This window comes from Amborella trichopoda, chromosome 3 (assembly GCF_054954075.1).
Source record: "Amborella trichopoda isolate Santa Cruz 75 chromosome 3, AtrichopodaSantaCruz75HAP2 v2.0, whole genome shotgun sequence".
In the NCBI taxonomy this organism is placed as follows: Eukaryota; Viridiplantae; Streptophyta; class Magnoliopsida; order Amborellales; family Amborellaceae; genus Amborella; species Amborella trichopoda.
Genome location: NC_142338.1, coordinates 21,463,183 through 21,535,271, shown reverse-complemented (window position 1 = coordinate 21,535,271; position 72,089 = coordinate 21,463,183). Strand labels below are relative to the sequence as shown.

Sequence of the window (72,089 nt, the reverse complement as noted above, 5' to 3'; positions counted from 1 at the left end):
GCCTGAAAATTTATTTTCACCTCAAATTACAATATTTAAAACTTCAAAAGTAGTGTAAATCAAGCTGATTTATGAACACTTGAAAATCTTGAAAATTAATGATCCGAACATGTATTACAAGATGCACTATCCATTTTTCTCATGTCTATACATCTTGATGTCGAGATGATCAATTTGTGGATTTTTGGGCTTCAAAATAACCTCTTTTAGTGGACTTTTTAGGTGCGTCCTAAATTGATTGTTTAGAACCTCGCCCTTATACAAATTTTTTCCTTATTAAAATCAGTAAGACAAACAAAAGCGAATCTTTTCGAAAAAGATGAAGTCAAAAGATTGATTAGCAAAAAATGTCAATACGCTCACATTGGGCAAATTGATATTTTAGTTCATCCACACTTTAACTATAAATCTAAAAGCAGAGTATTAGGTATCTTTACTAGATATTAGGCATGTTTCTTGAGAAAAAACTTTACTTTGTCAATTTAGAGATTTTTTAGATAAAGACGGAATGAGTTATGTACAACCAATTTTTTCTCGATGTCTAAATGATGAATTTATAACGAAAGCTTTTCTTATTTATATAGTATTCAAAGGCATAGACTTGTTACGAAGATCAATATACGCTACAATAGGGTCTAGGTGAATTTTTCATTTAACAAATGGTGCAGTCACATATTGTAAATTGGATTATACAGTTCATTTTCCCAAATATCCAAATTATATAAATGAATTAGGAACTTCTATAAATATTGATTCTTTTACTACAGGTTTTCCTACTATCTATGAATATTAGAATCCAAAAAATTTTCAAAAAGAAAAACATATTTTAAACTATTTCCAAGGTCCTAATATTAGGTTTTCTATAATTTATTTGGTTCCTCCAAAACTCTTTCACAGTATAAAATCCTCTTCATCTTCTCTTCCACGTATATTGCCTAATGGTCATCTAAATCCTCCAATAACATCTATTATCAATTCACCAATAGGAGTTGAGCCCAAACAAAAATGTTCAGAATAGTAAAAGTGAATATTGGTAGTGAAGAAAATATGGTAATAGATATAAAATGGCCACCAAAAATAGCATATTTGAAAATAGAGAAACTTATAAAAAAATAAAGTTGAAGGAGTTGAATTTCTTTTTTTTCCTCCTCAAAAGAATCAATTAATGAATGAAGAAGGCGATGAGATTTTCAAAATTGGTTCTAAAACAAAAATGATAAGAGCTTCAGGGAATGGTAGAATTATAGATATATGAATTGATATTCCTTAGCTAAACATTGGCATAAATTCTAAAGCTAAGGAAACCATTATAGCCTGAAAAATAAATGTACAATAATTTAAGAACTCAGAAGATGGGCAAATGACGATGTTGTAAACCGAGCAGCAGGAATGCTACAAGGAAGATTCCTATATTAGTGGCTGGATTAACAGAAGATGAGAAAAATTAAATCAGACATAGGGGGTTAAAGGTTTATATCGAATTTGTGGCCAGTCATCCAGGCTAAACTGCATTAGACCTAGTACTATTATTAAGAAGAAAAGTAGCCAATATATATGATTTTGAAATTCTTTCTAATGATTTTAATACTGAATTTTACAGGTTAAGAGCGAGCAAAAATACTATGTGCTACACTAAATATTTGGCAGCCTTGCTAGGTGACTTTTACTTTTTTGTACAGTTCTATTATTCCTCAGCTTTTCACTATTCATTTACTTTATGAATAGTAGAAACTATTTGTTTACTCTTAGTTTTTTTTTGAAAAGATGTAAACTATTTCTTAGTTTTTTTACTATTCATAAGTTTTTTTGAGTTGATGTAAATGTGTTACTATTCATTTACTTTTTCTTTGTTATGATGTAAAGTAATCTCTGATTGTATCTTTTTATTTATTTGATTTGATGTAAAAGATGAACAAAGATTATTTCCTGAAGCTTATAAATTGTACCCCTTGTTATAATGAAGCAAGCGAGTTGTGAAATAAAAAATTATCTCTTGAGTGAGATTGTTTTCTTGATATATTAACTTGAGAGCCCAACTAGCATTAGTCATGTTCTAAAAGGGAGTGAGCAGTACCTCGTCGTCGTAGACTTACTCCTTTTAGGAACAGGACTAATGATAGTCGGACTCTCGGATTAACGCTCCAAGAAAAGATCTCACTCAGGAAACAAATTTTGATTTCATAACTCACTTGTATCATTATAATACAAGAGGCACAATTTATAGGCCTCAGACAGAACTCTTTGATCATCATTCACATCGAATCAAATAAATAAAAATATACATCAAATCCTACTTTACATCATATTAAAGAAAAAATAAGTGAATAGAAACTCCTTTACATCACCACAAAAAACTTATAAATTGTAAAAAGCTAAGGAATAGTAAACTTTATATCTTTTCAAGAAAACGTAAATGAATAGTGTCTATCATTCAAAAAGTAAATGAATAGTTACTACTATTCAAAAAGTAAATAAATAGTTACTACTATTCAAAAAGTAAATAAATAATAAAAAGCTAAGGAATAATAGAAATATGCAAAAAGTAAAATTCACTTCAATGCTTTATGTTTTCTTCGAGTAGACAACTTTCTTCTTAGTTATCTTCGAGGACATACACATTTTCTTATTTGAATGAATCCTCAAGTTCTTCTATTTCTATTATGCTCTTGGCTTTCTGGATTTTCTCATTCTGAAAAATTGGCTTGATCAGTTTAAGTGTCTGGATGGGCTACGTGACTATCATATCTGTAAGCAAAACAAGGTTCTTTAGGAGCTAGATTATTATTTCTTTTATAAAATTTACAAGGCTTAAAAGATACTTTTCTATAAACTTTTTAAAACCTTGATATAGTATAGGTTTCTGCTCCTTCAATATTATTACATACTTTGGCAGTTGTTTTTGGAAATTATTTATAAGGCATTTATATGAAAACATAATTTTTTAACTTCTGATCAAGCAAAACCAATCATAACTGCTAAGACCAATGATTTTACTATTGTTCCCTTAGCAGATAATGTTTCTATCGCCATTTCTGCTATGGCCCTTTGCAAGGCTACCAAATAGGTAGTGTTGCACAGGATTTTTGCTCACTCTTAACCTGTAACATTCAGCAATCATTAGAGAAAATTTCAAAATCATCTATATCGACCAGTTTTCTCATTGATAATATTCCTAGATCCAATATAGTCTTAGCCTGGATGACTGGCCAAAAATTTGGTAAAAAACTTTTCTTCGAGCTCCTTATATCTGATGTAATTTTTCTCATCTTCTGTTAATCCAAACCACCAATATAGGGATCTTTCTTGTAACATTCTTGCAGCTCGGTTTACAACATCGTCATTTGCCCATCTTTCGAGTACTTGAATTAGTGTACATTTATTTACCCAAGCTAAAATGATTTTCTCAGTTTTATATTGGTTCTCCCGTCAATGTTTAGCAAAAGAATATCAGTTCCTATATCTAGAATGCCACCATTCCCTGAAGCTCTTATCATTTTTATTTGAGAATCAATTTTGAAAATCTGATCACCTTCTTCATTCATTAATTTATTCTTTTTAGGAGGAAGAAAATGGGATCGAACTCTGTCAGGTTTCTGTTTCTTATAGGTTTCTCTATTTTCAAATAGCTTTAAGTGTATAGAACTTATTCTATCTTTATCTAAAAAATCTCTAAATTGACAAAGTAAAGCTTTTCCCCAAGAAACATGCCTAATATCTAGTAAAGATAAATATTCTTCTTTTTTATTATAGTTAAAATGTGGGTGAACTAAAATATCAATTTGCCCAATATGACGTATTGACAATTTTTGCTAATCCATCTTTTAATTTCATCTTTTTTGAAAAATGGTAGATATGCTAGACAAATTCCTTGACCTTTTACATGAATATTTACCTCTGTTTGTCTTACTAATTTTAATAATCTATATTCTAAGAAAGGGATTTTATACAAAATGGCTCTTTCTTCATACAATATCTCTAAGATTTTTGGTTTTTTCTAATATTGCTGGAATAAAATCCCAAACATAATTTGCATAACAAAAAATCTCTGGCATTGTAGCTTGCTATGGAGATGATAAGGGAATTCATCAATTTTTTGAATAACATGGGGCTGCATCATACTTTTTCCTTCTGATAGATGAACTCCAAGGAAATCAATTGTATTTGCAGCAACTTGAAATTTATCTTTTGAAGCCGATAGACCAATGCCATGATCTCAAACTAACTGAGTAAACACTTTAAGATGTTGTACATGCTCTTGCACACTATTAGAAAAAAACAAGAAAATCTTCTATATAGTTAGCAATATACGTTATGCAGTGTTTGAAGATGGAGTCCATCCTCATTTGGAACTGAGGGAACATTTTTTAGGCGACATGACCATCCATTCAAATAGTCCTTCAGGAATAGAAAAAGCTATCTTGTAGATGTCTTCTTCTTTTATCTTGATTTGATGATAACCTGATTTGCAGTCAAACTATGAAAATATTTTCTTTTCTATTAATCTTTATGTCAACTATTCTTTATTGGTAAAGGCTATTTTATGTCAATAGTAACATTATTAAGAGGAATGTAATTAATTATCATTCTAGCTTTTCCTCATTTTTCTTCGTTATAGTTCCGTACAATAAAAGCTACACATAAATAATTTGACTTGATGACCTAATGAAACATTTTTCTACCAGTTCATTAATTTGATTTTTCACCATCGACTCAACTTCTTTATTCATTCGATTAGGCATACTCTAAACTAGTATATTGTGAAGAGTTGGAATATGAGCCATAGGCGATTCTTTGTACCATTTTTCTAAGGGGTGCTCAACGCAACAATTTTTTTAATTTTTCTATAGTATCTTTAATAGTAGTTATCTAAGATCCAACTTCTAAGGATAATCCTCTTATTTGTTTAAAAAGCTCATATTTTCATAGGCTTCTTCCATTTTGAGTTGTCTTTAATAATTCTTGAAATAGAGGGATTGCTTTTCTGAATTTTGTTCGATCCCATTTTTAATGATGGAGATATTCTTGGACTAATATGTTTTTGACCTTCTATGGAAAATAGTGCTATATCCTCTAAAATAGTGTAGGGACTTATTTCATCTAGAGTTACAATATCTAATCTATCGTGATATCTTCCATCATTTATATTTACGAAATTTATAGAAACTATTGTTTCTCCAAGTTTCAAATGGACATTTAAAGCAAATACAATTAACTTTCTTCGCCCAATCATGGTTTAAACAAATTTGCCCTGAGGATATTTTACCCAATTTTTCTGTATCTCTTTTATGCAAAAAATAATATTAGCTCTAGTATCTAAAAATAATTCAACCTTTTTCCATTCTTGATATCTGTCTATAACAATTATGGGTGGAACTAATAAAACATTCTGAGCATGAGCTGATTTCTTTATACGATAAACTTGTTCTCTTGGAAGAGTTTTTTCTACATGTTTATTAAATAAATGCCAAAAATCTCCCTTATAATTAATCATGAAACTTTGCAATCTCTTTTATTTTTAATTCTGCATCAGAAAATATTGTTTATTCGTCATCAAAGGAAGAGAAAGAGGAAGGGCGCATACCTTTATCGATTATTTGAAAAGGGCAAGAACTGTCATCGCATTTTTCTGTGTTCAGTTCTGTCTACATCATTTTTATCTCCAAAGAAGATTCTAAGATTGACTCTTCTTCACTTTCTTCTTTTTCATATTTATAAAAAAACTGGGGGCTCATTTCAGTTAACTTGTTTAATAATAAAAGAAAAAAATAACTTTATAGGTTTGGAAACTCATATATACCAATTATCCAGATCATCTTCTTTTATATACACCAGTTTGTAATAATCACCCTCTTTCTTTGAATTAGAAAATATTCATCTCCAATTTAAAATTTCTTCAAATGGAAGAGACGAAACTTTCCATATCGAAGATCCTTCAATGCCTTTGTTAAATAATGTTTCTTTAATAGATTTGATAAAGCCGAAGAGACAAGGTTGCATGGAATTTGATAAAATGGGGGCTCTTTGGCTTTATCAAAAAAAGGAAAATTTCATAAGCCTTTCCTATGCTCTCCTTCCAATTTTTCTAGTCAATTTGCATGTCGAATCGCTCATGCCTCTACAAAAACATGGTGGGAAATTGTTGTCAATTTCCTTTTTAGTATATTTTTGTGTGTGTGAGTCCAGTTCAAATTTCATCAAAATCCAAAATTCAGTCACGGCTTACTGTTTTGGCACTGAACTTTTAAGTCCAGAAGAATTGTATGATGCATATGAGATAACCAAGTATGTCATCTCTGTACCTTCTCATAAGGGGAAAAATCATTACAGTTTCAGATATCTAGCCCCAAACAAAATATTTAAGCAAGATATGTTTGATGATGAATATATTGGAATCTTCAAAGTGGGAGTGCCCTTTCCTATTGAAGAGATTATCAGTTGGGGACTATTCTTTGGAGATACAACCAAAAAACATGTGTACTCTAAACCGGTATATATTGTGGAAGGTGTATTTAAAATTGGTATGTGCCAATTTTTAAATCCATTGAAAGAAGAAGTGAACCCCTATTGTTTGATAAAGGCGAATCCCCATAAATAGATCTGGAATATTTATCAGGTTTTGAGGATTATGCAAGAGAAAAAAAAAAAAAAGAGAAATAAATAAATTATGAAAAACCTCCAGTATTTGATGAATACAAAAATGATGAAACTCCATAGTTGAAACTCCATAGTTGAACTCTATATTGAATGACTAGATTCCTATTCTTAAGTTTGACAGAGAATTGGTTATCATCATCATCATCATCGTCAAAGCTTTTTTCCAACTAATTGACGTTGGCTACACTAATCTTGGTCTTCTATAATGCTCTATTAAAGGTCTTACCCTAAGTGAGGCCATAAGTCCCCATATCTCTTCTCACAACTTCCAACAATGTCCTTTTAGGCATACTTTTTTTTCCTTTTTTAGCCTTCCACTTGACAGAGAAATTGGTGAATGTTCTAAAGTCCAAATTAAAATGATTTGTCCAATACAATCCTCAGCTTTAGCCTTTGAATTCTCTATTCATAAAAAATCTATTTCAGAAGACTTAGAAAATCAAAACTCTTCCCAAAATCCAAATTCTCTTTCTTAGTTCTCTAGAACTTCTTCTCTTTATTCTTTCATTATGGAACAAGAACGATTTATAGATAAATATGATAATATCAGATTTTCAAAAGTAAAGAAATAAGATTTTTATAAAATCCTTTATTTAGAGTCTAAACCAGTGATTTAAAAATCGACGAGTCGCAAAGGACTCACCCGAGTCGGCACGGGAATCAGTTACCCCATGCCGATTCCAGTGTTAAATCAGGAACCGCCCAATTCTAGAATGAACCGGCTGATTCTGCACAATGAACCGCTTGTATGATGTCATACATGGATGAATGTCGCTCGTATGATGTCACATAGCGAGTCAACATGTTGGCAAAATATCGATTTTTCATAGTTCACACATGGAAGACTACCGTTACACACCGGCCGCGTGTGGATGGCAACCACGGGCACACGCGCGCAAACATCCATGAACTTACAAAGCCATTTATAGAATCGAAACTAAAGCTCGATGTTGGATGTGGGATAATTCCCACGGTGCGTTAAAATACAACGAAATTTGGATACGTACTATTAATGTAGAGAATAGTTCCATTTGCGCTAATGTGGCGGAGTAGTTATAACTTCGTTGATAGAGCTTTCACGTCTCCAGTTTGATTCCTGCCTTGGACCCATTTTATTTTATTTTTGTTTACAATCATTTTATTTCATTTTTGTTGACAATAAAAATAAGCAGAAAATATATTTTTTTAAAAAAAAAATTATTATTTTTTGAAATATCTCTCTTTCTATTAAAAATATTTTTTACTAAATTTATTCTACAAATCTAAAAAATTATTTTTATTTTTGTTGACAATAAAATAAGTAGAAAATAATTTTTAAAAAAATTAATTTTTTTTTGAAATCTCTCTCTTTCTATTAACAATTTTACGAAATTTATTCTATAAATCTAAAACATTATTGTTCGTTTAAAGAAATTTATTCCATATGAAATCTCTCTCTTTCTGTTAACTATCTCTTTTACTAAATTTATTCTAGAAATCTAAAAAATTAAAATTTTGAAAAATTAAAGTGTTCTTCTGAAAATTGGTATGCATTCTAATAATTTTTAACCAAAATTTAATTTTATTTATTAATTTTTGATTTATAAATCATGTACTTTATTATCTTTCTTACAGTTCTCAATAATACATTTTAAATTAGATCGTATTACAAAATATTTGAAATTTGTTATTATTTGTATAATAAAATAATTATAAAATTTAAACCAACAATTTTAATTTCAACATATAACATTATAGTTACTTAGGTTGTAATAAATTTGGATTATAGTTAGTTAGTTCGTAATAATTTAGGTATTTTTAAGGGATTAGGGCTTTCCGCCAATTTGAGATTTTGATGGCCATTTTTTATCGATTAAATCTACTCTTTATAGTAGTCCACATATGATTATATATTTATCCTTGATAATTATACGATTTTTCTTATGTGTAATGTAAATTTAATGTTTAACATAAGTTTATACAGAGAAAAAACATATCAATATTCACAAATTGATGAAAAAAATGAAAGTTAACAATGGAGTACCCTCATTTCTTATTGGATTCTTAAAAGACAATATTTATAATTAATTTTAATAATTTTTTTGGAATTTTTTAGGGCTTAATCCGACCGAGTTGACCGATTTTCGATCCGGATCACCGATTCATCGATCCAGATGGGTTTTGAAGTGACCGATCCGAGGCACCGATCCGTTTTTTAATTCACTGGTCTAAACTATTGAAGTTAGTTAGACAAACATAAGTAAATCTCCTTGTAGAGGGTCAGGGGATTTGGCCAATTCTTTTACCATTTTTTGGAAAAGATGAAGTTGAATTAACAAAAAATATCAATGCTCATATTGAGAAAATTGATATATTACTTCATCCATATTTTAATTTAAACATAGAATTGCCTTCATTAGATGTTAGGCTTGTCCCTTGGGATAAAGCTCTACTTCGCCAGTTTAAAGGGATTTTAGATAAAGACAATCTTTTTAGGCTTCCGCTACAATATAAAACTTATAGATTTCCCCTTATCCAACTGTCTGAATGGACGACTGAAATGGCCCCAACTACAATGTCATGTCTCTACACTATTTTATTTTCAATTTGTTATATAAAATATTGACATCAAAATTTGGGAGTCCACTCCTCTCTTAAACTCGCACTTGTAAAAAATATAAAACAAATATTTCTAATAAGATAAATGATCAAAATACCCCTTAAAGATTCAATGGGCATTTTGGTAATTATATTTTATAAAAAAATATTTTTAAAATTATTTTTAGGTGCGCCCCATTGAGAAGATGGTATATACCAAAATTCATATTTATAAATTTTGTAGAAAGAAAACTAAAGAAAAAACTCTGAGGCGTCGGATATAGGTCAAATGGTCAGTGGCTCACTTGATCTAAATTGGGTGGCTGGATGGAGGTGAAAGTATAGAAACGTTTCCCTTTAGATAAAGATAGATTGCGCTCTATACTACCTAATGTTTCTCTTTGTTTAGGCAATGAGTTTATAACATAAGTTTTTCTTGTTTGTATAGCAATCAAATGTATAAATTTATTACCAGGAAGAGTATATGCCACTATATTGTCTAGGTATATTTTTCATTTAACAGATAGTGTAGTTATATGTTCCAGGTTAGATTATGGAGTCTATTTTCCTAAATATCCATATTATGTACATGAATTAGTTACTTTTGTAAATATTGAGAGTTTTATCGCAAGTTTTCTTGCTATTTCCAAATATTTAGAGTCCAAAATAATTTAAAAATAAAAACAAATTGTAATTATTTTTAAGAGACCCTTATAGATTTCATATTAGGTTTTCTATAATTTCTTTGGTTCCTCCTCAACCCATATAGAATATTCTTCTTCATCTTCTTTTTTTTTTATATTTCCCACTATTCAATTAAATACTCTTATAAGATCCATCACTAGTTCTCCAAATAAAAGTTCAGCCCAAACAAAGATGTGCAAAACAATAAAAGCATGAGAATGGTAGTGAAGAAAATATGGTGATAAATGGAGAATGACCACAAAAAAAGACCCGTATATAACTACTCCTGATTAGCTTGAAGTAGAAGCCCCAATTTGAAAGAAAATGTCATATCATATTTTTTTTTTTAGCATAATATGGATTCTCAAAAGGCTCAAAGAGATGAAGTCCAATAGGCAACTTATTTGATTCTTTGGATATCTTTTGCTGAAAAAATATTTCAGCAATTGAAAATCAATTGAAAGAAATACAGAAAAAATTTGAGTTATTGGCATAACCAAACCGGGATAAAGAAAAGGAAGCCTTGAAAGGAAAGAAGTTGAGAGTTCATGACAAAAATTTAAAATTATTCGAAAACAGAGAAGCCTATAAAAGAAAGTTGAAGGAGCTCAATCATTTTTTACTCCGCCTAGGAAATTTTATTCAATGAATGAAGCAGACGAGATTTTCAAAATAGTTTCTCAAAAAAAATTGATGAGAGCCTCAGAGAATGTTGAAATAATATATATGGCGATTGATATCCTTTTGCTAAACATTGGCAGGCAAAGCAATTCCAAGCCAAGCAAACCATTATACCCTTGATAAACAAATGCAACATGATTTAAGAACTCAGAAGATAGGCAAATGATGATCCAATAAATCGAGAATGTTATAAAGAAGATCCTGATATTGGTAGTTTGGATTAACTGAAGATGGAAAAAATTACATCAAATATTGGGGGATTAAATGAGCTCGGAGAAAAAATTTATATATAATTTGTGGCCAGCCATCCAGGCCAAACTACTTTGGATTTAGTAATATTATCAAGAATAAAATTAGCCGACACATATGATTTTGAAATTTTCTATTACATATATAATATTCAATATTATAGGTTGAAAGTAAGAATAAATGCTATGTGTAATACCACACATTTGGCAACAATACTAGGGGTTATAGCAGAAATAGTAATAGAAACGGTGTCCGAAGGCACAATGGTATAATCTCTAGATGTGATTGGGCTTGCAAGTTCAGAGATTACAAATTTGTGTTTTAATATAAATGCACCTAAATAATTTCCAAAAAAAAACTACCAGAGGTTGGTAATAATATTGAAGGAGCAGAAACCTATAATATCCCAAGATTTCGAAAGGTGCATACAAAGATATTTCAATATTAACAAATTTTATACAAGAAACAATAATCCTGCTCCAAGAGGGCCCTATTTTGCTTGCAAACAAGATGGTCACGTAGCCTCTCAATGCCGATCTAGGGCACCCAAACAAATTAGAGCAATTTTTCAAAATAAAAAAAACCATATGGCTTTGAGCGTAATAGAATCAGAAGTAGAAGAGGAAGCTTTCAAAGAAGAAAATTTATACGCCCTCAAAAATGGCTAAGGGAACAACAAAGCAGAAGAATTCTTTTGACAAAAACATAAAACTTTGAAGATGACATATAGAGATTCTTATTTTTACTTTTTATTGATATGATATAAATTTATACTACTCCTTAGCTTTTGATATTCCTTAGCTTTTACTATTTATTTGGTTTTCTGAGATGATAAAAGTTGTTATTATTCCTTTAGTTTTTCTTTGATAGGATTTAACAAGATGTTTTGTACTATTTATTTATTTTATTTTTTTACATAATTCAAATGAAGCAAGAAAGATTCTTTCTAAAGCTTATAAATTATATCCCTTGTATTCTAATGAAGCAAACAAGTTTTGAAAGAAATGTCTCTTGATTGAGATCGTCTCCTTTGGTGTGATAATACAAGAAACCCAACTATTTTTAGTTATGTTTCTAAAGGGAGTAGTCCACTATGGCAAGGTACTACTCAGGGTAACTATTGAAATAGATTACACCACACCCAACAGGTCTATAAGTCTGAGTAAGTCTCCTAGACATCCTATTAGAATTAAAGAAAACAAATAAAGGCATGCTAAGGACTGATATTGTTTTTTATATTTTTATATAAAGAAAATAAAGACTAAAACCCTTAAACTATAAAAGAAAGAAATTGAGGAATAGTGGCACAAGTAGAGGAAAACTTTGATACTGATTTTGTTGTTTAATCAAGAAAGAGATATATAAATAAAAATAGATAAGTGAGGCAAAGCCTTATTGTAAACTTTGATACTGATTAATTTTTTTGTTAATCAAGAGTAAAAATAGAAATAGATAAGAGAGACAAAGCCTTATTGAGTTCTTAGAGGAAATATATGAGAGAGAGAGAGAGAGCCTTTTTCTTTCTTCTTTTTTTTAAAAAAAAAGAGAGAGAGGAGAACGGAAGGTGATCAGATGATAGAACTACCTTATCAAACCCCTCCTACACAAGCGACTCTTACGAAGAAGAGATGAGAAATAATACTATTAGGATGCCTAGGAGACTTATTCAGACTTACATACCTACTGGGTAGGATGCAATCTATCCTAATAGTCACCTTGAGCAGGTCATTGCAATAGACTCACTTCCTTTAGGAACATGATTAAGGATACTCGAGTTTTTTAGATTAATGCACCAAGAGAAACGATCCCAATCAAGATAAAATTTGTTTCCAAACTCTCTTGCTTCATTAGAATGTTAGGGGTACAATTTATAGGCTTCAGGAGGAATCGTTCCTACCTCCTTTACATCATGGTCAGTAAAAAGTAAATAAATTGTACAAAGCATCCTATTTGCATCCTATCAAAGAAAAATTAAAGGAACCGTAACAACTTTACATTACCTTAAAAAAGTTAATGAACATTAAAAACTAATGAAAAGTTAGTTAATGAATAAAACTTTACATTATATTAACAAAGTAAGATAAGAATCTCTATATGTCACCTTCAAAGCTTTATGTCTTCATCAAAGCTATTCTTCATATAGCTGGATGCATATATAGTCTTGTAGATGATTTGGACAAATTTCTTTAATATTTTTCCAGCAGGTTGCCTTCTTTTGGCAATTTTCTCTAACATGCTTGGATGGGTTGTGACCACACAAATATCTCTCAAGATTATCATTTTCCCTTTTTTTAGAACTTGAATGTCCTTTTTCAATGAATTCTTGGAATATCATTTCCTTAATTCGTTCAATATTTTTTCAATGAATTATTGCTATATTAGCATACGCAGATTGATAATAAACCTATACCCTTACTTTTTATATTAATAAGGAAAGCTTTAGATATACATCCATTATTTAAATAAATAGGAAAGTTTCAAAATAAATCATCTTTATCTAAAGGAAAAAGTTTATATAGAGCCGAGGCACTAAACAAACAAATTAAAGCCCACCTCAAAAATTTCACTAGAAGAGGTTGTATTGTTATCCAAATATCCTCAAATTGATCATCTTGACATCAAGATGCATGGACATAAAAAAGAGATGGATTTCACATATTGGAAATAGTGCATCTTGCAACGCATTTTTGGACCGTCAATTTTCAAGATTTTCAAGTTTTTATAAATCTGTTTGATTTATACTATTTTTTGAAGCTTTAAATTTTATAATTAAAGATGAAAATATATTTTAAGGCTATCACAAATAGTTTCAGTATTGAAAACACATTTCTCGACACTATTTGAAAGTGCTTTACTTTTATTGTTTAGAGCATCTACTCCATACAAACCGCACCCTTATTTAAATAACCCCTAAATTGACATAAGGCTTTATCCTATGCTACATCCAACAAAGACACTGAATATTCTACTTTTAAATTATAGTTAAAATGTTGATAAACTAAAATATTAATTCGCCCAATATGAGGATATTGATACTTCTGCAACTTAACTTGGACTTTTTCAAGTATGGTAAACACAGTGAACATAAACCTTGATGCAATTTTACTTCTATTTGTCTGATAGATTTTAATAACCCATACAATAAATAGAGAGTTTTAAACAAATCTTCTTTCTTCAAATTTGGAAATCTGATATTGCCATATTTGTTTGCAAATTTTACTTGTTCTAAAACAAAAGAATAAAGATAGAGAGTTTTAGAAGACTGAGATAAAGAATTAGGATTTTGGAAGGAATATATGGATTTTCAGGGTCATCAGAAACAAAAAAATTTGGAATAAAAATTCTGAGGCTAAGGCTGAAGAGTATCCTGGAGAAATCGTTTTAGTTTAAGAGGTAAAACACTCACCAGATTCACTTTCAAGCTTATAAATAAGAATCAGGTTGTTCAATAGAGAATTTAGCTACTGTGTTTCTTCATCTTTGTAGTTATCAAGGTTCTTCCCAAATTCTTTGCTTTTCTTTATCCATCTCTTTTGCATGGTCATTAAATCTTGACAGATATTTTAAATTTTTTTCAGAGGACTCATTATCTTTCTTTTCTTTCTTAGTTATCTATTGTTCCTAGTTTTTGAGAGCTTTCTTTCCTTTTGCACGAACATATTCAAGATCTTCTCCATTATCTCTAACGGGGAAAGGAATTATATATGCTGATAAGTAAATAGCTTGGAATAAGCCATTTCTTTCATGGGCTTCTACATAGGCTAGTTTGTAGACCTTTTCACTTTCATTTTCTCAAAGCCAATGTCCCCATTGCATGATTTCGTCTATTGGAAATGGATTCGTCTTACATTTTGATGAATCTTTAAACTCAGATGATGGATATTCGTTCAAAGATTAATTAGGAACAATATATTTGATCCTATGCTCTAAATAGTCATTAGGCAAACAAAGCCCAATTAAAAATATTCCACTTCTTATAAAGTTTATACCAGTGTAATAACATCTTAATACCAAAAGAGAGGCAAAACAGAGTCAAATGATAGGCTCTTATGCCAATTCAAAAAAAAAAAAAAAATCTACGGCTTAGATCTAATAATCCCAACAAATGAATAGTTGTCCAGATTGATTGCATTAATCAACCAAATTGTATGGAGTATTTTTAAATTTTGTGCTTTCAACAATGCTCATCATAATGAATTGAGAGTCTGGTAAAGAATTAGGGTCAAACAAGTGTTGCTTACATGATTTTGAATATATATTTTATTTATATTACTATTAGACAGTTACATGAAATCACTTCCGAAGTATTTATGCTTTTGGGGAAATTTACCAAACTACGAATTAGAAATAAATTATTTAACATTTTACCTGTTTGCAATTATTCCACTTATGATCATGTGTCTTTTGATGGATATTTCAAAATTAAATCAAAAGATTATACAATGTTGAATAATTTATCTCATGTAACAATTATTTTAAATTTTCCTTTTTGTTTGGTAGCGAGAAATAGAAAATCAGATATTCTTATGCATAATGTAGATGCGACATGCCTTGTCAACTCTTTTGTTTTTGGACAAATCCAGCTATTGGTTCCTATTTCTTTTTCTAGAGCTGCAAACCTCAGTCCTGGAACCAACTCACCCCAAATCCGAAATGGAATTGGACCATGCATTACTCATACGGGGTTTCCTATTTACAGAGGACTCGAAGCAAGATGTAACAATCTGATGTGTAACGATGAACAAATCATAAATAAGAAATAATGAAACATTAGGATCCATATGGTCACTGAGCCAGTGAGACATCCGGTCCAGTCAAAACCGATCCAACCATTAGTCTATTCAATTAGTTGGGATTCTTAAAATTAAATATATATATATATATATATATGTGAATAATAGTTTAAAAATATTAAATCTATTACAAAAAAGATTTCATGCATTTGTTTGTCGGCCTAATTGTTCAAAACCGACCTGTAAAATTAGGTGCATGGAAATACATACGCGCGTATTAATGGCGCGTATTAACCGACATACGCGCGTATGTTCCAATATAGAGGTAGACAAATTTCCATTTTAGATTGTCTTGGCATAGATGGTACGACTTCTTCATGAGGAGCACTTGGGTCACTGATTTGCTCTTTCGCATTGATGTAGTCTTCATTGATACATACATGTAGGTGCATCTTCCAGTGAATGACCCTCACTTGATGATGGAATATAGAGTTGGATGTCGATGAGTATCATTTCAAGATTATTCCTTCTCTCTACTCTCTTTTTCTATAGCTCTACTCAACATAGAGGACTCGTCAAAATTCACATCCAAGCTTGTAATTGTTTTCCAGACACTTGGATCCCTTAACCAATATCCTTTTGCACCTATGTTATACCCAACAAAATGTACTTCTTTGATTTTGGTTTATCCTTTGACCACTAAGACTTAAAAACATAAAAATCAAAATAAAAAATTCCTTTAAATTGTAATAATCACAAGTGTTTTGTAAAATAACTCATAGGGTATTTTTCCCCTAAAACTGCTGGAGGTGATAGATTAATGAGATAACAAGCTATTATCACAGCTTTGGCCCAAAGCTCTTGCTCTAATCTGACCTTACTCAATAGGCTTCTAGCATGCTCCACCAAAATGAGATTCAGCTCCGTACCAAAATGAGATTCAGCTCTACAACACTATTTTGTTGGGAAGTGTAGATGGTGTGCCTCTTGATTACCTCCTGACAAAATTTTGCAGAATCATCGAAATTAGACTCTTATCCATTATTTAGAGTGTTTTAATGTGGTGCATCGAAATTCTCATAACAAGGCCCCTAAACGGCTTTTTCCTATTGAATGTTAACAGCATTAAAATGCTTAAAGGCCAACAATGCTTCACTCTTTGGAATAATAGTAAACACACATACTTTCCTTGATAAGTCATCCATGAAAGAAATACAATATGATGCACCACCATAAGATATAGTGCGTGAAGGCCCCCACAAATTCGAATGAATGTAATCAAAGATTCCCTTGCTTGTATAGCTTCCGTCAATAAAGCTTCGTCTATGTTGATTCCCATATATATAACATCTACAAAATTTGGATTCCCCATAATTTATGGCGCGAATTAGATTCCACTTCATCAAAATCTTCATATACTTCTCACTTATGTGGCACAATCTCTTATTCAATAAACCCAGAATTTATGGTGTGAATTAGATTCTACTTCATCAAAAGATCCATATACTTCTCACTTATGTGGCACAATCTCTTATTCAATAAACGTAGTGGAAGATCATTAATCTCCACTTCCAAGTTTGCCATAAAAAACAGAGCTTCTTAACAACTTATACAAGTTCGACTGCGACACCCTTAATCAAAACAAGAGCACCCTTTGAAATTTTGAGAACCATCTTGCTCAGTAAACTTATACCCATGCGACTCCAATAAATAAAGAGAAATCAAAACTTTTTGTCAAGCCTAGCATGCTTTTTGAACATTCTCAAATATGTGAAACACTTCCATCAAACATCCTTAGTTTCACTGAGCCAATCTCAATCATTCTATTACTCAAATTATTTCTCAACATAGACACACTCTAATATCATCATATGAACTAAACCATGACTTACGTATGCACACATGATATGTAACAACACCATCTAATATCCAATTTTGATGGAACTCGGGGTTGCAACCTATTGTATAAATTTTATATTCAATGAAACCAGATGCAGATTCTTCCACTCGATTTACTGTCCTTGGGTTCATTGCTCTCTCTTTCTTTTTTGGATTTTTGTCCTTTCATTTTCATACAATTCCTCTTTAAATGACCGGTTTCACCACATCCCCAATATATAAACTTGTTCTTTTGAGGTTTTCAGACTTAAATTGATCTTCAAACTTCTTGAAGGTTTCCAAGAAGAATTACTTCGTTCACTTGATCAACCATTTGATATATGACCTTCCCACTCTGGTTCTCCAAGAGATGCTCTCTTTTGGAGTTTATGGGCAAGCAATGTGCTACAAACCCGTACTCAAATCAAGTGATTCCTCTTTGGTACAACTTAATGTCACTACTAAATTATCATAAACTTCTAAGTAACACACACAATACCATCACCGCTTTGTCTTCATCCATGAATTTTTTTCTCCAGCACTTTCAAGAGCACAATGCTATTCTTGAAAAATATTCAAATGGTAGAAAACTTTAGTACTCTCTTTTGTCCATCAAAATTTTCCTTATCCGAGTCCTCATAATTTGGTTAAGGTTTCATCTAGAACTCCTTAAGGCAATCCTCCTTGTAATTTGATCTAGGATTGGATCTTGGTTTCCGGAACCAAATCCTCTTAATTTGATTATGAGTTCCAAAGTTATTATTTATCTCTTTCACATGGCCACAGGCCAAAATGGTACAAAAGGATAAAAACGAGGAAACTAACAGTTAACTTGGTTTTGGTTCAGAATCCCATGCGCAATTGCTTGCCAACCCTAAAGAACAAAAAATGTGTGCAAAGAGAACAATCGACTAAAAAAAAATTTAGTGCACGAAGCAATGCGGGCTTTGATTACAACGCTTTCAAAAAGTAAACCACATCTACCAATTCAAAATTCTTGTTCTGAAGTAGAAGAAATCGTAAATCACAAACACAATAAATATTCATCGACTTCAGAACCTTTTGATTTGCGACAGAGGGGATGAAGAACTCAAGCCGCTAGGTTATCGGATTCATATCCTCGGTGCTGAAGAAGAGACAAAGTTACATGGCAAATAATTTAAAATTATCAAATGGAAAACGACTGATATTTCAAATACAACGCAGCCTATAGTGAACATGTAAGAGATGCATGAATGCAGCATACCTCCACCTATGGTTGCTTCCGGAAGACGCTCAATTGAATATTTATGTTGGGTGATATACATGATGGGCACACCAGGAATCTGTTCAGAAATGGAAATATCAGGAATAAAACGCATGAGAGAATGATAAAATAGAAATCACCGAGTTGAAATTGCAAATCACTCTTAGTTACAATAATACCTTGCGAATTCTTCGTTTCAAGTCCCGATCACATGTAGCTACAATGTAACACTTGTGCTGTGATAAATATAGTGTCTCAGAGATATATTTGAAAATAGAAATAAGAGTAATGAAAGTTCGACCAGTATCTAATTTGCTTAGAAATATTGATCTTGGAATAGAGAATGTACCAAGTATTTTCTTATTCACCAGATACAACCATTATTAATCTTCAGCGATCAAGAATGAATAAATGTAGCTTCAATAAAAAAATTTAAGAGATGGGCAGATTAGTAGCATGTTTTCTTTCTTTAATTCACATGTCTGCTGGTATGGGGCCTATGGGCAGACATTTGTTGGAAGTTCTAGCAACAATGCATTTTGACATTTAGGGAAAATGTCAGGTAAGCTTGCATTACAAGTATACTTCTTGGACAACTTCTCCATATTCAAAACTCCCGGCCGACTATCAATGCATATAACAAGTTATCTAACTATTGAAATGGTCATATAGTTTCAATTCCAAAATCTCTTGTGCTATTCAGCATAATTTGGATATGGAGATAGGCAATTGAGCCATACTCAAACAAATCCAATTGTGACCCAACTACAATGTCATATAGATAGGCAAAACAAACAAAGAAAAAGATAGAAGTGAGAGAATACCCAAGTTACTCGTTCGACAATACAGTCATCGGCATAGGTTCCCTTATGGGTGCAAGGCAGTCTTTCGAACCGTGGATCTTTTGCAATCCTATGACAAAAAAATAATAGGTCATGCTCACTCAGTTGTTCAGAAAATAGCAATTAACCAATGCTTTGACATGGGATGCAATGCATGCACACACAATTCACAAATGCAAGCATGAGATAATTTCAACAACACAGAATAAAGGTTGAACAGAATTCTTATTTTACAAAACTATACCTCCACAAAGTCTCACACAAGGCAAAAGAAACGTTTAAAAAGATGGTTTGCGATGATGCAAGATATCTTAATTCTCTAACCATACCTCAGAGCCACACGATACTTCTGTCCCAACTTCTCAAGCTCAGCCATGACACAATCCGTAATACAAGGGGTGCCTTAATAGAGTCAACAAAGATTAAAAAAAAAAAAAAATCTCAACATGAAAACAGAAATAGTATACAAACAATATTAGACATGAGACAACAAGAGATATGGTGAACTCACATTTTGCATACAAGCAATCCATCATTCTTTTCTCCAAATCCAGCTGCATAAAATTGGAAAAGATTTTCCAATAAATATAGTCAGCAACATTATTACATGCCTGCTTAAGAGGCCATCTCCATATTGATCTAGAACGGATAAATGCCAGACTTGACTAGGTGCTGCAGTGGCTGAACAACATTATTCCATGAAAAGTACAAAATAAATCAAAATATACTAGCTATCCACCTCATAACCTCGACACAGAAGGACATTAATGACATTATTACTCATCCAGCCAAAGCATTCATGTCTCAACTGATCCAACACAGATGGCATACCACAAGATAAATAGAGATTTTGCTCTACGCTATTGCTAGCTCAGCTCTCTCCGAGACCCTTTTCTTTAGGCTACGGGGAATCTGATTCGCCGCTTTACCCCTTTCTGCTCTCAAATAGTATGGTACTTAAGGTTAGGGTCCTCGAGCACGAATCAAGTGACTTGGTGAACGGTTGTTCTACTGTACAGTGGGTGGGGGCTAGGTATGATATGACCCTTCTTTCCAAGAAGGAGCTCTTTAGGTTGAAGCTCGCTCGTGAGCGGTGAGATATTTCCCCCGCTTCTTCGCTACTGAAAGGGCTCAACTGTTATTAGAAAGTATATAGAATTTCTAAAGTAGTGAATTCTTCATTCATTTCTATATGTCGATGTCGTTCTAGGTGGCCGCGATTCTATGATTCTGATTCTTGAAATGATTCTTGTTCCCAGGCGATTCCTCATCGTTGTGAGTTTTGACTTCATTAGTATAAAGACAAAATAGGATTATGTCTACGCCATGGTTTTATTTTTATGTGTTCCATTTTCCAGTTATATTTTAAAGTAAAGGCTGTCCAGGGTAGCACAACTAAAAATATGAAACCATGCTACCATAAGAAGCATTCGCAGGAAGATTTCTACTCCAATTTCCTATAGAAAGTGCACAACCATCATAGACATTGGACATTATAGACATTGGACATTATGTACTTTGAATAGTTTTTTTTTTATTTTGTTACATCTATTATATTTTGCTTTTGTAGTTGATTCTTTCCTCACATTCACATTATAACATAATAGTAGAGGAGAAATTAAGTCTGAACTTTGAACATCAAAAACACATATGAATACATATTGCATAAGATAAAAAGCAACACACATGGTTAAAGAGAGATATTTTGACATTGAACGGTAGCTAGAATTTCTATACCGTGTAAGAAATAAAAAACTGAAAGATACAATACTTCATATATAGCTTTCAGTACATGATGATGGAAACATTTGCGGAATAAGGGGTTGGAGGCAGCGGGGTGGGGGTGAGAGAGAGAAAAGAAGAAGAAGAAGACGCAAAGGGGAGGGGCTATAATTTGTTCCTTCTTCCGCCCTTTCGGACTGCTGTGAGGAGCTGCCGCCATTTCATGGAGGTCGAAGCAAGATTCCATATTGATTGAAACGCACTTCCAAGAGGAAAGGGGGGGTTGGGGGGGCGGGGCTACAATTTGTTCCTTCTTCCGCCCTTTTGTGCTGCTACGAATAGCTTCCGCCATTTCGTGGAGATCAAAGAAAGATTCCATAATGATTGAATCATACTTCCCTACTCCTATGAAACAATGTGCCATACGTTGTACATTCTAGATTCAAAACCTTAACGAAACGAGATTCATTATATGAGGAATCATGCATCACTCGATGTGGACTCAAGATTCAACCTTTGCTGGAGTCAAGATTCGATATATTTGAAAATGACTTTCCAAAAATAATGGGTTCAAGATTCTAAAGATGCATTGAAACGAGATTCCTAAATTAAGGAATCGAGATTCATTGGTTTCGAGAAACAGTTTTGGCGAAGATTCCTTAACGGAATCGCCAAATCGGATTTCCAAATCAGAATCGCAAGGTCGCAAAGAGATTATGGTAACTATGGTGCATACCCCAGGAGTGCACAAGAGGGAAAACAAAAGTCCATTTGCAATATCCATTTTGGATTGAGAGGCCTAATAACATGACACAAAAGTTTGATAGGCCAGTTGCCTGGAACGCATACATGAAAACCTATGGGTTGAGGAAGGCAAGCCTTCATTGGGTTCAAGGATAAGCTCAATGGAGGTACCACATCACCAATGTAGCATCAAACTTTGCTCTACTGCATGCATGCCAGATAAAGAAGAAAAGGCCTTAAACCCTTACAAGGTTATGTAAAGACAAAACATTGGATGACATCAATATGGCTTTTAGCCCTTTTGGCCTCAAGCATAATACAACTGTAAACCACCATAACTAGTGAAACCAGTTTGATATCAATGTAAATATAAAAGAAATCACAGAAACGCAAAATAAAATTGAAGGATCAAAAGAAACTAGCAATCAACAATGCATAGAAAACAAACTTATGCTAAAATTCGGAATTGTAAAAGGAGCCTAGAGATACGAAAAGGAAGAATTTATTGAGAAGATCTCAGTCAAGCCAACAGTTAGAACTTCATGCCTTACTGGCCCTTGCATCAGTAGTACAGCCACATCTATCTTCTCAAGCCCTATCTATGTTCCTCCTCTGCTTGGTAGAATTAATTTTTCCCTCTCCATATACATGTGCCATCCTCTTGTTAATAGAATGGATATTCTTGAAAAGAAACAGAGAGAAGCCAATCTTGCTTATGAAAAATCAAGTTTCTCAGCGGGTAAGAAGGCTCAGGAAGGTGCATGTGGCTATGCTCCACAAATGAGGTGAGGGCCAACAAGGGGTGAAGCTCTTCATGGCTATTATTGGCTTGCCATCTATCTTACCTTCTTCTCCTTATTCTTTGTTTTCAGTTTTGAATTTTTGCAGAAGTTTGTTTTCTATGTGTGACTGATTGTTGTTTTTATTGATTCATTAATTCTATTTTCTGTTTCTATAATTTCTCCCATATCTATTTCTCGGTAGTATAAAGTGCATGGAAGAAGCCCACTGTCAAGTTTATGTCCTCATTTTTTTCCATAATCACCATCCTTGGATACAACTAATGAATATTTGACATCTTTTTCTCTTAAAATTCACAATCTTAAAGCAAAAACCAGTTTTACAATCCCTTAGTTCACGCCGCTTCATCTAGATTGTAGTCATCGGCTTACTTCCTTCAGTCCACCAATGTTATGTCACTCCCAAATCTGATCTCCTATATTTCTCTTCCTTAAAGGGCATGTGTTTCTCATTTTGTTTATCTTACGCACCCATCAATCAGAGAAAATCATATTCCACATTGAAAGAAACATGGTAATACAGGCTTCAAGATACATGCCTATAGTGTCTCTCGTTGTTAGAACTTTCAAGTGTAAAGCATACTAAAACCTAGCCTAACCCCCCAGTACCTAGTCCAACCACCACCTTACTAACTTAGCCTTCAAGCAAGGGTGTCCAAACATGTTTTTACAGCACAAAGGGAAACTTGGAAGCAGGTGAATGATATTTTTAGCCAAGGGAGATTCCAACATAACTTAGGGGTAACAGGATTGAATCCTGAAATATGGTGCATGGAAGTCCATGTGGGCATGTTAAGGAATGAATTCCAAGCTAGCCAAATTCTCCGTCCTCAAAGAGGGGGTCTAAGGGTGAAGACAGAGAGTTGAGGACCGCAGTTTTTTATTTTGTGAGAGAGAGAGAGAGGGTATGGTGCTTTAAGACAGAACGAGGTAGGATTTTAGGTGTGGGCATTTCTTAGCATTGTGGTATGCTTGGCTTAACGCCTTACGACCATCTTTCAAGGTAGGCTACTGCGTTATATCCAAGTAGGAAAAGCCACAAACCATTGTTTTCTCTAGGTTCTATGTGTAATATCAACTTGCATGCACATTAATATACTCACTGTTTTAAATCAACTTTTATGCTTGACCATTCAAAAGTTGGATGGTCTTTATTCAATATTACATTATTGAATTTTTCATGGACATACACATTATATTTGACTTTGTTTTTTGTTTTTTACACACATGCTAACACAAGTAATGCTTGAATTTTACTTGGCAATTTCTCTTTCACTCATGTAATTCTTTATGTTTTCAAGAAAATAACTAGTATGCTTCTCAATTTGCTACTACATAAATAACACAATTAGTGATTGAATTCACTCAAGAAAATAACTAGTATGCTACATAAATAACACAATTAGTGATTGAATTCACTAGAGCAGCAATTTTTTATGAAAATTACTTAAAATGTGCTAAAATTTCATTTATGAAACTCCAGTTTAGATAAAAAGGGTAGCCTTCTTGAGCGACCTTAGAAAAATTGGAGAAAGAGAAAAATAACGAAACAGAGCCAAAGAAGAAAATCAAAAAGAAACACAGGGATCAATCCATAGGGGTTTCACCATTGCAGAGATAGAAAGAAGAAAACAAAGAGAGAGAGAGAGAGAGAGAGAGAGAGAGAGAGAGAGAGAGAGAGAAGATTTTTTAAGACAATGGGAAATAGAGTCCCAAATTCCTTTTAGGTTTAGCAACTTATTAGTTTATATTGAGAACTTCAACTTTGAATTACAAAACATGTGTGAGTATAAAGAATGTTTATAATCAAAAAAAGCATTGTCAAGCATTCCACACTTTTAATAGAGCATTGGACAACATCATTTATTTATAAAAATCCATGGGTTGATTCATTGGGGAAGGGAGAAAAAGAAGAAAACAAAGAGAGAGAGAGAGAGAGAGAGAGAGAGAGAGAGAGAGAGAGAGGATTTTTTAAAAAGAGAAAGGGCAAGAACATGCATCCCTGTTTCCCTTTACCTTTAGCAACTTATTATGCTGAGAACTTCAAATTTGTATTAGAAAACTTTTGTTAGTTAATAGAATGCTTATAATAAAAGTGTGTGTCAAACTTTCTACGCTTTTGATGGAGAACAAGAATTTAGACAAAAACTAAAACTATAAGCCTCTCAATAAAAAATTACTTATGAATTTATTGTCTAGCTGCATAGTAAATATGTTGGTAATATTCTTTATTTGTATTTACACTAAAATATAATTCTAATATATTCATCATACTTACAAAGAGATGTAATTAAGTAAATTTCAAGATCCCTATTTATTTACTTATTAATTAACATACATAAATGTGAAATAATGAACTAGAATGAACTAGGATATTCATTGATCTTTAATTGTGAGTTGTAATTAAAGTGTTTGCGAATTTCAGTTAAGTCATCAATAAATCATTCCTTTACCATACTCGTACAATGTTCTTCTTAAACCAAAGAATGTGAGAGAGAGAGCGGGAGTAGATATAGAGAGCGAGAAATAAATTGAGAAGAAGATGAGAGAGATAAATCTGTTGGCCCACCTCAACCACAACTTGAGCAAGATTCACTAAGAAAAATACATTCTTGCTTTTTTAAGAAAGTACCCATTAACTGCTACCGGTCAGAATTAAATCATGCACCCACTTGTCTGATTAAGCTCAAGACCCCTTGCTTTTTCGACTTTTTTGTGCTTCAACCTTCCTCATTCTTACACTTATTGTCTTTAAGCATTTAGCATGATTAATGTTATCTAATCCATAGTCTTTTCTTTTTAGAAGAATTTCCGACTTCAACTTTCCTCATTCTACGCCATTGACAGGCCTCTTATTTTTGGGAGTTGAGTTGCTTGGTTTAGAAAGCAGTGATACCCAGGGAGATGAAATTAATAAAAATAAAAGAAAAGGGGAGACAGAAATCATAAGAAGACTTATTTTGCTCAATTATTTTATTATTGCTGATATTTGAATGCAATTGATGCAGTTACTGCCTTGATATAGACATTGAAAAACTTGTCCTCTATGTGATACACATGTTCATATTTAGTATATTGATTTTACATGCATAACCTCTAATCATGGACTACCGAAATTTGTATTTTTGTACGTGAACATTTGCTTCTGAAAGTTTGATGTGCTATTGATCAATTATATAATTTTCAGCAAAAGTTCTTACTATTTCTTTCAACAATTAACTGTCTTTGCAGCAGTAAACCCCATAATTATTTTTTTGGTGGTTTCTACGTAGTTTCTTTGACAATCTCAATTAGCTTCGAACTTAGAAAATATTAGTAAAATCAATGGAGCAGGATGAACACCAAACCCGAGATCATAGAGGATGTGCCGTGAGGCTGGTGATCGCAGAGCCCAGATTTAATTAGGAACCCAATATAGAGAGAAGGGAACTTTCAATTTACAGGAGGCTCAGTATTTTCTTTAATGTGTATTTGTCGTATGATCTCCTCTCTCAGACTTCTCATATTTATATGAATAAGATGGGCCAACGTTCCTTTTTCTCCAACGGGTCTTTGACAAACTAATTCCTTGATCTCAGCTCATTCATATGAATGTTTAAAAAATAGCTTTAGAAAATAATTAATTATTTATATATATTACATTAAAGAATATTTAGCAATGGATAAGCTCAAAGAAACATGAAATTCCTCCCATAAAAATAGTGAAGCCCACAAAAATAGGCAAGGCTACATGAAGCCTCATGGCCACACATGCCAATATCTCTCCCACTTGGCCATGACGGCCAAGCGCAATAAAAAATCATAGGTACACTCCCACTTTTGAGTGTCTTTTAAGATAATATTTTGTCATGAGGTTTACTCATGCTTTCACAGATATGCCTCTCATAACAAATATCCATAATTTTCATCATGAGAATTTTCACGCTAATGCGAATTTGTCACTCAAGAAAACTAACCCACTTAAATATTTTTAAATCCCATTAAGCTAGTATGCTCAAAAAGTAGCTCAACGCTTAGACCCTTTCTCAATGGGTCAGCGATCATATCTGATGAGGGCAAGTAACTAACGGTTACTTCATTTTTCTCAACTACATCCTGAATGTAGTGATAATGGACATTTATGTGTCTCGCTTTAGAGCTATGTGCTCCACTCTGTATTAATTTAATTGCATCTTGATTATCACAAAACATTTCAATCGGTCTGTCGATTATTTACAGCTTCAAGTCATCTATGAAGCGCTTTATTCAGACGGCAAAAGTACATGCAATATACTCTGCTTCTTTAGTGTACTGAGCGACACACCCTTGTTTCTTGCTAGACCAAGAAACAGCTGCACCTCCAAAGAGGAAAACATGCCATGAGGTGGACTTACTATCATCCTTATCCCCAGCAAAATCTGCATCTAAATATCCTATAACTTCCAGTTTATCTGCTTGAAAACACAATTTTAGATGCTTTGTTCCCTTAATGTACCTTAGAATTTTTTTGACTGCTTTCCAATGGACTATTCCCATATTACTTTGATATCTACTTACAAGACGTACAGCATAGCTAAGATCAGGTCTTGTACATAGTACTGCATACACCAAGCTACCAATAGCTTGTGCATAGAGAACATTAGGTTTTTCTTGTCCTTCTATTGGACAATCCTTCCTAGACAACAACTTCACTCCCATTTCAACAGGAGAAGACAATGGTTTGCAAATTCCATTTTAAATCTTTTAAGAATAGAGTCAAGATATCTCTCTCGGCTCAAGCATAACATTCATGATTTTCTATCTGTGGTTATTTTTATACCTAGGACATAAGATACTTATCCCATGTCTTTCATCTCAAACCGAAAAGAAAGCCATTACTTGATCTTACCCATGACTTGGTCTTATCAATCATTTCCAAGTCATTTTAGCTAATAGGATATTATCCACGTATAATGATAGTATTGTGAATTTACTCCCACTCTTCAAGGGATACACACAATGGTCCAATCTATTTACTTCATATCCCATCAGTAAGATGGCATCAAGAAATGTTAAGTATCATTGTCTTGAATATTATTTTAAACCATATACAGATTTATTTAATTTATATACTTTATTTTCTTGGTCCTTAATTATGACGCCCTCAGGTTGCTTCATATAGATGGTTTACTTTAGTTCACCATTCAAGAATGTTATCTTTACATCCATTTGGTAAAGTTCTAGGTCATAATATGCAATAATTGCCAAAATTATTCTAATGGATATAAACGTTGCAACAGGGGACTAAGTGTCAACATAATCGACTCCCTTTCTTTGAGCAAAACCCTTTGCCACTAACCTAGCTTTAAATTTATCAATTGATCCATCAGATTTTAGGTCCTTTTCAAGTATCCTTTTAGAACCTATAGGTCTCCTATCTGATAGTAAATCACAAAGATCCCAAACTTTATTTTTCTCAATGGAATCTAATTCTTCCCTCTTGGCATTAAACCATTCTTGAGATTCTCAAGAATGGACCTACTATCGTCCTTATCTCATGCCATTTTTCTCAATTGTGACTTCATTGCATCGTTGAAGTTAAAGGGATCATGGATTTCATCTTGGTCAATAAGGTTGTCTATCTCCTCGCTCAAGTAGACATAGAAATCATCAAGGTATGATGGAGGAGCTCTAGACATCTTTTGACCACTTAACATTAGATGTGTGGGTACTTCGACATCATCATGTTGATCAAGGTTATCCATATCCACTTAGGTATTGGTTCTAAGCCACCTATGATAGTAAGTGCATTATCATTATCCGCTGCAGGTAGGTCTTCTTCATTAAAATTTTCTAGGAACTCAGCATATCTGCTTTCATTTTATGAAAAAATCAATAACCCTTTGAACCTTCGGGGTATCCTATAAAATTACAAACTAGAGCTTTGTTTTCTAACTTATTTCTATGCGGATATGGAATTAGAACATGTGTAGTTGGCACTAACTTCTTTAAGTTGGTTAGATCAGGTTTTCTACCAATCCACAATTCATAAGGATAGAAACTAGTGCCTTAGTTGGAACCCTATTAAGAATATACATGGATGTGCTTATTGCTTCTCCCCAAATGGCCTTGGGTAGACTGGCATGAGTCATCATGGATCTAATCATTTCTAAGAGAGTTCTATTATGCCTTTCAGCTGTATCATTTTGTTGTGGTGTATAAGGCATAGTGGTATGTCTTTTAATACCATATTCTTGACAATAAGTGTTGAAAGCATCAAATGTATATTCACCTCGCCTATCAGTTCCAAGAACTTTGATGTTCCTACCCAATTGATTTTCAACTTCCTCTTCATATATTTTAAATGTTTATAAGGCTTCTGATTTATGGCGGATTAGATAACATATCCAAAACAAGAAAAAATTATCAATAAAAGTAATGAAGTATGACATCCCTCTATGAGTTTTAACATTAGATGCCCATAAATGACTGAGTGGACCACATTCAATAACTCATTAGCTCTCTCCCCTTATTGAATGATTCCATTTTTCCTAATAAGCAATGTTGACAAGTTGGAAATTCTACATCATTTAGGTTTGGAATAAGACCTTCTTTATTAACCCATTTATTTTGTTGTCTTTTCCTATATGGCCAAGTCGAAGATGCCAAGTACATGCATCAACAGCCATTGCACAATCAACATAACCAAAATAAGTAGAAATTTTATTATCTTTCTCATTTACATGAAGAAGGAACAAGTTATGGTCATCACCTAAGTGTCCCCAAGAATAAATTTGTTCACGCTTTCCGAACGATACTTTCAATTATCGGGAGCAGACCTCAAAGCCTTTTCTAATGAGCAAGGGGACATATACAATTAATACAAGACCAACTGCCCCTACATACAACCTACAAGTTCCTACACCTAATACATCAAAATAGGTGTTGTTCCACATGTAGATACGTTTCTTCTCAGCTTTTATTTCTTTGAAATCCTCTAAAAGGCATTTTTAGTTTGCAATATGCCGATTGGCGCCCGAGTCTACCCACCATCCTTTGATGTTGTGGTCTGCAAGAAGGCACTCGGAGACCACAGAAACAACTTCACTCATCTTGCATCCATTTCCGCTATGCTTTGGATTTTGCTGGTTTCTATTTTGTGGGCAGCGGTTTTCGAACTGACCTGGCTGACCACATAGGAAGCATTTTGGCGACCCTTGTTTAGTCTCTTGGTTGTCATGTTTGCTTCCTTTATTTTTTAACCTATTGTTCCTTTTATAAAACTTTCCTTTAAATTTCTGGTTGTTAGGCTTAGGTTGGCTAGATCTGGGAGGTCCATGAGCAAGCATGAGCTCATTCTTTTTATCTTTGTTCATGTGTTCTAGCTCTAATGCTAGTTGTATAGGTAGATCGCAAGAGATTTGGCATTAAACCTACATGCTATTGTTACCACCCTCCATGAAGGTGGGAGGCCATTTAAGATTGCGGAAACTTCCATGCGTTCGGGAACTTCATTCCCAACAATGGCCAAGTCCTTAGCCCTAACATGCATTTTGTTTACATGCTCCACTACATTATCACCCTCCTTCATTTGAAATGAATTATATTGCTCTATAGCAATTGGAGGTGAGTTTCAAACGTCGTGTAACATTTTGCTTTTATTGCATCTAGCATTTTTCGTAGATGTTTCATGATGTTCGAATAACTTAATAAGGTCATCTTGCATAAAAGTTAAACATTGATGTTTTAGCTAAGAGGTCATCTTCTAAGAATTTTTCTAGCCTTTTTCTTTTTTCTTCAGTTGGTTTATCACCTACTACTGGTGGATCTTCCTTTAATACATATATAATTCTATCTTGGACGAGGAGATATTCCATCTTCCTCTTCCACATGCCAAAATTGGTTCTATTCAATTTTTCAATTCTTGAAAGTTCAGCCATAACAATTCTACTAGCCATTTGATAAGTTATGTGTGAGAAGCCTAAGTACTTTGTAGGTTCTAAACAAAATTAGATTAAAGAAACTCACTTAATGCCACAAAAAAATATTCAATATGTGGTCAATATCTGTAACAAAGAGAGATAATCACAAGTTACAATTACTCAATACTGAGTTCTAATTTATGATGACAGAGAAAAAAAAACTTTGGGGCTAACTATCAAAGCCAACTAGCGACCAAGATTAATCTGGTAACTATAAATACTTCTAACATCAATCAAGACATTAAAATATTAAGCAACCGAAGCTAGCAAAAGAAAAAACCTTAGGAATTAAGTAAGATCAGAACACCTCTTCTTCTTTTTTTTTTTAGAGAGAGAGAAAACTGGACCTGCTTCCCTCCTTTGATGTTGTCAAGAAAAAATAGAGAGATAGAGAGAGAGCACTTGCCAATGTTAGGTATTCTATTGACCAGCCAATTAATAGAAAACGTGTATATTAGAAACCTTTCAAGAGCCAAATCTTCAAGATTTGGTAAAGTTCTATTTTAAGCCAATATGGCCACGTATATAGGAGATAAAGATCAACAATAATTAAAAGATACACCAAACAAATAAAAGTACAGCCAAAAGACATATCTTGCTGAATTTTATTTGCAAGAGAATTAAGATATATCTTCCATATTAATAGTATTGGGTGAATAAAATACAGCCAAAAGATATATCTTGCCAAAAGATATAAAAGCACAGCAAAAAGATATACCACTTATTTTATTTGCTGAATTTTGCTTAATAACAATATCTATATCTTGCAAGACCATAATTGTTCACAGTTTTATTGACTGACACTTTTATCCAATGAAAAGGCAACGTGAGGCTATATTTAAACATATCAAAGAGATAGAGGAGTTCTACTGTTGAAAGGTCGAAGTTAGTTCTCTCTGCAAAAAATCAAGAGAGAAGACAGATACGGAAAAGAAAAAAAAAAAAACGTGACAGTTCTTATTTGCCTTCAAAGACATTGTTGTCTAAGAGGTGGGATCAAGCCTTTAATAAAATCTATGTTTTGAATTCTTGGATAGGGAAAAAGCCCCTTGTTGAAAAGTCAAAAAAGCCAAGTGGTTAAAGAATTGAAGAAAAGACAACTTTATAAGATGAGCCCTCACTTTTAAACGTGGTGAATTATAGTAAGGGCAGCGGTATATTTAAAGGAAGAGAAGTTGTCGTGCATATATCAAAAATATTAGAGCACGATGTAAAAACAATCCAACCATGAATTGTGAAATTATACTTGTTAGTGGGATAGAGATGCTAAAATACCAAAATAAATAAATAAATAAAAATTCCCAAGAGTAAGATTGAACCTGGATCGCTCTGATACCAATATTAGTAAAATCGATGGAGCAGGATGAACACCAAACCCAAGTTCATAGAGGGTGTGTCGTGAGGCTGGTGATCGTAGAGCCCGAATTTAATTAGGAACCCAATAGAGAAAGAAGGGAAGCTTTCAGTTTACAAGAGGCTTTGTATTTTCTTTGCTGTGTATTTGTTGTGTGATCTCCTATCTCTGACTTCTCATATTTATATGAAGAAGACGGGCCACCGTTACTTTTTCTCCAACGGGTCTCTGAGAAACTAATTTCCTGATCTCAGGGATACTCATCCATATGAAAGTTGAAAAAAGAGCTTTAGAAAATAATTAATTATTTATATATATTTCATTAAAGAATTTTTAGCAATGAATAAGCTCAAATAAACATGGGATTCCTTCCATAAAAAAAAGTGAAGCCCACCAAAACAGGCAAGGCTACATGACGTCTCATGGCCACACATGCCAACATTTTTCTTTACTGTATATTCCTAAGAGATGAAAGACAATAAAATCTGTCTTAGGATTTTCTTGGAGCTAAAAGAAACCATCCACATGCACAAGCTAGAGGATCTAGTCATTTTTAAGAGAGTTCTATTACGTTGTTCAGCTATGCCATTTTGTTGTTGCGTACAAGACATAATGGTTGACAATAAAATCTATCTTAGGATTTTCTAATATCGTATTCTTGGCAATAAGTGTTGAAAGCATCAGATTTGTATTCACCTCCCCTATCAGGTCTAAGAAATTTGATGTTCCTACCCAATTAATTTTCTACTTCTTTTTTATATATTTTAAATGTTTCTAAAGTTTTTTATTTATGATGGATTAGATAAACATATCAAAACCTAGAAAAATCGTCAATATAAGTGATGAAGTATGACATCCCTCTATGAGTTTTAACATTGAGAGGCCCACAAATGTCTGAGTGGACCACATTCAATAACTCATTAGCTCTCTCCTCTTTATTGAATGATTTCCTAGTCATTTTTCCTGACAAGCAGTGCTGACAAGTTAGAAATTCTACATCATTTAGGTAGAAGAATTAGATTTTATTGAGAAAAATAAAGTTATCTAATCCAATTAGGTTTATTGTCTAATCATTCTAAAACTAAAGTTATCTAATCCAATTACATGCAATGTACTCTGCTTCCTATATGAACCTAGTGACACACTCTTGTTTCTTGCTAAACCAAGAAACAGTTGCACCTCGAAAGAGGAAAACATGCCCTGAGGTAGACTCACTATCGTCCTTATCTCCAGGAAAATCTACATCTGAATATCCTTTAACTTCAAGCTTATCTGCTTGAAAACACAATTTTAAATGCTTTGTTCCCTTAATGTACCTTAGAATTCTTTTGACTGTTTTCCCATGGGCTTTACCAGGATTACTTTGATCTCTACTTACAAGACCTACAGCATAGCTCCAATGTAGTCTTGTACATCGCACTACATACACTAAGCCATTAATAACTTTTGCATAGGGAACATTGGGCTTTTCTTGTCTTTAAGCATTTTATTATCTTTCATCTCTAAGGAAGATACAGCAAAGAAAAATATTGGCATGTGTGGCAATGAGGCCTCACGTTGCCTTGCCTATTTTTGTGGGCTTCACTACTTTTATGAGGAGGAATCCCATGTCTATTTGAGCTTATCCATCGCTTAAAATTCTTTAATTTAACATATATAAATAATTAATTATTTTCTAAAACTCTTTTTTTCAATGTTCATATAGATGAGTATCTCTAGGATCAGGGAATTGGTTTCTCAGAGACCCGTTGGAGAAAAAAGAATGTTGGCCCATCTTCTACCTATAAATATGGGAAGTCAGAGAGGGAAAATCACACAGCAAATATACAGCAAAGAAAATACAGAGCCTCCTATAAACTGATAGCTTCCCTTCTCTCTATTGGGTTAATTACATCCGGGCTCTACGATCACCAGCCTCACGGCACACCCTCTCTGATCTCAGGTTTGGTGTTCATCCTGCTCCATCGATTTTAGTAATATTGGTATCAGAGCAATCTAGGTTCTATCTTACTCATATCCTGGGAATTGTTTTTTTTTTTTTAGTATTTTACCATCTCTCTACCAATGACGGGTATATTTTCACAATTCATGCTTGGATTTTTGTTTACATCATGCTCTAATATTTTTGATATATGCACGACAACTTCCCTTCTGTAAATATATTGTTGCCTTTATTGTAACTCACCGCGTTTAAAAGTGAGGGGTCACCATATAAAATTGTCATTTCTTCAATTCTTCAACCACTTGGCGTTTTTGGACATTTCAACAAGAGGTTTTCCCCCATTCAAGAATACAAAACAGAGATTTCTGTAAAGGCTTGATCTCACATCTTAGACAGCAACGTCTTTGAAGGCAAATAAGAACTGTCACTGCTTCTTTTTTTTCGTTCTTTTCCGCAACCATTTTCTCTCTCTAGATTTTTTGCAGTGAGAATCAACTTTGACTTTTCAACAATAGAACACCTCTATCTCTTTGATACGTTTAAAGGGATTGTAGACAATGAGACCATTTTCCTTCTGTACAGGGAGGTCACAATTACTTATAATCATCCGATGTGAAATCTGATAGCTTGGGTGTCACAAAGTTTGAGAAAATTTCTTTTGAACTTTGAGCTTGGTCAACGAAATAAATGCAGCCACTCAATTTCACATCCAATGGTCAAGATTAATTGTGACCACCTGGTACCAAAGGTAAATGGTCTCACTATATACTTTCCCATGTTTAAATATAGCCTCACGTTGCCTTTTCATTGGATAAAAGTGTGACTCGATAAAACTGTAAACAATTAGGGTGCTGCAAGATATAGATATTGTTATTAAGCAAAATTCAGCAAATAAAATAAGTGGTATATCTTTTGACAGTACTTTTATATATTTTGGCAAGATATATCTCTTGGCTGTATTTTATTCACCCAATATTACTAATATGGAAGATATATCTTAATTCTCTTGCAAATAAAATACAGCAAGATATATCTTTTAACTATACTTTTATTTGTTTTGTATATATCTTTAATTATTGTTGATCTTTATCTCCTATATACGTGGCCATAAGGGCTGAAAATAGAACTTTACCAAATCTTGAAGATTTGGCTCTTGAAAGGAATTTAATATACACTTTTTCTTTTAATTGGCTGGTCAATAGAGAGCCTGACATTGGCAAGTGCTCTCTCTCAATCTCTCTATTTTTTCTTAACAATGTAAAAGGAGGGAAGCAGATCCGGTTTTCACTCTCTAAATAAATAAATAAAAGGGGTCCTCTGATCTTACTTAATTCTTGAGTTTTTTTTTTTGCTAGCTTCGACTACTTAATATTTTAATGTTTTGATTTATTTTAGAACTATTTAATATTACCATATTAATGTTGGTCACTAGTTAGCATTGATAGTTAGCCCCAAAGTTTTTTTTTTCCTTTATCATAAATTTGAACTCATTACTGAGCAATTGTAACTTGTGATTATCTCTCGTTGTTACAGATATTGACCATATATTGAATATTTTTTGTGGCATTAAGTTAGTTTCTTTAATCTAATTTTTGTTTAGAACCTACAAACTACTTAGGCTGCTCATACATAACTTGGCAAATGGCTAGTAGAATTGTTATGGCTGAACTCTCAAGAACAAAAAAAACTAAACGGGGCCAACTTTGGCATGTGAAAGAGGAAGATGGAATAACCCCTCATCCAAGATAGAATAACATATGTACTAAAGGAAGATCCACCAGTAGTCAGTGATAAAGCAACTAAAGAAGAAAAGAAAAGGTCAGAAAAATTCATAGAAGATGACCTCATAGCTAAAACATCAACGCTAACTTTTATGCAAGATGACCTTATTAAGGTATTCGACCATCATGAAACATCTAAGAAAATGTTACAAGCAATAAAAGTAAAATATGACACAACCTCTAAAACTCACCTGCAACTGCTATTAGAGCAATATAACTCATTTAAAATGAAGGAGGGTGATAATGTAGTGGAGCATGTAAACAAAATGCTTGTTATGGCTAAGGACTTAGGCATCGCTGAGTGTAAAGTTCCCAAGCGCATGCAAGTTTCCATAATCTTAAATACCCTTCCACCTTCATGGAGGATGGTAACAATAGCACTTAGGTTGAATGTCAAATCTCTTACAATAGGGGACCTACCTAGGCAACTAGCATTAGAGCAAGAACACATGAACAGAGGTAAAAAGAATGAGTTCATGCTTACTCAAGGACCTCCCAGATCTAGCCAACCTAAGTCTAACAATCAGAAATTTCAAGGAAAATTTAATAAAAAGAACAATAGGTTCAAAAATAAAGGAACCAAGCCCTACAGCCAAGCGACTAAACAACGACCGCCAAAATGCTTCTTATGTGATCAGCTAGGTCAGTTCAAAAACCGTTGCCCACAAAATAGAGACCCGCAAAATCCAAGTTAAAGGAAAAATGGGAGCAAAAGGTATGAAATTGTTTGTGTGGTCTCTGATTGCCCACTTGCAGACCACGGCATCAAATGATGGTGGGTAGACTCGAGCGTTAATTGGCACATTGCAAGCTCAGAAGGCCTTTTCGAGGGCTTCAAAGAAATAAAAGCTGAGGAGAAATGCATCAACATGGGAAACAACACCCATTCTGATGTATTAGGTGTACGAACATGTAGGTTGTATATAAGGGGCAATTGAACTTGTATTAACTGATATATATTTTGTCCCTAATATGAGGCAAAATATTGTATCTGTCCCCTTGCTCATTAGAAAGGGGCTTGAAGTCCGCTTTCGATTATTGAAAGTATCAATAGGAAAGCGTAGACAAATTTATGTTTGGCGACACCTGGTTGATGACCATAACTTGTTTCTTCTTCATGTAAATGAGAAAGATGATAATAAAATTTCTACTTATTCTGGTTATTTTGATTGTGCAATGATTGTTGGTGCATATACTTGGCATCGTAGGCTTGGCCACATAGGAAAAGACAAAATAAATAGCTTAATAAAGAAATGTCTTATTCCAAACCTAAATGATGTAGAATTTCCATCCTGACAGCACTACTGGTCAGGAAAAATGACTAGGAAATCATTCAATAAAGGGGAGAGAGCTGATAAATTACTGAATGTGGTACACTCAAACATTTGTGGGCATCTTAATATTAAAACTCATAGAGGGATTTCATACTTCATCACTTTTATTGATGATTTTACTGGGTTTGGATATGTTTATCTAATCCACCATAACTCAGAAGCCTTTGAAATATTTAAAATATATAAAAGGAAGTAGAAAACCAATTAGGTAAGAACATCAAAGTTCTTAAAAATGATAGGGGAGGTGAATAAACATCTGAAGCTTTCAACACTTACTGTCAAGAAAATGGTATAAAAAGACATACCATTATGCCTTATACGCCACAGCAAAATGGAATAGCTAAAAGGCATAATAGAACCATCTTAGAAATGACTATATCCATGATGGCTCGTGCTAGTCTACCCAAGACCTTTGGGGAGAAGCAATAAGCACATCCAAGTATATTCTTAACAGGGTTCCAACTAAGGCAATAGATTCCACCCCTTATGAAATGTGGACAAGTAGAAGACATGATCTAAGCAACTTAAAAAAGTGGGGTCAACGACACATGTACTAATTCCATATCAACATGAAAATAAGTTAGAAAATAAAACTCTAGTTTATATTTTATAAGATACCTCGAAGGTTCAAAGGGTTATCAATTTTATCATAGTACTCATTGAAGGCAGAGATGTTGAGTTCATAGAAGATTTTAATGAAGAAAACCTACCTGCATTGGATAATGATGATCCACTTAATATCATAGGTGACTTAGAACCACCACCTACAGTGGATATTGATAACCTTGATCAACATGATGATTTTCAAGTACCCACACACCATATGCTGAGTGGTTAAAAGAAGTCCAAAGCTCCTCCATCATACCTTGATGATTTCTATGTCTACATGAGTGAGGAGATAGACAACTTTATTGGCCTAGATGAAATCCATTATCCCTTTAACTTCAATGATGCAATGAAGACACAAGAATCTCAAGAATGGCGTAATGCCATGAGAGAAGAATTAGATTCTATTGAGAAAAATAAAGTTTGGGATCTATGTGATTTACCATCAAAAAGGAAACCTATAGGTTCTAAATGAGTACTTAAAAAGAAACTAAAATCTGATGGATCAATTGATAAATTTAAAGATAGGTTAGTGGCAAAGGGTTTTACCCAAAAAAGGGAGTCAATTATATCGACACTTATTCCTCTATTGAAATGTTTATATCCATTAGAATAATTTTGGCAATCGTTGCATATTATGACCTAGAACTTTACCAAATGGATGTAAAGACAACATTCTTGAATGGTGAACTAAAAGAAACCATCTATATAAAGCAACCTGAGGGCTTCATAATTAAGGAACAAGAAAATAAAGTATATAAATTAAATAACTCTTTATATGGTTTAAAATAATCTTCAAGGCAATGGTACTTAACATTTCATGATGCCATCCTACAGATGGGATATGAAGTAAATAGATTGGACCATTGTGCGTATGTCTTAAAGAGTAGAAGTAAATTCACAATACTCTCATTATATGTGGATGATATCCTATTCACTGAAAATGACTTGTTAATGATTGATAAGACCAAGTCATGGCTTTCTTCTCGGTTTGAGATGAAAGACATGGGAGAAGTATCTTATGTCCTAGGTATAAAAATAACCAGACATAGAAAATCAAGAATGTTATGCTTGAGCCAAGAGAGATTTATTGACTCTGTTCTTAAAAGATTTAAAATGGAAAATTATAAACCATTGTTTACTCCTGTTAAAAAGGGAGTGAAGTTGTCTAAAAAGGATTGTTCAGTAGAAGGACAAGAAAAGCCTAATGTTCCCTATGCAGTATGATGTACAAGACCAGATTTGAGCTATGTTTTAGGTCTTGTAAGTAGATATCAAAGTAATCCGGGTAGAGCCCATTGGAAAACAGTCAAAAGAATTCTGAGGTACATTAAGGGAACAAAGCATCTAAAATTGTGTTTTCTTACGAACGATAGTAAGTTCACCTCAGGCATGTTTTCCTCTTTAGAAGTGCAATTGTTTCTTGGTCTAGCAAGAAACGACGGTGTGTCACTAGGTACACACAAGAAGCAGAGTATATTGCATGTAGCATTGCATGCACTTTCGCCATCTGGATAAAACGCTTCACAGATGACTTGAAGCTGCAAATAATCGACGGACCGATTCAAATGTTTTATGATAATCAAGCTGCAATTAAATTAATACAAAGTGGAGCAAATAGCTCCAAAAGAAAGCATATAGATGTACAATATCACTACATTTAGGATGTAGTTGAGAAAAATGAAATAATTGTTAGTTACTTGCAATCATCAGATATAATCGCTGACCCAATGAGAAAGGGTCTAAGCGTTGACCTACTTTCTAAGCACACTAGCTTGTTGGGGCTTAAAAATGTTTCAGTCTGTTGTGTTCCATGAGTGACAAATCCTCATTAGCATGAAAATCCTCGTGATGGAAATTATAGACATTTGTTATGAAAGGCATATCCGCAAAAGCGTGAGAAAAACCTCATGACAAAATATTGTCTGAAAGGTCACACTTAAAAGTGGGAGTGTACCTATGACTTATTATTGCGGTCGGTCATTATGATCAAGTGGAAGATGTTGGTAACACGATGGCAGAGTGGGAGATGTTGACACATGTGGCCATAAGGCCTCACGTGGCCTTTCCTATTTTTGTGAGCTTCACTATTTTTATGGGAGGAACCCCATGTTTATTAAAGTTTATCCATTGCTAAAAAATTCTTTAATGTAATATATATAAATAATTAATTATTTTACAAATATTTTTCCAACGTTCATATGGATGAGTATTCCTGAGATCAGGGAAGTAGTTTCTCATAGATCCGTTAGAGAAAAAGAAACGTTGGCCTATCTTTTTTCTATAAATATGGGAAGTCAGAGAGAGGAGATCACACAACAAATACACGACAAAAAAAATTACAGAGCCTCTAGAAAGCTTTTCTTCTCTCTCTCTATTGAGTTCCTAATTAAATCCGAGCTCTACGATCATCAGCCTCATGGCACTCCCCTCTCAGATCTCGGGCTTTTGGCATTCAACCTTGCTCCATAGCCTTTTACTTTCAATGTCCTGACATTTTCATAAATTTTTCAAGCACTCTATCTGTCAAACATCAACAATGCTCTCTCTCTCTCTCTCTCTCTCTCTCTCTCTCTCTCTCTCTCTCTCTCTCTCCCCCTGGGTGGTCTATGGGCTGTATAGTCCTAGATGGTCATTAGGTGGATCCTTCTCTAGTTTGAAAATTGTGTTTCCTCATAAGAGATTTTCATGCTAATATCCCTACTCCCTCTCATCTAAGGCAGAAAGCCTAGGTTTGACCTACAGCAACGAAAGACCTAGTTTCATGTATGGGCGACCTCTACATTTTTTTTTTTTAATGAAGTTAACTATTCTATTAAGAAAAAGGTTACAGTATATCATCGAGAGGGCCCACAAACCGGGCCTCTTGACAAAAAATAGGCTACTGAACAGGAGCCCTGTACAAAAAATTTTGGGGCTTATAAGTTTTGCCCAATTACACGGGATATACAAGAAGAGATAAGATGCTCTAGGGATAAGAAAAATTTTGGGGCAACCTCTACATTGCTAACAACACCAAGTCTTCTAATTCTAAATGTGCCCTAGAGTTGATCAAGGCAGCCATAAAGTCTAAGAATACTTTAGACCGCAATAATCCAAAGAAATTTTCAAGCAAATGCTTCTGATTTAACTTTGAATTAAATAAGAATTGGAAACATACCGCAAATATCTGTAAAAGATAAGCACCAATTCCAATTATAGAATATGAATTCCAAAGATGATTGGAATGCTCCTTTTTAGGACTGCTCTTAGAGAGAAGAAGACCAAGATAGTTAGAAACAAGCTCTTTCACGTATCCACGATGGATATCCCTCTTATAAGTCATCACACGTTTGCCAGAGAAACAGAAGTATCTCTTATTGATGATCTTTTGGCCAAGAACCACTGATCACACAGTGATAGAGCGAGAGTGGTTTCAATATGCTCAACAAAATTCAAATTAGCCCTATGAAAGTACTAAGATGCCTACAAATGACAGGTCTGAGATGTTTGAACAGCTTCTTGGGTAAGTCATGAGTTTCCAGTTGAAGCTTTTGTGATTGACATTTGACAAGTCTCTGTTGATGAACTAAAACTCCCTGTTGCTAAACTCGAGAACCAGGTAGCATGAAGAAAGCTATCTACCAAATATAGACTAAGAATACACACTCTCGTATAAGATGCCTCAATGCCCTATGAAGCCAATTTTTGGTTATGATAATTAATTTTTGTAAGCAACAAAGAAAAAAATAATACTACATGCTTCATGCAGTGACACAAAAGCAAGAATTGACAGTCATAAACCTCTTCTACAACCAACTTTAACATGTAAGGGCAATCAAGGTTCTATGAACTAGGAAATTCAAAATTTTATGCACAAACCACATTGAACAAGTCCACCTTGGTTTGAGGTGGCAAATCAAGGGGAGAAAACACTAATCAAGTGATAACCATAGACTTTAAATGAAGATGTTCAGTATGGATGTGAAGAGCATGAGATACGTCAGATGCCTTGCAAGATCTACAATGAAATAAATTTTATGCACGCATGATTCATTTAACAATGTACCATGTATTTTCAAAATAAATATGAACTCGATATAGAATAGGCACTCTAATAATGCATCATGAAATCCGAATATGTTTATCATACAAATGAAACACAAACTGTATAATGAATCAGGGAACGTTTTCCTGAATTTCAAGTTTTTAACAAACAAATGGCAGGGTCTCACCTTGTTTTGAATAGAAAAATTGATGAAGTTAGTATCAACCAAGACTCTGTACGGTGGCCCAAGTGCCGTGTTGTACTTGAAGAAAAGGGCTGATGAAACATATGGTCTAAAATACAATTTATGAATGCATTATAAGGAACTGTCTTAAAGCCCAATCAAGAATAACTTATATCTAATCAATCACAAAGCCCGAACGGAAGAGACCAAACAATATAAGCTAAAAATCTGATTGATCAAATTTCAAATGACAAACTGCTAATTATCTTGCTAAAGCCAATTCCTCAGGATATCTCAGTACTCTATACTTTTTCAGGGAAAACCTAACTTGTAATTTTTTCTCGTTACTGCTATTGTATATAACTGTACATATTTCCTTTTATTACTAAGCAACATTTTACGTTAACAAATAAGAAATATGTCTGGTCCTATCTACACATTTCTGGGACATCCAAACTGAATTCGTACTATGGGAAATCATCATCCATTCGATATATTGAAAAGAAGAAGAAGAGAAAGAAAGTTATCTTTTCTTAAGACAAAAGGAAAAGAAGAAGTGAGTAGCAAATGTGCTTACACATTTGGTGGAAGCTTTTCTTTTGTAAGATCCTTTTTGTTCGGGTTGAGAACCTCTTCCCTGTACCCTATCAAAATACCAAAAAATAACCAAATAAAAAACTAACAGTAAACTAAATACCCCAGAACTCAACAGAGTAAGCAAAATACCCAGAAAACCAGGCGCAAAATACCCAGAAAACCAGGCCAAATCAATGTAAAAATTCAATGACATGGGTGGCTAACTTTACTTCTTAATTGTCTTCGAACTAATGATATTCTTCCTAACAGCAAATTTGGGAGTTTTCTTGGATCTCCCCATCTCAGAAAGCTCTCCAAACAGGGAAGCTCAAAAATCTAGAAACACAAACACGGGAAACCCTAAAGGGAAGCATCTCGAAATCCAAAAATCTCAATTTAGTTAAATAATATTACGAGTAATTCTAAATTTCCATAGCAATAGCATGTCAAGTGTTTCGTGTAATAAATGAATTTACAGGCTTGTAGAGCCAGCCAAAGAGAGGAGGCAGTGCTAAGGGAGCCCCAGGAGGATTGCAGATAAAACCGAATATTAGGGAATATATATGTTCCAAAGAGAGGAGGCAGTGCTAAGGGAGCCCCAGGAGGATTGCAGATAAAACCGAATATTAGGGAATATATATGTTTGGGATTTGGAAAAATGTTATCCGAGAAATTATTTTGCCGTTGAACCGCCCGCTTTAACACGCTGATTTACTGCAGCACATCAGAAAATATTTTCTGAAATGGTTCAACTACTCGTGAAAAGGTCGGGATCTGTTTTCCACAAGAAATCTAAGGGGAATTTGCGACTTTGCTTAATTAAAACCAAGGAAAACGTTTATATAAAGGTAAGGCCCTGAACAAGACGCACCTTAAAAATTCACTTCAAGAGATTCTTTAATGCTCAAATAGATCATTTCAAGACATGCAAAAATAAATTTCAATTATCGAAAATAGTGTATCTTGTAATATAATTTTTGGACCATCAATTTTCAAATGTTTATAGATAAGCTTGATCCACACCATTTTTAAGTATTTAAATTTTATAATTGGATATAAAAATAAATTTTGAAACCATCACAAAAAATTTTAGTGCTAAAAATACCTTTCAACACTATTTGGAGGTGCGTCATTCTTTGATTATTTAGGGCCTTAGCCTTATACAAACTACACCGTTAAAACAAAGGTTAAATATCTATATATCTATTTTATATTTTTACGGTGTGGTTTGTATACAGCCCAGGCCCTTACTAATCAAAGTAAGGCACACATCTAAATATTGTCGAAACATGTTTTAGTATCGGAAATATTTGTGATGGCATATCTCTGATTATAAAATTTAAAGCTTAAAAAATAATTTAGGTCGAGTAGATCTTGAAAATCAACCGTCCAAAAAATGAATTACAAAATGCACTATTTTCAAGATTTGGAATTCATTTTTTCTTATATCCATATATCTCGAAGTCGAGATGATCGATTTAAGGATTTTTAGGCATCGAAACAACCTCTTCTACCAACTTTTTGAGGCATACCTTAATTTGATTGTTTGAGGCCTCATCCTTATATAACATTTTCTCTTTTATATATTAAGCAAGAGGATGTCCTTTTTATTATTTTGACAAGTTCCTTTTCAAATTTCAAATTTACATTCTTGATTTTAATTTATGCCTTATTGGTCCTTTAATCTTTTCAAATCTCTCTCTCTTTCTCTCTCTCTCTCTCAATTAAGGGCTTGTTTTAGGTACTTGGAGAAGCATGTTGTAGGATAGGCTTATACTGTAATTGACTTCTCCTAGAATTGGTCTATCCATGGGATAAGGGTGTCTGCTGTTTGGATAGAAGCTAATAAGAAACATGGATATGCATGTCCACTGTTTGGATTTCCTAGAATATGTGAATCCATAGAAATTCAGTTGCAACTTTTGTATTATTACTCTACATTTAATTTTATATTAATTAACTCTGCACATTCATTCCAAACTTTAATATTATGTCTTAATTATGATGTAATCTTTTTCTTTTTTTTCCTTTCCATTGCATCTTTTTATATAAATATCTTACATACCAAAGATTCAATTAACATCAACATTTTGGAAAATCATCGAGTTATATACTTTGATATTTTGAAACTTAAAATTAACATTTTTAATTATTGTAGGGAAAACAATGTAGTTGTGATAAAAGAAAGAATAAATAAATTTATTACAATATCTATGACATGAACTATTGAATTTTCTGATCGTAAATTTTCATTTAACATCACAAAATAATTTCTCCAAACAAAGATTGTGGTTCTCACAAGGGATACGCATACTTATATTACAAGGTGTTATATATTCTCAATCAACCAAACGAGTTCCAACTTTGTTGCATTGGTGTACTCTATCCCCACCCCCTCTCTCTCTCCCTCTCTCTCTCTCATAACGGAGGATTTAGAAAATTAGGTTTTAATTGCAATAATTTTCTAAGTATTAAAGCCAATGACAACACAATCACAATGAAAGAAGACCGGAAGGGAAGAGAAAAGTGATAATGAGTGGACATCTACGTCTCTCTCTGCCTTAAAGATGGGGATTGACTCATGAAAATGTGGGATGTGCATCTCTCTCTCTCTCAAGTAGGATACGCATCTCTCTCACACATCACCTAAAGATAATTGATCATTAATTAAACATACTATTATATTAGTATAGATAATCATAATGTTAACATTTCAAAATAAAAATTCATATATTAAATATGTAAAAATTAAATCATGTAATGAATATATAAATGACTTGAATTAATTTGATTTAATTTATTTAATTTGATACATTAATTTTTATATTTTATTTTAGATACCTCATAAATAATTGTTATCTGAAATATCACATAAATAATTTACTCAATTTACTAAGCTTATACAATATTCAATTACATAGTATAAAAAGAGGCATGGTCATATTTTCTAATTTAATACATTATCTCATACTATTCGTATCAATTAACACATTAGTAATAACATTTTGATGAAGCCTTACGAAGCAGGTGCATCATAAACTCAGGGTACTATAGAGTAATGTTCAATAACTCGGTCGGCTTAGGCATTCGTTTCGGCTCTTGCCTGAGTGTACTCGGGCGAGTCCAAGTGAACTCAGCCAAGTAGTATACATATTTAGAAAAAGATTTAAAAACCCACAAAATTGAAGAAAATAATGAAGAGGGGGGCAATAGCCTAAGGATAGAGTGAACATTAAAGCGAGGGAGGGGAGGGGAGGGAGTGGGACATATATATATATAATAGGGGTAGGTTTCTGGCCCCTTTTCAGAGAGATAAATGGGGAAAATAGGGGTAAGTTTCTGGCCCCTTTTCAGAGAGACAAAGAGAGATAAATGGGGGATATGTGAAGAGACAGAGAAAGAAAGGTTGGGGTCGTGGTGGTAGCACCCCACATCCTAGTCACCACATTGTGGTCTTCATTCCCACCACTAACACCACTCTATTAACACTTTTCAAAAAGCTAACTCCTAATCTACTTGAAAAAATGGGGAGGGACCGTGGTCTCCATTCCCACCACTAACACCACCCCACTAACACTTTCAAAAAGCTAACTCCTAATCTACTTGAAAAAATGGGGAGGGGCGGATCTTCCCTACTGAATTACCCAAAAGAAAAAAAAAAAAAGAAAGAGGAAAATAAGGGACAGAGAGAGATGGAGAGAGAGGAAAACCGGGGTGGGTTTCTACCCCCTGTAAGAGAGTGAGAGAGAGAAAGAGAATTCAAAAGAGGTTTGCCCTTTTTAGAGCGAGATGAGATGGGAAAGAACTACCTTCGTTCAAAAGATCAAGAGAGAGAAATAAAACCCCTACGAGAGATATGAGAAAGGGCATAGAATTATACCTCCCCTTTTGGATAAAGAGAAAGAGAGAGAAATGAAAAAGGGGTAGAATTGCCTCTCTTTAGAGAGAGACACAAAGAGAGATGAAAAGAGGAGTCGATCTTCCACACTTTCAAAAAAAGAGAGATAAAAAAAAAGAGTGGATTTGCCCCTTTTTAGAGAGAGAGATTTAAAAAAGAAAAAAAAAATCTATCTATCCGCATGGATACATATTTAAGTAGCTCAGTCACTAGGCAAAGCCGAGTGATGCGGGAAAATTTGTGGAAGCAATAAACTAAACAAGAAAACAAGTAAAACATTATTTATTCGAAAAAAACTAGGACTTCTTCTCCACATCCAAGCTAGGGTTGAAAATCATGGAGCTTCCCTCTCCGTGTTTTTGAAAAATAGATAAGGTGAATGACCACTCAAGCGCCTCGTGCACGTCTTAAATAATACGTTATTTAGTGTTTAAGGACACCAAATGTCAATATAATGAATATAATGACATCAAAGCCATAACTTAAACATAAATTTGTAATGACAGTTTTACTCCTGATGAAACAAAATATTCTATAAATGTTAAGTGCTTTTCTGAACAACGTCTAAAAATTCAAAAACTATACAAAATCATATAATCCCTAAATAGATTAAAAACCCCAAAAATAAATGATAAAACTAAAATTATATATACATCCTTTGAAATTAAATAAAAATTAAAATATGAATAATTTTATCTTGCATCATCAAGTAACTTGGCCAAGTCCAAGTGGACTCAACTGAGTTGTTGAACATTGACATAGACAATGCCACATGGTTTCAAATGCTCTCCCAATAATTATCGGTCCATTAAACACTTGTTTTGCCACATTTATTTACTAAGAAAACTTCAATCACTTTAGCATATCATAAAATAATTTTCTTCCTAATGTTACTATGCATGAAAAGGTTGGGACCATTTGCCCCCAAAAATAAAGGGGACAAGCTTGTCTTAACTGAAACAAAGGAATATATCATTTAACAGGTGCAATAATTAAAGGAGTCAAATGATCCAATTTACATTTAAGGGTTACTTTTTCATTTTCATTTTATTCTTGAAAAAAAAATCTTGAAAAACTCCCATTATCAAATGATTGGCAAGTTGTAACTCGATTTGTATTGTAGGTCAAAACTTGGGCAACTAGACATCGTGTCTCTCGTACTACAATAGGCAGATTTAGAATACACACACTTCCATCATCGGTGACCGTTTTACAAGGAAGTGACTGTTAGTATTTTTGGTTTGAAAACACTTATATGTATTTCAAACCAACACTATGGTATATTATTTTTTCCTAAATTATTTTTATTATAGTTTTATTGTTCTTTCCTAAATTGCTTTGTAGAAAGAGAAAGATGTGGGTTTGAGTCCCATATTGAAGAGGAGAGAGTTTATTAAGGTGTATTTAAGAGCATTCATTCCTGTAAAATATATTCTAAGTACACAGGAGAGAGAAGGAACATGTGCGGAGCACACGAAGCGTGTAATGCGTATGCCTATGTGCGTACATGTGTACTAGGGCAAGGGTATAGGCGCTAGCTGTTGGGGTGCATGTAACTTGTAGTTGTTGAGTGATGTATGTAACTACCACAACACCTCTATAACAATAGCCCCCCTACCCATACGATTTTACACATTTAGAACAATTTTTTAGCCTCTCTCAAGAGACTATTCTCTGCAATTCCAGAAAGCAAATCAGTGGGCTAACTCTTTCTCCACTCGATTTTCTCTTTCTCTCTCTAAACTATCAAGACTCTAGTGTCTATTGTGTGGGTTTCAAGCTCGAGTGCATAGAGCTTAAGAATATTGTTATAAGACCTCTCTATTTTCCTATATCTCGAGGACGAATTGTCATTTTCATGCACAACAAATACTACATCAAAGGGGGGTAAATATCGTCTTGAGATAGCCCTCATGCGTGCCCGAAAACATGAAGAGTTCGATATCTAATTTTGCAAATCGTACCATTTTTCTGCCCCCATTTCACCCATCATAACTCCACACTTCAAGATGATATTCCATGGGTGAAAGAAAGGAGATTATCATAACTTCTTTGAAGGTCATGAATCACGATTTTACTAGACTCGAATGCTTCAACGGGCTGAATTTCAAGAGATGGCAGCAAAATGTTAAACTTTTTGCTTGCCACTCTCAAAGTGGCTTACATTGTCACCGAGTTAATGCCTACACTCCACTGATGAGCAACTCAATCATACAAGAGATAGATGGAGGATGACCATATATGCAAGGGTCACATCCTAAATACCTTGGCGGACCCGATCTATGACATGTGTGCATCTATTGGCACAACGAGAGAGCTTTGGAAACTACTTGAAACCAAGTACCTCACGGAAGAGTCCGGTAACAAAAGATTTCAGATATCTAATTTTTAGATATTAAATTCATTGAAAACAAGCCTATACTCTCTCAAGTATATGAGTTGTAGCTTGTAGTCAATGAACTTAAAGATTGTGGTATTCCTTTGGATGAATATTTCCTAGTTGGCTCAATAATTCGTAAGTTATCGCTATCTTGGAAAGAGTACCAAAAGAAAATGAAATATAAGAAAGTTGATCATGATTTGGTTCAACTTCAAAGATATTTTAGAATTGAAGAAAAGAATAGACTTAGGGAAAAGAAAGATTAATCAATTAATTTTCACTCCAAGTCCTTGTTGAGCAAACATCATGTGCTCTACATAACAAGAAGCATTTCTTTTCTAAGGTCCACAATGAAAATTATAAGGACCAAAAGTTTATTGGTAACAAAAATAAAAAGAAAGCCATTTGTTATGTATGTAAAAAACTGGGACACTATTCAAGAGAGTGTCGACACCAAAAAGGGCTCAAAAGGCCAAGAGACCAAGTAAACTTGACCACTGAAGAAAATTTTGTAACAATGGTAATCGAAATAAATATGATTGATAAAGACAATGGATAGTGGGTCATTACCGGTGCTACCATTTATGTGTCTAATAATTGAGACATCTTTAAGACTTTTGAACCAGTGGGTGACAGTAATTCAGTTCAACTTGAAACCCAAGCTATGGTAAATATGTATGGAAAGGGTATGGTAGAACTAAAGTTTAGTTCGAGCAAGATACTCACATTGGAAAATGTGTATTATGTACTGAACATGAGAAGAAACATTGTTTCGGGATATATTTTGAACAATAAGGGCTTTAAAATGATCATTGGGCCTGACAAACACATCTTGACAAAAAATGATGTATTTGTTAGCAAAGGGTACTCATGTGATGGGATATTCAAATTTGACCTTGTTAATGAAATGAATATGTCTTCTGCATATATTGTTACTTCATGTAATGGATGATATAGTAGACTAGGACATGTTAATTATGCTTCAATTAAATCTTTGATTAAATTAGGATTAATTTCTAACTGTGATGAATTAACTAAAGAAAAATGTGAAGTATGTATTCAAGCAAAAATAACTAGAAAATCATTTCTTTCAATTGAAAGAAATAGTGAATTGCTAGGATAGAACTGATAGAGGAGGATAATATTTATCAAATGCCTTTAATGAATTTTGTGAAAATAATGACATTATTTATCAAGTGACAACTCCTTATACCCCCCAATAAATTGGACTAGCAGAAAGAAAAAATAGAACTTTAGTAGAAATGATCAATGCTATGCTTATTTCTTCCTCTTTACCATTAAATTTGTGGGGTGAAGCTTTATTATCAGCATACTTTATTTTGAATAAAATTATATATAAAAAGTGTGATAAGACCCTTATGAGCTTTGGTTTGATAAAAACATTCTTTGAATTTTTTCAAAGTTTAGGTTTGTCTTGCATATGTTAAATTTCCAGATCCTAAAAGAAATGAATTGGGTCCTAGAACATGTAAATGTGTTTTTGTGAGATGTTCCCAAAATAATAAAGCTTATAGAATTTTGGATTTAAATTCTAACACAATTTTGGAATCTAGAGATGCTGAATTTTTTGAAAATATCACCTGTAAAAGTGAATTGAATGTATCAAGTAGCATGTAAAATGAAAATAATCATGAAAATGATCATAATGTTGATGAAGTGTATGTAGAAAATAGTGAAAATAGAACCAAAAAGAAGTAAGAGAATTAAAGGTGATCCATCTTATAACTTTAAACCTGATTTTTATATTTATTTTGTTGAGGCTAATCAAAATAAAATTTGAACTTATTACCTATTATCTCAATTGTGGAGGAAAATCCTACATCTCTAAATGAAGCTTTGGCATCTCAAGAAACAATTTCATGGAGAGAAGCTATTAATAATAAAATGGATTCCATAATAGCTAATAAAACTTGAAAATTAGTAGATCTTCTACCAAATTCTAAACCCATTGGTTGTAAATGGATTTTTAAAAGAAAAATGAATTCTGATGGTTCTATTAATAAATATGAAGCAAGATTAATAGCTAAAGGTTTTAAACAAAAAGAATGCAATGATTATTTTGACACATATGCACCAGTAGCAAGAATTGCTACCATTAGATTGCTCTTAGTAATATCCTCTACCTATAATCTAGTCACACATCAAATGGATGTAAAAACTGTTGTTTTAAATGGTGACTTAGATGAAAAAATATATATGGAACAACCCGAAGGGTTTGTAATGCCAGGTCATGAGAATAAAATTTGTAAATTCATTAAATCTTTTGATGAACTAAAACAAGCACCTAAACAATGGCATAATATATTTGACAATGTGTTGACATCAAATGGTTTTAAGAGAAATGTGGCTAACAAATGTGTATATAGAAAGAAAATAAACTCTCTATGTGTCATAATGTGTAGATCACATCCTTATTTTTTGCTCTAATTTAGAAATTGTGAAGAAAACTAAAAGATTCCTCATATCTAACTTTGATATGAATGACTTAGGAGAAGCTGATGTGATACTTGATATCAAATTAATGAGAAAAGTAAGAGTTTTAATCTTACTCAATCTTACTACATTGAGAAAATGCTTAATAAATTTGAGTGTACTGATAGTAAGTCAGTCTCTACCCCTATAGATCTTCATATTAAGTTAAATAAAAATAATGAGAGATATATATCTGATAGTTTGATGCATGCAATGACTAGCACGAGGCCTGACAATGCATATGCAGTTGGCAAACTTAGTAGATATACAAGTTGCCCAAGCAAAGAGCATAGGGGTGTTATATCTTTAGTATTAAGATATTTGAAAGGAACTATCAATTATGACATAAAATATGTGGGTTATCAGGGAATGTTAGAAGCATATAGTGATGCTAATTGGAATAATGAAATCCAAGATTCACTTTCATCATCTAAATGGATATTTACATTAGCGGGTTGTGCGATATCATGGGGGTCAATTAAACAAACGTGTATTTCACACTCTACTATAGAGTATGAAATTATTGCTTTAGACTCTACCGACAAAGAGGCCGAATGACTAAAGAATTTGTTATATGACATTCCCATATGGTCAAAATCAATACCTGCAATAACAATATATTGTCATAATCAAGCTACTATTGCGAGAGCTTGAAATGATGTACATAATGAAAAAGCTACACATATTACGAGAAGGCATAATTCTATTAAAATGTTAATAGGGGATGGAGTGATTAGTGTCGAATATGTAATGTCAAAGGAAAATTTTGTTGATCCTTTGCCTGAAGGCCTTGCAAAGGATGTCATTAGTAAAATGTCAATATGAATGGGGCCAGAGTCCATTAAGTAATCATCTACAGTGGGAACCCAACTTAGTCTTTTGTAACCTCAAAATTCTATATTCAATATGGTAAAAACAATTGTACGTATGTTTATTTTGGTCACTAGAAGGAAAAATTTTATAAGTACCCATTCAAAGAAAATTCATACGGTAGTCATGTATGTTAGTAGCATGAGATATGCTCTTAATGTTGTCTATAGACTATATATATATATATATATATATATATATATATATATATATATATATGTCGGAGTGTTTTATATACAGGGGCACTCTTGATAGAGACACTTATACATGTGTAGAAGTGAGGCCGCTTCTTATGAGATGGATTCATATCTAGAGTACTTATGAAATCGGGATATAAGCACAAGGCCCAAAATGTGCTAGCAGCTAAAAAGACACTAGAATTGAATATTGTTTGTGAGTTATATTACCGGTTATTAAATAAGCAACCTGATCCAAAGTTATAAGCTACCACGGTACTTGATGGATTTTGTAGTGTATACTCTAAGTGATAGTTCAAATCAAAAGATACTTTTATGGTATGCAAATAATATGTTTCCTATGTTTTGTTTTGTTATTTTGAAATAGTGGAGAAAATTGTTAGTATTTTTTGTTTGAAAAACAATTATATGTATTTCAAAACAACACTATGGTATATTATTCTTTCCTAAATTGTTTTGATTATGGTTTTTTTGTTCTTTTTTAAATTGCTGTGTAGAGAGAGAAAGATGTGGGTTTGAGTCTGACATTGAAGTTTGTTGAGATGTATTTAAGAGCACTCATTCCCATGCAATATACTCTAAGTACAAAGGAGAGAGAAGACACATGTGTGGAGCACACAAAACGTGCGCCACGCATGTGCACACGCACGTACGTGTGCATGTGTGAGGGCATGGGTACAAGGGGCGCTTGATGACACAATTTGCACTTCGCATCGGTGCATGAGGCACCTCTCGCCCAAGCACGTGTGCAGGTTGGGCTCGTAGCTCATTATCTTTTTGTGAGCTCGGCTCGTAGAGGGATCCAACGATTATCTAGCCGTGGATGAGTGTCGATCATCTAGTCGTCGATGAGTATGAGATATCCAACAGTCATAGAGCCGTTGATGAGTGTCGATCATCTAGTAGTCGATGAGTATGAGATATCCAACGGTCATCTAGCCGTCGATGAGTGTGGGACATCCAACGGTTACCTAGCCGTTGATGAGATGAAGGCTTGTAATAGCAGCCATCAAGTACATGTAACTCATGTAACTTGTAGCTTTTGGGGTGCATGTAACTCATGTAACTTGTAGTTGTTGGGTGCTGCATGGAACCACCACAATACTAAATAGGCAGCCTCTTGGTGCTTTATAACAAGGGCCTTCCTACCCGTACGATTTTACACACTTAGAACAAATTTTGAGCCTCTCTCCAGAGATAATTTTCTGCAATTCCAAGAAGCAAACCAGAGGGTTAACTCTCTCTCTACTCGATTTTATCTCTTTCTCTCTCTAAACTATCACAACTCTGGTGTCTATTGTGTAGGTTCCAAACTCGGGTGCGTAGAGTTTAGACATATTTTTATAAGACTTCTCTGTTTTCTGTATCCCGAATATGAATTTTCCTTCTTATGCACAACAAATACTACATCGAAAGGAGGCAAATATCGTCTTGAGATAACGCTCCCGCGTGCCCAAAAACAAGAAAATTTCGATATCTAATTTTACAAATCATTCCATTTTTTCACCCGCCATAACTCCAACAGTGACAACCAACGTTAGCTACCGAATGTGAATAAGTCACCAACTTCCTTGGCACATATATAGATCCTACCATAATAGAAGAATTGGTTGCTAATTAGCTCTTTTCTTCAAAGAAGGCGTTGAATTCATTTGCCCTCAACCCAATCGAGAGGCAACCGAAAAGAAGAGAGGTGAACTGTTCTTAATGGAGTCACTAGAGAATGTTGGGCGATTTTCAGAGCCCACATGTGAATAGGCAATTGTGACATAATAAATTCTCAAAACACCTCACCCTGCCAGGTGTGTATCCCTACAAATAGCTTCTTTTTCTAATTCCTTTTATGTTCATCATTTCAACTAATGGAGGGGAAAAATACTTTTTTTTAATCGGTTATAAGTGATTACAGCTCAAAAGAATACATTATGGATCACAATATACATCCTTCACGTATAAAGGGCCTTTTATTGTGTTCCTCTTGATATATGTGAACTTAACACTAACATATTAATAAGTCTTTCGTTGGGAAGTTATTCTTTGTTGTATTTTCACTGGGGCTTACACAAAGGTCAGTGCCTCTTATTTAATTTCTTCCAAAGTATTTAATAGTGCTTATATTTAGACTAGGGGTGGCAATGGACCCATAATTGTCTTGGGAATCGCCGGATATACCTGATATGGGTCTAGGTATGGGTCCAATATTTGGACCTGACGGGTCGGGTCCGGGTCCAAAACCTAGACCTGAACACTATTTGGGTCCGAGTCTGGGTCCGGTTGGACCCAACCTGTACCCATAAACTATTGGAGATAAAATAGTTCAAGTCCTATTCGTTTACTGTATTAAGGATTGTACGAAATAAGAACTTCTAGTCATCTTTATATATTAAATGTCAAATCAGATGGCTTGAAATCTAATAGTAGGTGATTGTGACCTTGTTGCCAACAATATCAGTTATAATAGTAAAAGAAAGCAAAACTAAAAGAAGTTCATAGTGAGGGTGACAAAGGACTCGACCAAGTTCGAGATTCAACGGGATAGTCCCAGGACCCGATGGGTCAAGGTATGGACCCAAAACTTGGACCCAATGGGTCAAGTCTAGGTCCAAAACCTAAACCCGAATACTATTCGGGTCTAAGTCCGGGTCCAGCCAGACCCGGCCTGTTGCCACCCCTAATTTAGACCTCAACTTATCCTTTGAATGGTCATGGGTATAAAAAATATTACCGATGGGGTTTACTATTTTGATAGCACATCTTTGAGGTGTAGAGTAAAGGAAAGAGAATTTCCCAGCTGCCAGAGCATCTTTGATGAGAAAAGGACCCATACCGATCCAAATATACAAGGAAGTGGGTTCTTACGGTTGACAAAGAGTAATGGGTCTTAGTCAAAACGCAGAGCTACGTATATTGCTTGTCATACTAACCTCATCATGCATCGATGCGACTGACCGACTTTAGGTAATAAATAAAACATGTCGTTATATGTTAGAATCCACTAAAATGCACCAATAAGAAGTCCAAAGCTAGAATTCAAGAGGATGCCTGAACTAAGAGTCAATCAAAAATGAATCAGGAAGAGAAAAGCCGAGGAAAACAAAATAAAAACCTTTTCAAAACCATCTCAGTTAAAGCCTCCAATTTGAAACATTAAGCTATAGATCTAGAAAGCTTTAAGAGCTAAGGGCATAATGGAAAGTCAATTAGCCAATTCTTTTTTCTCATATGTTCTAAAACTCCTTTACAATCTTTCTAATTGAATTGAAAAACTAATAATTGGGCAAAAGACAATTGGCAACGGTTGACCACCGCCACGAACCATTGGAAGTTAAGGGTAGAGCGATCCAACTATGTAAGGAACGGGGTTCCTACAGCTGACAAAGACTAATCGGATAAAGAGGTGTTGCCGCCAGGACTATTTTTAGTCAGAATGCAGAGCTACATGTATTGCTCAACATACCAACCTCATCATGCACGGATGCGACTAACCGACCTTAAGTAATATGTAAACATGTCTTTATACTTTAGATAGGCTACAGGTGAAGTTTAACAGATGTAAACATAATCACTAAAACACACAATAAGAATTCTAAATCTAGAATCTAAGAGGATTGCCTGAAGTGGGACTCAATCAAGAATGAATCAGGGTCAGAAAAGCCTAGGGAAACAAAACAAATAAACCATCTCAGTTTAAACCTCCCCTTTGAAACATTAAGCTATAGCTCTAGAAAACTTTAAGAGCCAAGGGTATACTGGCAATTCAATTAGCCAGTTCTTTTTCCTCATGACTTTTAGAACTCTTTTTCAATCTTTCTAATTCAATTGAAAAACTAATAATTGGGTAAAAATTAATCGGCAACAGTTGACCATCGCCATGAAGCCTTGAAAGTTAAGGGCCAAGTGAATCGAAAACGGTTGCCTATCGCTTCAAGGTATTGGCAATTAAGGTCCATAGTAACCAATGTGTATAAAAAAGATCAGTAAGGGAACTCTCAATGAGAAAGGAAATCGTCTCGAACTGTGGAAGTTTTGATCTTACAGATCTTGATGGCACCCTCTATAACCAAGATGTTAGGAACTCAAGTGAATTTTCTCCATTTCAAATTTCTGATATCTCTGATGTCTGCTTCTTTGCTGCTCTCCTATTCTTCAAAGAACAACGGAAGGGCAACTTCTAAGGAAATTCCCAGAAGCGTAAGATTCTGAACCTTATGAACCACACTAATATAATGAACTTTAGGACACACTAAAACTGCAATCTGCACCCCCAATCACAATCCAACCCTAGGAATACCCCCCCAATGTTCCCCATAATTTTCCGAACACCTACTTTTAGGAAAATAAAAAACCTATAATCATGAGAAAGTAAATAATAATATGGTCAATGATCTTGAAATTGCACCTGAAGGCTGCCGTGCCACATCCCCGGTCAATAGGCCCCGCAATGCATATCATGCCATGTAGGTCACCAAGCTCGATACCAGCCATGCAACTTAGACGACCAAGATTTAATTAGGGGCTCCAACCTCCTATTCGGGGGATTTTTGCCTATTTATGAGCCACCCACTTCTGGTTGATTTAAGGGACCTAAACGCTACTATTGACTTCCTTAGTTCCCAGTCTAGTCAAGCCAAGAGAATCCCAGTGAAACCTAAGTAAAACAAAACTAGACTACCTGTAAGACAAATGTATGGGAAGAAGATTCCTCCAATACCAAAAGCTCTAGAAGAATATTCCTAGGCACCTCTTTCTGAAGTCATGGAAGATCTCGAAATTGGCAACCTTGAAGGAGAAAGGAGTAGAGACTCGACCCCTTCCGGTCTGATCTTGGCCCTAACTCTGGGTGCAGAATTGAGGGCCCAACCTACAAGTATTTTTCACATCTTTGGTTTATTTCCTTTTATTTTTCATTATTATCATTTTTTCTACTTTCTTTGAAATCTTTGGAAACTTTTTGTCTCTACTTTCCCTACTATTTTAGAGCACCTTTGCTTTTACACAAATCTAAAACGGGCCCTAGGCGATGATCGATGAGGAAGAAGTTTCTCTCGAGACTGATTCCTTATAGATTGTAATTGAAATGGACCCATATCTATAAATATTTTAAAACAACAAGTTGGCACACTGATCAAAACGGAATGACTTTTAAGTAGTCAGTTTCATCTTAAGATTTTGCTTGTGAATAAAAACTTTGGGGATCCATTTACCACTTACTCCCACCCTAATTTCACCCTTTTTTTCACAAGTTCACCACGAATTTGGCTATGTGAAGACATAGGGAATCGACTTAGAAGCATGTGCAATAAATTTCATCAAAAAACTACAAGAATTGAGGGGGTAATGGGTATTTTTCTGGGATGTGGGTCCAAATTCCAACAATATGCATATGTTCATCCCGTTTTCTTGCTTATTTCATTGTTTTTTTTCATGGGTATGCAACTATTCAGGCTCCATGAAGTCATAGAGAATCAAGTTAGGAACATTTTTGTATCAAATTTTACTCAAAAACTCCAATTTCTAAGGGAGTTATGAGTTTTGTGGATGAGAATTCAAGATTTCAACATCTCCATTAATATTCAATATGTAGTGTCAATTGGGCCTAAAAATCTGCATTAATCTACAAAAGAACCTTTCGAAATCTTATATTCATGAAAAGAGAATTGAGTCTGGAGTTCCTACAACCCTATTTCATCTCAAAACTCCTTTGAGATTGGGAAAAATGAACTAAAAGGTACATGGAGGTTACGCAACCTACCCTATGTGAAAGTGTTCAAACCCCTCAACTTCTCTAGAAAATTTCTCCATGATCTGAAGCAGAGCTCCCAAAATACATGCTTGATGAGAAGCTATCTTAGCAAGGAGTAATCACTCTTAGCAAGGAGTAATCACCATTTTGTGTTGTTTTGATGTAATTTTTTACCCCTAGTGAATACCAACTTGAGTTAGTACAGGAATAACATGCTACAACAAAGACTTTCGAGTAAATGAAACCAAATGATAAGATTGACACTAAGTTTTAAAACTAAGCTTTTTCAGAACTCTTCCATGATTTTTAAAAATTTTGGATCCAATGTGTGCTATTTTTAAGGGGTGCTTTGTTTTTCATGCTACACAGGACAGCATCCATGCTATCAAATTTCCTCCGTCATATCCCAGCCTCCCAATATCGTAATGGAAATATCAAGTGGTGATTAAGACAAGGGAAAAGTTTATTTAAGGTTGCAACCTTAAAATGTAAAATCACATATACACCTCAAAAATCTATTGAAAATGTTGTTTTAATGTTGAAAAACTCTCTAATTGATCATCTCGACATCAAGATGCATGAATATTAAAAAAAAAAAAAATTTGAGTCCTAGAAATAGTGCATCTTGCAACACATTATCTAGGCCGTCCATTTTCAAGATTTTCGTATGTTTATAGATCTACTTGATTTTAACCATTTTTGGAGTTTAAAATTTTCTAATTAGATATGAAAAGTTTTTAAGACAATCCTAAAAAAAATTTACATCAAAATTACATGTTATGATAAAATTTAGAGGTGCGCCTTAATTGGATTGTTTAAGGTTGCAACCTTATAGAAACCGCACCCTTAAGAAAACCCTCATGAGGAATTGTAAAAATTTACTAGAATATGTGCTCGATTGGAAAATTTTATATAGAGTCGAGGCTCGAAACAATCAAGTTTGAGCCTACCTCAAAATTTTCACTAAAAGAGGTTGTTTTAATGCTCAAATATCTTCAAATTGATCATCTCGACATCAAGATGTGTAGACATGAGAAAAAAACAGATTGCAAGTCTTGAAAATGGTGTATTTTGTAATACATTTTTGGACCGTCAATTTTCAAAAATTTTATTGATATGTTGATCTACACTAATTTTGAAGCTTTAAGCTTTATAAATAAATATAAAAATATATTTTGAGTCTATCACAAAGATTTTCAATATTAAAACCACATTCCTCGATACTATTTGACGATAGGCTCTAATTTGATTGTTTAGAGCCTTGGCTCTATACAAACCCTTTTTTAATAACCTGTTGATATTTTCAATAGTTTTCGACATAGATGTTATCGAATTCTTCTTGTAGCGAATAATCCTACCAGCCCTACATTTGAGAGCGTTGTTTTGGATAAGACAAGGTACAATGCGCATCCCTAGGTTTGAAGCTTGTTTTTGAGTCGTACTTTGCTGGATGTTTTGTTTGGGGCCTTAATTTATGCACGGTGCAAGAGATGCACCACCTTCTTTCATCTGAAGTATATCGCGCATTATTGTTCGGGCCCTTGAACTACTCCCCATCGCCGATTTTATTTGCCACTACCTTTGTAGTTTCACTTTGGTTTATGTAGTCATTAAATGTCTTATGGGAGCTTGTGTAAACATTTTATGTAGTGAAATATAAACTCAGTGAGAGTGCGGTCTTTTTGTAGACTATACTAGACAAATGCTATTTATCGATACTCAGACTTGGCTCAAGTTGGAAAATCCAAGGTACATTAAAATAGAAATAAATGGATGATGGTTCAGTAGGTCATCCCTTATAAGGTCGAAAGTTGCCTCAGATGAGTAAGCCGAGGGACTGTGTGACCCTTATGTGCGATGGTTGACTTTTATAGACTGGGCCAAAACCTCAGCCCTATACCATCACACGGTATGTACATGATAGCCGCATCGAGAAAGCAATCCACCATTGAGGGTGAAGCGTGCACATGTGTGATGGATTACCCCTATGCACCATAGAGCCATGGTTGCATCATGGTCTGACAGACAATGGATTTGTCTCTAGGGGAGATCTTGTAGTCCATAAACTGGGATTACGTTCCCTAGCCTATTGGCTGATTTTGGTGGCCAAATCATGAACCCTACATTAGACTGTAGGTCATAAGAGCCACTGGGTCAGTTCGAAAAAACTAGTGTTGATCTTGGTCCACAGTTACAGGTGGAATGCTCTAGTATATTTATAATCCGTAAATCTATACGAATCTGATTCTCATCCAAATTAATTAGTTTTATGTTATATGATTTTTAGAATGATTATTTGAATTTTTACAATTCTCTTGATATTTTATTTTGGAAAAATAACATAAATATCCGTTATATTTTTCATTATTACGAAAATACTTAAAAGTTTTCATTATTACACAGATGTTCATTTTTCAACTTCATAACACTTTTTTTTTAAAATACAACACTGTCTATTTTCAGTTTTTGAAAAACCGAAATTTTTTAATTTTCGATTTTTTAAAATCCGAATTTTTTTAATTTTCAATTTTTGAAAAACTGAATTTTTAAAATAACACTATTATGTAAACCCAAATATTTAAACTTGGGGCTGAATTAGCTTTTTTGTTATCATGCGTGCATCTACACTTTCACTTCAAGGATTCGAGCTCCCATACACAATCTATTTTTTTCAATAAAAAATGGATGTTTTTTATTGTATTAAAAAGCAAAAAAAAAAAAAAGTCCCATTTTGGAATGGGTGTGGCTTTTCGGTGATCATGCAAGGGTTCAAGTCCGATCATACACAATTTAATTTTTTTTGCAATGTAATTTTTCAATAAAAAATGGATGTTTTTTATTTTTATTAAAAAGCAAAAGAAAAGCTCCATCAAGGAATGGGCGTGCTTTGATACCAAACCTCTTGAAGAAAACCATATACTTTTACCAATACACTATTTGAGTAATAGTGTTAAAAATAAGTATCGTATTATATATCTTATTTTATTATTATTATTTTCTTTAAATGCCAAATTACAAGCAGTAAAAATTTTTTTTTCAAATATTAAAATTAAAAAGAATTTTATTTTTTAAAAATAAAAATTGGGCAATTTAGCCTTTTTTTTTAAAAAAAAATGTTATGAAGTTGAAAAAAATGGACATCTGAGTAATAACGGAAAGTGTCAAGTATTTTCGTAATAACATGAAATATAACAGATATTTACGTAATTTGGCCTTTTATTTTATCATTAGATTTATAATATAAGAGAAAATCAATTTATAATGTTTTAAATAATCTAAGAGAAATAAATTCTATCTTTAAATTTTAAAATTCAAGTTAAATATTTACTAAAATATGAGGGACCCACCATATAATATGGGGGCCCATTTAATCACATGAAAGAATTGGGTGGGGCCACCTAGGGTGGCATGCCCCACCCATAGGAGCTTGCTTACCAAGTTTTGCGGGAGAAGCCTCCATGCTAGTTGGTTTTCTAAATTCATGCAAAGCTTTCATGCATTAAGAATCAATATAATGAATTTGATATGTCTTGTAAATCAAGATATTTTGATTGAATGAATATTCATAAAAAGAGAAAGTATGAATATATTTTTATTATTTAAATATTTGATAGGAATAGGTTTAGGAAATGTATGATAACATTCATTTAAATCTTGATGGTGGATTTAAGGAATTGATGACTCACATCTATCATCTCACAAGTCTCATTAGATCAATGGTTTAAATTTGATCGCACTAAATATGACAAATCTTAATACATAGAAAATCTATAAATAAGAGCTCTCTCACAAAAATCTCTACACTTCTCCTCTTACCTCATCTCTCTAAAGTTAAGCCATGGGTCCTTAAGGTAGGCTAAGACATTGAGGCCTTAGCACTTTGGTTCTAGATTGACATCCATATGCTTTTGAGGCCTTAGTACTTTAGCTCAAGAGTGATTTTATTTGTAATTAGAAATTATTAGTGATCTTTCCAGTGAAAAAAAAGAAAGTGTTGAATTTATAAACACCGTGTTTTATCACATTGTCCAATTTTCAGTTCCTATTATCTCTTTTGGAATCAAAATTTCTCTTTTTTTCAACAAATACCATATTTTGATTTAGATATGATTGTTCTTGAGAGGTGTGAGATTGATTTCTAATCTCATGGCTTTAAATAGCGGTACAATATCATAATAGAAAGGAATTAGATGCTTAAGCATAATGGTAGTAAAACTCTCATATTTTAGTCCAAGTTCATTCAGTTGCAAAAGTACCTTATTTTCATCATACATGGTTTTGCTAATAGCCAACTTGAATTTGTGAATATTTTTGTGAATATTTTTTTTTATAGGGTAGAATTTTCTTTCTTGTAGAGTTGGAGTTTCTAGGTAAGTTGAAACTCCCAAACTTCAGAACCACTTGCATTTTTAGACATTTTTAAACTTCAAATAAAAGTCCCAAGGCCCATAATAATGTCGAGACACTCTTTTGACAATGTCCATGTGATCAGGCTTCAAGGACTTGATCATACTTCAGTCAAGGCTTGTAGTCTAGATTTTTAATCTAACCATCAAGAAAGGAAATCTTTTGACTCATCATAGTTTAGTCACCGTTAATGCGCCCCAAAAAAAACTGCTATCTCTCGATCAGCAACAGCATTTGGGTTTCCCGTAATAGATAGATGTTATGTATCAATTTAATTGACACAAAATTTCCTACATTAAGTGTGAAGGAATAGGGATAGTCCGACATTGGATGAAGCATCCATTTGACACCACACTACTCATGGGGTATTATAAATACCATAAAGAAATTAAACAATTCTTGAATAGTGTGTTTCTCTCTTTAATTTTCAATTATGTTTGTGATCTTTATATATCTATATTTTTCGAGGCAAGTTACCTGGTTGTACGTGTGTGTATTAAGTGTATATATATGTGAATCCGAAATAAAGATGAATAATGCAAAAATTAATTCACACTAAGAAAGGAAAACAACAACGCCATTTTCATTGAAATGCAAGTGGATTGAACACTTACCTCAATGTGGGTTTAGAAACTCCTGGGCTGGGTAGGCAGCCCTCTTAGACAACTCGGCTTACACCCCAAAGGCCTTGGGTGGACCTTGCTTTGCTTGATTTATGTAAGGGTATTTCGGGTATTTTTACTAACCTACAATTGGGGTTTGGGTTGGCAACTAACTATGGTTAATGGCTTGAGTTAGGTTTTTTTTTATTATTATTATCTAGGGAGGCTCTTTTTAGGATTCTCTACACTCCAAACCAAGAAAACGACGGGTTTGGCCTTTTTATATTGAAACCTTAGACATGGGTGGATTATTAAAAGGTACGTAGAAAATGACCTTTTTATTTCATTCAAATTCAAAAAGGTCGTTTTTTTTAAAGGTGGAAATATCGATATTTTCCCTTAGAAACCTTGGTTCAACCCCATACCTATTACTTCAAACCCTTATTTCTTCGATTTTGGATAAAACTGAGGATTTTGGACACCATCAAATCATAGATAATTGCACCACAATCATTTTTTGCTAATTTAAATAAAAAAACTCAATGATTTTAAGGAGTTTTGAACCATTTTTGTCAATGGATATCCAAAAATCAACAATATGTGCTTTTTATAGACATTTTCTTGTTATTTGGTCATATTTCTGCCAGCTTTTTGTTATTCCGATGCCCCAAAATTGAAGAGCTTGAGCCTATGAAGGATTTGTCTCAAGAATCACCCAAAAGCTCCATATATACAAGGAGTTATGGGACCCTTATTGTGCTAAAACCACATTTTCCCGCAATGTTAAAAAACTTGAAGGCAAATCGGCTTCAAAAGGATCCCCAATCTTCAGGTGCGGCATGCCATATGCGGATAGAAAGACTTGCATGTTGCCTTAACTTTGCTCTAAAAATAAAGGACTATTCGGCAAAAAAAAACCCCAAAATACACCTGGTTGGAAAGCTCTCAGAGCATGGAACAACATACCTGAAGCCCGGACCCTATCTCCATGGGGTTTGGGAGTTACAAGCGCTGAAACATCACCATTTCAAGCTGTTTTTGTTGGTTTTTTTTTTTTTTAAAAAAACAATTTTAATAGATGCATGAAATTAACTTTTCAGCAGTATGCTACAACCCAAAACCTCTAGCAAATAAGATCAAACGGTGTTGGATTGCCACCAAATTTTAAAGTTTAGGGTTTTCAACCACTTGCTACTATTTCGAAAATTTTGAGCCCATTTGATTTATGGGGGATTCCATGTAAATTTGCTTTCTTTTATGGACATCCATCTGACATCATTTTGAGCTGATTTTGGGCATAATTTGGGGCGGATTTGCAGCCGTTACCACCTGCTTCCAATCATGCCTTTATTAACTATTTGATCATGTGATAATTGGGCCATCTTTCAATCTGAAAGCATCATCTACCCTATTTTTCAAGGATTTTCAGTACAATGAGGCCCGGATACCCGTCCCATGGTTTCAAATTGGCCTTTTGGTATAGGTTCACCATATATAGCTTATCAGATGCTGTGGTGTAAAAATATGCCCAAACAATATTAAATTGGTGTGATATGATCCTTACAAGAACGGCAACTAATCTACATGTGGAGAGAATTGGGAATATTTTACAAAATAGTAGAAAATAATCCACACATGGAGGGCAACCAAGGAACTGCAAGACAATTTTGTAATCTTTCTAAAACTAGGAGACTATCCTCAATCTTTTGGAAACTCAATATTTCCAATCTTTCTATTATGAACAACCTTTTGGGATGAATTTTTGTGGTGCACCTTACTCATATAGTATAAGGTTGGAGACTTTTTCTTTTAAAAGAAGGAAATGAGGTTAGCCTAGAGTTATAGGAATGCTGTACTAAAGAGAAAACTTGAATAAATAGGAACACGTGTATTCCATCACTTTCTTAAGATATTTGCCTTATTCTAGATGGAAATCTCATTACTTATTTAAATCCTACTCGTCAAACTACAAGACAATTCTGTAAATCTTTACAAAACTAGAAGCCTAGACACACTCGTTCAATCTTTTCTAAACTCAATCTTTCAAATCTTTCAATTAGAAATAACAATTTGAGGTGAATTTTTGTTATGTACCTTACTCCAATAGTATAAGGCAGGAGGTTATTTCTTTTAAAAGAAAGGAAATGAGGTTAGCCTAGAGTTGTAGGACAGCAGCACTAAATGGAAAAATGGAATAAATAGGAGCACGTGTAGTTCATTACTTTGTGAGTATTATTGCCCTATTTTAGATGGAAATCCCATTACTTATGTATATCCTACTCGTCGAAATACAAGACAATTTTGTAATCTTTCTAAAACTAAGAGTCTAGACTCAATCTTTTCTAAACTCAATCTTTCCAATCTTTCTATTATGAACAACCAATTGGGGTGAATTTTTGTGGTGCACGTTACTTCTATAGTTTAAGACTCGAGACTTTTTCTTTTAAAAGAATGGAAATGAGGTTAGCCTAGAGTTGTAGGACTGCTGACTAAAGTGAAAAATGGAATAAATAGGAACACTTGTATTTCATTACTTTCTAAGTATTATTGCCTCATTTTAGATGGAAATCTCGATACTTATTTATATCCTACTCGTTGAACTACAAGACAATTTTGTAATCTTTCCAAAATTAGGAGCCTAAACTCAATCTTTCGATCTTTTCTAAACTCTATATTTCCAGTATTTCTAATAGGAACAACCATTTGGGGTGAATTTTTGTGGTGCACCTTACTCCTATAGTATAAGGCTGGAGACTTTTTCTTTTAAGAGAAAGGAAAATGAGGCTATCCTAGATTTGTAGGACTACTGTACTAAAGGGAAAAATAGAATAAAAAGGAAAATGTGTATTCCATTAATTTTTTAGTATCTTTGCCTTATTTTAGAAGGAAATCCCATTACTTATTTATATCTTACTCGTCATACTATATGACAATTTAATAATCTTTCCAAAACTAGGAGACTGGACTCAATCTTTCAATCTTTTCTAAACTCAATATTTCAAATCTTTTTATTAGGAACAAGCATATGGGGTAAATTTTTGTGGTGCACCTTACTTCTATAGTATAAGGCTGGAGACTTTTTCTTTTAAAAGATTGGAAATGAGGTTAGCCTAGAGTTGTATGACTGCTGCACTAAAGGGGAAAATAGTATAAGTAGGAAAACATATATTTCAGTACTTTCGAAGTATTATTGGCTTATTTTAGATGGAAATCCCATTACTTATTTATATCCTACTTGTCGTACTACAAGACTATTTTGTAATCTTTCCAAAACTACAAGCCTTGACTCAATCTTTCAATCTTTTTGAAACTTAATATTTCCAATCTTTCTATTACGAACAACCATTTCGGGTAAATTTTGCGGTGCACCTTGGTCCTATAGTATAAGGCTGGATACTTTTTATTTTAAAAGAAAGGAAATGAGGTTTGCCTAGAGGTGTAGGACAGCTGCACTAAAGAAAAAAATGAAATAAATAGGAAAATGTGTATTCCATTACTTTCTAAGTTTCTTTGCCTTATTTTAGATGGAAATCCCGTTACTCATTTATATCCTACTCGTCGAAATACAAGACAATTTTGTAATCTTTCCATGGACTCAATCTTTCATTCTTTTCTAAACTCAAATTTTCCAATCTTTCTGTTAGGAACAAGCATTTGGGCTGAATTTTTGCGGTGCACCTTACTTCTATAGTATAAGGCCGGCGACCTTTTCTTTTAAAAGAGAGAAATGAGGTTAGCCTAGAGTTGTAGGATTGTTGCACTAAAGGGAAAATTTGAATAAATAGGAACACATGTATTCCATTACTTTCGAAGTATCTTTGCCTTATTTTAGATGGAAATCCCATTACTCATTTGTATCCTACTCGTTGAATTACAAGTCAGTTTTGCAATCTTTTTAAAACTAGGAGCCTAGACTCAATCTTTCAATCTTTTCGAAACTCAATCTTTCCAATCCTTCTGTTTGGAATAACCATTTGGGGTGAATTTTTTGCAGTGCACCTTAATTGTATGGTATAAGGTTGGAGATTTTTACGTTTATAAGAAAGGGAATGAGGTTAGCCTAGAGTTGTAAAGGGAATGAGGTTAGCCTAGAGTTGTAGGACTGTTCCACTAAAGGGAAAAATGGAATCAATAGGAAGACGTGCATTCCATTGCTTTATGAGTATTTTTGCCTTATTTTAGATGGAAATCCAATTACTTATTTATATCCTACTCGTCAAAGTACAATACAATTTTGTAATATTTTCAAAACTAGGAGCCTAGACTCAATCTTTCATTCTTTTCTAAACTCAATTTTTCCAATCTTTCTGTTAGAACCAATGGTTTAAAAAACAGATCGGTGACTCGGATCGGGTTTCTAAAAAACCGATCCGGATCGACGAATCGGCGATTCGGATAAAAAATCGGGTGAATCGGTCAGAGTAAAGCTTAAAAAAAATCCGAAAAAATTATTAAAATTCATTATAAATATTATTTTTTAGAAATTCAATAAGAAATGAGGGTACTCCATTAAGAATTTTCATGTTTTTGAATGAATATGCGAATATTGATATGTTCTTTCCATGCATGAACCGTCATTCAGCATTTAATTTACATCACACAAAAGGATAAACATATAATTATCATGGAATAAGTATATCAACATACATGGACTACAATAAAGCATAAAATTAGTAACATATGATCTAAAAATAAAATAATAGACGACGTTATTGTTCTTCTTGGTCACAATCCATTGATTGAATTCGTTTAACAATTCATTGATTCGATCTAAAAACGAATCATTGATATTAGCAGACGTCTGACTATTCCCAAATCCCTGAGTGTTAGTGTTTTGTTGTGTTTTCAATCTAAAATCCCCGAAGATTGTCCATCCTTCATGCTCACTTGCACTGTCGTGCTCATCCCTACACTGTTGCTGTTGGGACTCGATATGTGAATAATATGGCTGGGATAGGGTGGCCTCAGAATCATCATCTTTCTCATTTTCTCTTTAAATAATATGGATTAAAAAAAAATAACAAATTTTCAAAAAAATCGATCATGGATTAAAAAAAAAAAATCACAAATTTTCAAAAAATTCTGTCATGGATTACAAAAAAAAATTCGATCATGGATTAAAAAAAAAAATAACAAATTTTCAAAAAATTCTATCATGGATTACAAAAAAAAATTCGATCATGGATTAAAAAAAAAAAATCACAAATTTTCAAAAAATTCAATCATGGATTACAAAAAATTCGATCATGGATTACATAAAATTCGATCATGGATTACATAAAATTCGATCATGGATTACAAAAAAAAACAAACAAAAAAAACAAACAAAAAAAAACAAAAAATTCAATCGTGGATTACAAAAAAAGAAAAAAACAATTCGATCATGGATTACAAAAAATTCAATCATGGATTACAAAAAACTCTATCATGGGTTACAAAAAAAGCAAAAAACAAAAAATTCGATCATGGATTACAAAAAAAAAAACAAACATTTCGATCATGGATTACAAAAAAAAAACAAACATTTCGATCATGTATTACAAAACATTCGATCATGGATTACAAAAAATTCTATCATGGATTACAAAAAATTCTATCATGGGTTACAAAAAAAAACAAAAAAACAAAAAATTCGATCATGGATTACAAGAAAAAAAAACAAACATTTCGATCATGGATTACAAAAAATTCGATCATGGATTACAAAAAATTCTATCATGGGTTACAAAAGAAAAAAAAAAACAAAAAATTCGATCATGGATTACAAAAAAAAAAAAACAATTCTATCATGGATTACAAAAAAATCGATCAAGTATTATAAAAAAATCTATCATGGATTACAAAAAATAAAAAAAAAAATAAAAATAAAAAATAAAAAAAAAAAAAATAAAAATAAAAAATAAAAAATAAAAAAAAATTCCGTACGGGACTCGCCGATTAACTGTACGGACTCGCCGATTCCGTACAGTGAATCGCGAGTAACTGCACAGAATCGTCCGGTTCTCTCTAGAACCGGACGATTCCTATTTTTTTCGCCGATTCGATCCGTTCATGGCGATTCCCGAGAAGAACCGGGCGAGTCCAGTTCGACTCGACGTTTTTTTAAACACTGGTTAGAACCAACCATTTGGGGTGAATTTTTGCGGTGCACCTTACTCCTATAGTACAAGGCCGGAGACTTTTTCTTTTTTAAAAAGAGGAAATGAGGTTAGCCTAGAGTTGTAGGGCTGTTGCACTAAAGGGAAAAATGGAATAAATAATAACATATGTATTCTATTACTTTATGAGTATTTTGGCCTTATTTTATATGGAAATCCCATTACTTATTTGCATCCTACTCGTCGAACTACAAATCTATTTTGCAGTCTTTTTAAAACGAGGAGCCTAGACTCAATCTTTCATCCTTTCGAAACTCCATCTTTCCAATCTTTCTGTTTGGGATAACCATTTCGGGTGAATTTTTTACGGTGCACCTTACTCGTATAGTACAAGGTTCAAGATTTTTTCTTTTAAAAGAAAGGAAATGTGGTTAGCCTAGCGTTGTAAGACTGCCGCACTACAGGCAAAAATGAAATAAATAGAAACAAATGTATTCCATTACTGTCCGAGTATCTTAGCCTTATTTTAGATGGAGATCCCATTACTTATTTATATCCTACTTGTCGAACTACAAGAATTTTGTCATCTTTCCAAAACTAGGAGCCTAGAATCAATCTTTCAATCTTTAATAAACTCAATCTTTCCAATCTTTCTACTAGGAACAACCATCTGAGGTGAATTTTTGGGGTGCACCTTACTCCTATAGTATAGGGCTAGAGATAGGAGCCTGGACTCAATCTCTCAATCTTTCAATCTTTTCTATACTTAATATTTCCAATCTTTCTATTAGGAACAACCATTTGGGGTGAACTTTTGCGGTGCATCTTACTCTTATAGTATAAGGCTGGATACTTTTTATTTTAAAAGAAAGGAAATGAGGTTAGCCAAGAGTTGTAGGGCTGTTGCACTAAAGAGAAAAATGGAATAAATAGGAAGATGTGTATTCCATTACTTTATGAGTATCTTTGCCTTATTTTAGATGGAAATCCCATTACTTATTTATATCCTACTCATTGAAGTACAAGATAATTTTGTAATCTTTCCAAAACTAGGAGCCCAGACTCAATCTTTTCTAAACTCAATCTTTCCAGTCTTTCTATACTATTTGGGGTGAGTTTTTGTGGTACACCTTACTCCTATGGTATAAGGCTGGAGACTTTTTCTTTTAAAAGAAAGTAAATGAGGTTAGTTTAGAGTTGCAGGATTGTTGCACTAAAGGGAAAAATGGAGTAAATAGGTATACGTGTATTCCATTACTTTCTGAGTATCTTTGCCTCATTTTATATGGAAATCCCATTACTTATTTACATCCTACTCCTTGAAGTGCAAGACACTTTTGTAATCTATCCAAAATTAGGAGCCTAGACTCAATCTTTCAATTTTTTTTAGGGAAAATATCTCTTTATCTTTTATTTTTTACTTTTATATCTGATGAGACCCAAAGATTGAAAATATTACTGGTAAGTAAAAGGTCTCCATCTTTTCGGTCTAGAGGGTTGTAAGATAAAAAAGATGGAAACCTTTTGCTTATAAGTAATATTTTTGATTATTTGGTCTCATGAGATATATAAGTAAAAAATAGGGGATAAGAAGATATTTTCCTTTTTTTTCTAAACTAATCTTCCCTATCCTTCTATTAGGAACAACCATTTCGGTAGTGTTTTTGTTGTGCATCTTACTTTTATCGAATCGGGCTAGAGATTTTTTCCTTTTACGAGCAGTGTCTCCTTTATGTTGTATATCATTTCACTCACTATGTAAGTTAATGCATAAATAAACGATTGGTAAATGGAAAAGAAGGATAAGATTTATAGGGCCATGTAAAGTCATCTAAATACCACTTATGAGAGAGAGAGAGAGATGGATGGAGAGATACCAGTTTTAGAGATAGAAGGATGTGATGGCTATGAAATGGGATTAGTGATTGGGAGAAAATTCTCCCATTTGATTAAGAGCAGAGTGGCCAAGGACCAAGTCCTCCTCAACCATCTTCTTCCTTTTTCTCAATCTCCTCAAGGCCATGCCCTTATTCAATCCCTCTCCACTAACAATAGGTCCTCTCTCTCTCATTTCTTTTCATTTCTGTTTACTGTTTCATTTTTATTTCTTCCCTATTATTCCTATACACTCAAAGTTTATCTATAAGATTGAGCATTGTTAAAAATGAAAGAGGACTTGGACAGGGGCATGTTTCCCAGGTATTGGGATGAGCTCTTGGGGATGGCACATGGAAGTGGGGTCTCTTTCCTCAGTGTATGCTTTCTTTTCCAAAATACTGTTTATGTTCGCGCCGTTTGGATGCTCTGATAATTTTGTGCATGGTAGGTTAAATTGGAAATGGGGGTGAAACATGTGTTCTTTTTAACAAGGTTGAGAGCCTGTTCATGTTCAGCTGCACTGTGATGTGAATAAGTAGAGGAGATAAACAGGGTGTAGCTGGAGCAGAAGAAACACTTGCTAAAAATGCTCACTGATGGACAGCCCTAATAGTAGTAATAGCGATGATAAAATGGTCCTTCCAAACTGATCCTTAAGGAGAAAATATCCATGGCCAATTGATTAGTCATTTGTATGCTCAGGTAATCTTGTTCTATATTAGGTTAATTTGGAAATAAGGGTAAAGCAAGGTTTTCATTTTTATTAAGATTTATGAGTGTTTAGCACCACAAGTCTAAGTAAACGGCGGGGACGAGCCGTACTACCTAAAACCAGGAAATAGTGTTATTCTTGATTAAGTGGTCTGTCCAAAACAAGCCATTAAGAGAGAGCATACCATAATCCAATTAATTGGTATCGAGTGATTTACACACGGATCCTAATTTTTTTTTATAATACGAAATACTCTG

At 33.6% G+C, this 72,089-nt stretch overlaps 2 protein-coding genes across 10 annotated transcripts in view; one reads left to right on the top strand and one right to left on the bottom strand.

The window, feature by feature from the left end:
* Positions 1-18,347: 18,347 nt before the first annotated feature.
* On the bottom strand, positions 18,348-43,371 carry LOC18437236 (uncharacterized). 4 transcript variants are annotated; one of them, XM_020669081.2, is made up of 10 exons: positions 43,031-43,340; positions 42,785-42,890; positions 42,556-42,622; positions 41,982-42,087; positions 20,056-20,098; positions 19,874-19,946; positions 19,527-19,614; positions 18,882-18,938; positions 18,703-18,781; positions 18,348-18,582 (listed from the first exon to the last, which is right to left on the bottom strand). In XM_020669081.2, the coding sequence occupies exons 5-10, from the start codon at positions 20,078-20,080 to the stop codon at positions 18,569-18,571; spliced, it is 336 nt and encodes a 111-aa protein (XP_020524740.2). In that variant the 5' UTR covers positions 20,081-20,098; positions 41,982-42,087; positions 42,556-42,622; positions 42,785-42,890; positions 43,031-43,340; the 3' UTR covers positions 18,348-18,568. The 4 variants fall into 4 exon arrangements, with proteins under 4 accessions (XP_020524740.2, XP_088718384.1, XP_088718386.1 ...); XM_088862258.1 differs by lacking the exon at positions 41,982-42,087 and having other exon boundaries at positions 43,031-43,371; XM_088862260.1 differs by lacking the exon at positions 42,785-42,890 and having other exon boundaries at positions 43,031-43,371.
* A 27,325-nt stretch (positions 43,372-70,696) lies between these two features.
* The window catches only part of LOC18437235 (uncharacterized), a 7,047-nt gene continuing 5,654 nt past the window's right edge, over positions 70,697-72,089 (top strand). For 3 of the 6 annotated variants that reach the window (XM_088862257.1, XM_088862256.1, XM_006847452.4), the window contains exons 1-2: positions 71,118-71,297; positions 71,427-71,496. In XM_088862257.1, the coding sequence (XP_088718383.1) occupies positions 71,264-71,297; positions 71,427-71,496 (104 nt within the window). In that variant the 5' untranslated portion in view covers positions 71,118-71,263. Of the gene's footprint in view, positions 71,298-71,426; positions 71,497-71,612; positions 71,823-72,089 lie in introns of those variants that run through there. The other 3 variants (XM_088862255.1, XM_088862254.1, XM_020669136.2) reach the window with 2 other exon arrangements.

Coding starts and splice junctions, on each gene's coding strand:
- LOC18437236 (XM_088862258.1), bottom strand. CDS start 42,855: ATGGGGAGATCCAAGAAAACTCCCAAATTTGCTGTTAGGAAGAATATC. Junction 19,615..19,873: donor AAGTATCGTGTGGCTCTGAG/GTATGGTTAGAG, acceptor TTTTTGTCATAG/GATTGCAAAAGATCCACGGT. Junction 18,782..18,881: donor TGAAACGAAGAATTCGCAAG/GTATTATTGTAA, acceptor ATTTCTGAACAG/ATTCCTGGTGTGCCCATCAT.